The sequence below is a fragment of the Melanerpes formicivorus genome, unplaced genomic scaffold (genome assembly GCF_026170545.1).
Source record: "Melanerpes formicivorus ecotype bairdi unplaced genomic scaffold, bMelFor1.0.p_v2 SCAF_1, whole genome shotgun sequence".
Taxonomy (NCBI): domain Eukaryota; kingdom Metazoa; phylum Chordata; class Aves; order Piciformes; family Picidae; genus Melanerpes; species Melanerpes formicivorus.
Genome location: NW_027142353.1, coordinates 14,695,120 through 14,767,208, shown reverse-complemented (window position 1 = coordinate 14,767,208; position 72,089 = coordinate 14,695,120). Strand labels below are relative to the sequence as shown.

General features: G+C 41.4%; 1 protein-coding gene across 1 annotated transcript; it reads left to right on the top strand.

Moving 5' to 3' along the window:
• Positions 1–39,813: 39,813 nt before the first annotated feature.
• LOC137454659 (deoxyuridine 5'-triphosphate nucleotidohydrolase-like) lies at positions 39,814–40,164 on the top strand. The gene has a single exon (XM_068165218.1). The coding sequence runs from the start codon at positions 39,814–39,816 to the stop codon at positions 40,162–40,164; it is 351 nt and encodes a 116-aa protein (XP_068021319.1).
• The last annotated feature ends 31,925 nt before the right edge of the window (positions 40,165–72,089 follow it).

The following is a 72,089-nucleotide window of genomic DNA, read 5'->3' as shown; positions in this document are numbered from 1 at the left end:
TTTCCGAGGGAGGTGGGGGGTGGGGGTAGTGGAATGGGGACTTTCAGCAAGGGGCCAGCAAGCTATGAAGCCAACACAACTGTGTGACTGGGTTGCCTTTACTGCCCATCTGGAGGATGCTGAGAGCAGGGCAGCACCCAGCTCAGATAGCTTCTGCCCTCCTGCTGTGCTCTCAGACTTGTCTGCACTTCCTTTCCACATTCCACCTTCCTCCTCTATCCTCATTTAAGGAGTTTAAGGAAAACTATTTTAAGGGTCCTCACTATTAGCATTAACATCACTCCATAAAAACCCCCATATCAGATGTGTGCATGGTAAAATATAAATGTAAGATGAAAATTGTGCATTATGTGGTTTGTAGGAGCATTAATACTTAGTTGCCTAAAAGACCAATGGGGATCAATTTTAGAATTAATATCCTGTCATTTCTGAGTAGCCCTGTTGTGTAGCCTAAAACATTTTGTCTAGAGTGGATATATTAAGTGCAGTATTTATTTTGTGGTCTCGAGTACTGGGCTATGGGCCAGGATTCCCAAATTCTTTAGTCCTTTTCTAGGTTTTGACAAATACATTAGAGAATTTCATTTGTTCATTTGTAGAGAATTTCACTTGTTTATCTGTGAAACTGCTGTCATAGTATATGCCTAATAGTTTAGCAGTTAATCTTGAAATTACATGATTTCTTGTAATTCATTCTATTTGAAGGAATGGCATACGACAACGAACTAATAGATGAGAAAACATGCCATTTTTTTTTCATTCATAACTGTCAGCTAATCTACCCTCTGTTGGAGGGTAGAATTTTTCCCTGTAAAACCCTTACATTTAAAATCAAGATTCATATGGAATGATAAATATTTGCTAATACATAATATTTGTATTATGTCTAAGATCTAATATTAATAATTAATAAACCCAAAGTGCTTTATTAGTTGCATGGAACTAAACTAAATTATTTCAGAAGTCTAGTTTTTATGACAATGGAAACATCCACCAAAACCTTTTCTTAAAATAGCTACCAAATGAATCAAATGAACTTGTGAAAATAATCAAAATATTATTTTTTTCTTATTTTTAATGTCAAAAGGAGAGAAGAAATTAATGAAAGGTATAAAGAAGAGAAAACTTTGTGCAAAAGAAAAAAAAGTAAGGAAAAGTTTTAAATATCTCTTGAAAAAATATTGTGAATTTTATAGTTTTTACAAGTGCCTGGTTTTGAAGCCCTTTACTTGTTAAAAGATATTACATAGTGTCAGCAATTTTTCTATCATGAATAATTTTTCAGTTATCTAACCAGATCATCTCACTACATCCATTATGCTGTAATTCCTCTTGATGCATACTGAACATGATAAATATTGAAGTTCCAACTTTGACACTGTATCATGTTAAAATAGAAAAAAAACCAACACCCAAATATGAGAAAGACAACTTTTCAAAAACAAAATACTTGTGATTTTTTGGAAGATATATCACATTAGTGCCTAGGGTGACAACTCTTAATCCTTCCTACAGGGAAAATCTGTCACTGGAATTAAATAACAGGCTTTTATTGAATTAACAGAAAAACAGTAAGAATAATTTAATAATGGGAAATGCCTTGGGAAAATTTATCTGTGGACTTTAATACTTAATGAAAAAAATGTTTCCACAGATACTTAAAGTAGATTGCAAAATGATCTAATTTTAAATTTCCTCTGTTTCTAATGAGAGTTGTACATCCCCTTTTCATAATAAAGAAGCTCAAACACACACTTGTGCTATGACACAGTGCTAAGTCCCTGTCTAGAATAACAGAGGACGAATAACACTCATTGTGTTTTTCAACTCAATTTCAATGTCAAACTAGCAGGAACAACTTCTGAAAATCTCACTTTACTTTCCCAGACATTAACATATATTTAGAAATACAATACCTATTTGGTTGACAAACAGCAGGCTCAGGCCACATGTATTTGAGAAGGAACTAATTTAATAGTTAATTGTCTAAAAAAAAAAAAATCCTACCATTGGTTATCCAAATGAACAAGCTCAGATGACATCTGGACAATGCTTTGAAATTTAATCAGGAACATAACTTTTGTGTTTACTTTTAGGTAGTAGTTTTTTGTATATACATCACACTTATTAAAAAACAAACTAGGATTTATATTCAAGGATTTATGCACAATGACTACTGTTAGCCCTTTGAGATTTTCTAAGCAATACTAAATATCACGTGGAAGAACCATGACATAGGGATGTCACTTATTTGTTTGGGTTTTCAGAGAAAAACATATAAGATGACACCTACCAATTTGCAAGTTTATGCATGCTGAAAAATAAGGATTTCTCAGTACTCTTTATCTTTGCTTTTATCTTCCAGCTATGGCTCTAAAAAATAATGTTGAAAATAATTTTAGGGAAAAGAAAGAAAAGCTTAGGTTTTAAGTACATCTTGGGCTATTGTTACATTTCTTGATACCATCAATAGCAACAAAGGTAAGGGCACCAATTATATGTCAGCTATAGTATATCTTCCAAAAGAGCATTTTGCCATTCTGACACATTGGTTGAAAAAGTCTCATGAATACTTTTGTTTGAGATAAATGTTTGACATATGCTACTTGTTTTCTCTTAAATTTATTTTTTGAGACAAATCTATTAAAAAAAAACAAAAAACCAACAAACTAATCGTGTAAGACCACCATATGTGTAGTCACAGATGAAATATAGCTCACTTTCTTTCATCTCTTGGAGTAAAAGTTATATACCAATCTTTTCCTCTGTTTTGTGGTTTCCTGTAGTAATAAGGTTTATACACTAAGTCAACAGCTAAGAAAAAGTAAATTGACAAAATAACAGCAATCATAAAAAAGTCTAAGGTTTCAGACTGCATGTGGCTTGTTGGTTGTTGTTGGGGTTTTTTTGTGTGTGTGTGTTTGTGTTTTTAAATTTTCAACTTCCAAACTACAAATTTTTCTTGTTCACAAGGCTATAAAGGATTTTAGTAAAATGAAGAAGATTTCTCATGGAATCTGTATTTCACTGACTGTTCTTTCTTCTATGCTTTTAGGGGAAAAACAACAAACACCACAAAATCATGTTTATGTAATGCTATTGGCAGAAAGATCTATTGTACTTTCTGCAGATATGGAATTAGAGAGAAGGACATAAATGAAATTATTGTTGTAATAAAACTGTTCTAATATATTGTGAATATTGTGTCCAGCTCTGGGCCGCTCAATTCAAGAAGGACAGGAAACTGCTTAAAAGAGTCAAGCACAGAGCCACAAAAATGTTTAAGGGAGTGAAACCTCTTCCTTATGAGGAGAGACTAAGAGAGCTGGGGCTCTTCAGCTTGGAGAAGAGAAGACTAAGGGGTGACCTCATTAATGTTTATAAATATGTAAAGGCTGAATGCCAAGAGGAGTCCTCCTCTCTGGAAATATTCAAAACTTGCCTTGATGCCTTCCTGTGTCATCTGGTATAGGTGGTGATCCTGCTCTGGCAGGTAGGTTGGACTGGATGATCTTTTGAGGTCCCTTCCAGCCCCTAACATTCTGTGATTCTGTCATTCTCTGACTCTGTGATATTGAAGGAAGGAGAAAACTCTTTGAGGGAGCAGAAATGTTACAGATAAGAGAAACATGATTCAATTCCATTTTAGTTTTGCAAGTGAACAATTAAATGAAATGCAGTGTCTGTGACTCGTCCTGGATAGTCTCTCTATAGAAAAGATATTTAGAGTAGGGTGATACCCATAGAGGTATGTGATGAAGAGGTGATTAAGTTTATTCATATGAAATATTAATTTTTAAAATATTATTTTTATTAATTATAAACATATTAATAACCAATTAATCACTAACTTTTATACGTGTTCCAGTGCATGTTCATGAAATGCATTCCATAAGTGGATTAGTGTTAGAATTAGAACTCAATTGAACTGTCTACAGAATTATATTTTATGTATTCAAGGGTGCAGTTCCGCCGCTTGACCACTAGATGACGACTCTACGGAATGCGGGCAGCTTCTATCTATATACAGCACTATTACAATGTTTCTGTGCGTCAGAGATTATGCTGCTAGACGTGGATACTTTGAACTGAGTGCTAGTGGATGAAAAGCGTGTGAGAGATACTCCGTAGCTGTTGTTTGTAGCAAGGTGGAGGTCTGGCAGACTACTGTCGCTGGACTGGTTCCAAGTCGATTTGGATGGCGGTGTTGAGTAGCTGTCTCCTCTCTCCGCATCAGTGTAGAGGGAATAATAGAACCTAGGCTTAGCCAGTAAGCACGGTTCCCTTCAGGACTCGGCTGATTCCCTCCAGACAACAGGGATCAGTCCTGGCCGGGGTGGGCTCGTATGGCAGGGAGGGGCGACGGTTACCAATAGGCGGGCTCAGAGGTTTCCGATCGGACACGACAGCAGGCAGGGCTGCAGGCTGGGCCCGGCTACGATTCTCGTTCTGTTGAGCAAGTAGAGACAAAGTGAAAGAGGGGGCAGCTTGTTTACCAACTGGGGTGATACTTATAGTGTCCTCGAGGCTGGATTTGACCAATGGGCACCCTCGTAAATAACTGGCTTCAGCCTATAGAAAGCGTGAAGCTAAAATTATGCCCATACTTGGTATTTCCATGAGCGCTGCGTGCGCTGGGTGCGTGCTGGCCTGGCTAATGCCTTGGCTTTTGTCTTCCTCCTGAAGAGGGGGAACTTGTCCACATGCTGGGACAAGATTCGATATCTGGGCATAATGTGCCTTCACCACAAGGCAGTAATCCATTATTTATTTTTTATTTTAGGGGGAGGAGAAAATAAATATGAGAGTCAGAACTTCCAAGAAGTAAAGTTCTGAAAGATTGAAGTCCTGAAGAAACACTGTGTTAAAAATGGTGACAATTTTATTGGCCTAAAGAGAATTTTAAGTCTTCAGCTAGCACCATTGGACCAAATTAATCCGGTCATTCCAGACAGAAAAGACCCCTTACTTTGACATTGGTTTAAAACAAAGCAAGAAAAAGATTATACTTCTAGTGAAACTGGTGTATGAAATTTTAAGATTTTTAATGCAGTGTACAGCTCACTGATGTTCTATATTACCTTAGGGAAACAATTGCTCTTTCAAAAAGGATAAGTATGTATATGCAGAAAGGATTCATGATATGCATTTATACTTTGAACTAATTATTATTTAATGAGCATCTGACAAAAAGAAAAAAGAGGCAATTTCCTTTTGTTTTATTGCATGAATAAAAGTCATGTAAAGCCAGCTGTATAAATGTTTATTCTTCTTTCAGGCATGTTACTCTAGGCAGGACTAGTAGCATTCTATTTTTAGAGTTGCCTGATACTTCCTGCTGTGCAAAGCTATGTCTACTGTATCAGTTTTGCCAAAATTTCTTATTTGTCTTGAAAATTATTATGGTAAATATCTGTATTTCTTAAAATTTTCTGCCATAAAAGTACAGCTTTAACTATGAGGTCAGAGAAAAGAAGTAAATTTTGTTCCCTTAAATACTGCTTGAGACCCAGATAAATGTTTTAATAAATTGAAATGCCTCATGCGATGACATAACAACTTCACATTCTGCAAACATTATCTCTTGTGTCAAGAATTACTCTACTGGCACCTTTAAAACTTAACTTCATTATACCCTTTAAACAGTTTATATATACTCAAAAGAAACTTACTGCTGAAGAATGGCAGATATTTCTTCAAAGAATTCATCATCACTGTGTGTGCCGCATCTCTTTGGTATATTGGATAATCATAGAATCATAGAATTTTTAGGGTTGGAAGGGACCTCAAGGATCATCTAGTTCCAACCACCCCTGCCATGGACAGGGACACCTCACAATAGATCAAGTTGCTCAGAGCCACATCCAGCCTGGCCTTAAAAACCCCCAGGGATGAGGACTCTACCCTGGGCAACCTTCTCCAGTGTCTATCCACCCTCATGGTGAAGAATTTCTTCCTAACATCCAATCTGAATCTACCCATTTCTAGTTTTGTTCCATTCCCCCCAGTCCTATCATGACACCCTAAAAAGTCCCTCACCAGCTTTCTTGTAGGCCCTCTTAAGATACTGGAAGGCCACAAGAAGGTCTCCTTGGAGTCTTCTCTACTCCAGACTGAATAGTCCCAACTCTCTCAGACTGTCCTCATAGGAGAGGTGCTCCAGCCCTCTGATCATCCTCGTGGCCCTTCTCTAGACACATTCCAGTACCTCCAGATCCTTCCTGTAGTAGGGGCTCTAGAACTAGATACAGTACTCCAGATGAGGTCTCACCAGAGTAGAGTAGAGGGGGAGAACAACCTCCCTTGACCTGCTGGCTATACTTCTCTTGATGCAGCCCAGGATGTGATTTGCTTTCTGTGCACACTGGTGGCTCATGTTGAGCTTCTCATCCACCAGCACCACAAGTCTTTTTCTTCAGGGCTGCTCTCAGGCCAGTCACTGCCCATCCTATATCAGTGCCTGGGATTGCCCAGACCCAGATGCAGGACCTTGCACTTGGTCTTGTTGAACCTCATGAGGCTGTCATGGACCCACCTCTCCAGCCTGTCAAGGTCCCTCTGGATGGCATCACTTCCCTCCATTGTGTCTGCTGCACCACACAGCTTGGTGTCATCAGCAAACCTGCTGAGGATGCACTCAATGCCACTGTCCATGTCGCCAACAAAGATGTTAAACAAGACTGGTCCCAGTACTGATCCCTGAGAGACTCCGCTTGTCACTGGCTTCCATTTAGACATGGACCTATTGACATCCACCCTCTGGGTGTGGCCATCAAGTCAGTTCTTTATCCACTGAATGGTCCATCCATCAAACCCATACCACACCAGCTTGGAAACCAGGATGTTGTGTGGGATAGTGCCGAATGCTTTGCTCAGGTCCAGGCAAATGATGTCAGTTGCTTGGCCTTCATCTATTAATGTTGTGACCTTGTCATAGAAGGCCACCAGGTTTGTCAGGCAGGATTTGCCCTTGGTGAAGCCGTGTTGATTGTTCCCAGTCACCCCTATTATTCTTTTGCTGCAGCCATGCCTCCAGGAGGATCTGCTGCATGATCATACAGGACACAGAGGTGAGACTGCCTGGCCTATAGTTCCCTGGGTCATTCTTCCTTCCCTTTTTGAAAATGGGGGTTATGTTTTCACTTTTCCAGTCAGTGGGGACTTCTCTGGACTGCCATGACTTTTGGAATATAATAGAAAGCAGTTTAGCAGCCTCCTCCACCTGTTCCCTTAGCAGATGTGGGTGTATCCCATCATGTCCCACGGTCTTGAACACTTTGAGATTCTTCAGATGGTCACGAACCTGATCTTCACTCACAATGGGCAGTTCCCTCTTCCTGCCCCTGCTCTTATCTTCTGTTATTCTGGGAGTGCATCTGGAGCCCTTGCCAGTGCAGAGTGAGGTAAAGAAATCATTGAGAACTTCAGCCTTCTCCACATCACTTGTCACAAGTTCACCTGTTTCCTTTCTGAGGGGCCCATGCCTTCCTTAGTCTTTGGTGTTGGTTTTTTTTTTTTTTGTTTGGGTTTTTTGTTTGTTTGTTTTTACTATTAATATACTTACAGAAGTGCCAGTGTGTCCAGGAGCAACTTGCTCATCCGTTAGGTCTTCCAGCACTTTTCCGTGCTTTCCTCTACTTTCCTTGTGGGTATACTTTGCTCTTAGACACAGAATAGGTGATCCTTGAACACTGACCAACTGTCCTGGGCCCCTCTTCCCTCTAGGCCTTTGTCCTGCAATACTTTGGCCAGCAGATCCCTGAAATGATCAAAGTCCGCATGCCTAAAGTCCAGGGTTGTAAGCTTGGAGTGTGTCCTCCTAGTTTCCCTGATCTTGAAGTCTATTGCTTCATGGTCACTGCAGCAAAGGTTATCCCTGAGCTTCACTTTGGTCACCAGCCCTTCCTTATTTGTGAGAACAAGGTCCAGCATAGCACCTTTTCTCTTTGGTTCCTCTATCATTTGGAGGAAGATATTGTCATCTGTGCATTCCAGGAACATCCTGGAATGTTGGTACCTAGCTGTGTTGTTCCTCTGGCAGATGTCAGGGTGGTTGAAATTCCCCACGTGGACCAGGGCTTGTGAACATGAAGCCACTACTATTTGTCTGTGGAGGGTCTCATCTGCTAGGTTCTGCTGGTCAGGTGGCCTGTAATAGACCCCCTACAGTAACATCACATGACCCTGTCTTCCATTTAATCTTCACCCATATGCTCTCAACCAGCTCATCATCCTTGCCTAGGTGGAGCTCTACTTATTCCAGCTCATCACTGGTGTATCGAGCAACACCTCCTCCCCTCCTACTCTGCCTGTCCTTCCTAAGGAGCTTTATCCCTACATCCCAGTCATGGGAATCATCCCATCAAGTTTCAGTAATGTCGTGGTATTCAAGCAGCACAATGGCCTTTAATTCATTCTGTTTGTTGCCCAAGCTATGTGCATTTGCGTAGAGGCACTTCAGCTGTGCTGGCCATGTCACCCCCTCAGAATCAAGGGAATCCCCCTTGATATCCTTGGGGTGTCCCAGTGCTTCATCCTTTGCTTGCCTCAGGGCAACAAGTTGGGAGCTTGAGAGGCCTTGCTAGCAATCCATCCCTCTGCCTCTTGTGAGATGCCACAATGTTTGTCACAGGCAAACATGAGATTAACAACCCCTTCCCCCTTCAAATCCAGTTTAAAGCCCTGTCAATGAGCCCTGCCTACTCCTGCCCTAGAATCCTTTGACCACCCCAGGACAGGTGCATCCCATTGGTTGCTTGCTGCTCTGGTGCCCTGTAAACAGCTGTGATCATAAAATCCAAACAGTCAATGGGACCATTCCTGGAGCCACGACTTGACCTCTTGGCTCTTCCTAAATTTTCCCTTGTCAATTGCTGACATCAGAGGGATGGAGAACACAACTTGAGCTCCTGATCCCTTTATCAGTTGTTCCAAGTTCCTGAAGTGTCTTTTAATTGATTGTGAGCCTCTCACTGCTGCATCATCACTACCCACCTATAATACCAGAAGTGGCTAATAGTCTGAAGGACTTACAAGGGTGGGAAGTTTACCTATGACATCCTTTACCCGGGCACCAGGGAGACAGCAGACCTCTCTATGAAGTGGGTCCAGTCTGCATATCAGGCCCTCTGCTCCCCTCAGCAGGGAGTCACCTACAACAATGACATTTTTCTTTTCAGGGTCTGTCTTTATAGCTGTGTTCATTTGCAATGGAAGCAAACTGGGCGTTTTAGGCAAGATCTGTCCCAGTTATGGGGCATTTGAAGAGAAGAGTGTGACATTTGAAAGTCATACTGCAGAGTATTATAAAAATTTACCGTGTTTATTGTTTTTGACATTATTTGAGTTCTTTCTGACCCAGAGCAGTATGCTCATGTAATAACACATCTCAAGGCTTATTAGTGTTGCTGACAACAGTATGCTTAGGCAGAGTGTTCACATAATTATGGATTCTAATACTTGCAAAGAGGCTTCAGACACTGAAGCAACATGTATCCAATTACATATCCTCTCTCACTTTTTTTTTTTTAATAGAAATACTTTTCTACTGTCTAATTTGAAATTAAAAGAAAAAAAAAAAAAACAACCAACCAACCAAACAAACAAAACCAACCATGAATGGACAACTGTCTTTTCATGTCAATCATGTCCCTAAACCTCACTCAGTAACAAACTAAAAAATTTTCCTGTCCCTGCAGAGGTATGCTCTGGAACACTGTCATGAGGCTGCTCAAATACTGACAAGTAATGACATCAAAGAAAGAACAAAAACATACAAAAAAGGATGTGATCCACTATCCGTTTTTTTTAACTCCTAGTAGACTTTTGTACCAATGGTGTGATCCACAAGAAGGGCAGGAGACAATATTTGCCACCTGTTTTTTTTCTCTACTTATTACTACACTTTCCATCTGCTGACAATATCCTCAGTGTATGTCATGTTTACAATAAACTAATGACCTCCTCCAAAATATCCTTTTAGTTTGTTTTATCAAATAAATTGTTGCTGACTAAAAAATGTCAAACACTTATAGAGCAAAGAACATTTAATACAAATGATTTTTTAAATGCAATTCTATTGCATTACAAATAAAAATTAATATTATTAAAATAGATATTAACATAAAATTTGCAAGGCTTGTTTGCAATGTGCTTAGTTGTCAAACCCCACTTAGATGCTCAACTTTGTGCCGATACAATCAGAAGGTAAAATGTCAAAGTCAGTGCAAAAAGACTAGGAAGTTTAGAAGTATAAGCCAAGAGTAAACCAAGACATTTGGGAAAGATTAAAAGATTCTGAGATGAGTAATAAAATAGACCTATTTTGTTATGACTTTAAAGCTCCTAAAAGCAGTAGAGAATCTTGAAGTTGATCTCAAAGCACAACTCTATGAGATGTTATCTCAGAAACTCTTCTAAAAGTTTGCCCTTTATTCAATTGCAGGTCATAAGGAGCAGAGGTGTTAAAAGTGCTACTTTGATAGCAGAAAGAGTCCCTACATCAGGTTCATTCAGTATAAGGTCCTATTCTTTAAAAATAAGAGTAATTTATTGAGCAATGCAAAAAGAGCATGTGTCAAAGTGGCGGGATATATTCGCCCTCAGTGATTATTATCAGGAGCAAAAGACTAGTAAAAGTTATACTAAGCTGATTAATAGCTACTTTATGTAAGTTTCAATTACTAAAAATCTGAATATGACTGTTATCCTTAGATTTAAACAAAGGTCTAATTATGTTCACATATGAAATAGTAGAAAAAGATGTGTTTCTTAATTAACAATACTTAACAAAAACAAGAAATTAATATCCAGTATTTCTGAAATACATTTTGCTGTTTCTACCCTGCATGTCAGCTGTGTGTAACATCTGGTTGTAAAGAGACAGAAAGCTCATTTCAAACCTCTGGTTGATTAGGTTACCTTACCCAGATGATGTTAGTGAAGAAAACATGGCAACTGATGAAATGATCTTCCCTGTGATAAGAGATAATGAAAAGAATTTAGACACAATGAAACTGAGTTTTCAACTTGTTAAAGGTTTGGGAATTATAAAAGATAGATGTATCTCCTGATTTTGAAGTAAATGATAGAGCTAGGCCCCAAATGCATAAGTATGCTGTCATAATTTCTCCTAAAATTCGAATGAAACCTCCTGTGTTCTAGTTTGTACCCATCTCCCCTTGTCCTATCACTGGCCCAGCCTCATACTCTTGACCTCCAACCTTTACATGTTTATAAGCACTGCTAAGATCTTCTTTAAGTCTTATTTTCCAAGCTAAAGTGCCCCAGACCTCTTAGCCACTCATCATAAGAGAGATGTTCCAGTTCCCAAGTTATCTTAATGGCCCTATGCTAGACTACCCCCTGCAGTTCCCTGTCCCTCTTGAACTGGGGAGTTCAATACATTAGCTGCAGCCTCACCAGGGCAGAGTTGAGGGGGAGAAGAACCTCCCTCAACCTGCTTGCCACACTCTTCTTAATCTATCCTAGAAGATCATTTGCCTTCTTGGCCATAACTGCATATTGCTGGCTCATGGTGAACTTCTTGTTCGCCAGTAACCCCAAGTCCTTCTCCACACAGCTATTTTCCATCATGTCATGCCCTCACTTGTACTGGTGCATGGGATTATTCCTCCAGAGTCGCAGGATTCCTTTAATTTGCCCTTATGGAATTTCATGAGGTTTCTCCCTGCTCAAATCTTCAGTCTGTCCTGGTCACACTGAATGGCATCACAGTCTTCCTATATGTCAGCCACTCATTCCAGTTATGTACCATCAGCAAACTTTCTGAGACTACACTCTGTTCCTTCATCCAGGTTGTCAATGAGTATGTTGAACAAGACTGACCCCTGTAGAACACCTCCGGCCACAAGTCTCCAACTAGACTCTGCACTGCTGATCATAACCCTCGGTGTTCTGTAATTCAGCCAATTCTCAATCCACCATGGACAAAGACATGGTGGCTGAATGTAGAGAAAGATGTTACATGGTGCCATAAAACACCATAGGCATCTAGAACTGCAATGAGACCTGAGAGTTTTTAGGTCCTCTGTGGAGGGAACACCACACAGAACCTCCAAAGTATTGTGCGTCTTTTAATTGCTGCAGATATATTATCATTTAGTAGCAAATGCTCAGGTTTGTGATTATTGATGCAATGAGGCTCTGACACTTTAAAACAGGCGCACAGATACAAAATGTACTCCTCCTATGCTAAGCAGAACTCACAGCAGGTATGTGATAACATCCAGCCATAATTCTGAAATCAACACAAATTGACTGTTATATCTAGATATATATTTGGTAGATTTAGTATAGACTGCAGAGGAAGGTTATGTGTCTTCTGAGTGAAAGATACAAAAAATATGAGCTACATCAAAACCCTGGAACACAGATCTGCTTCAAGATGCCTGGATGTATTCTGGCTGCATATCAGGATGACATCTGAGAGAGCTTTACATCATAGATTATTCTCCTTCCTCCTATACTGCTTCCTCTTTAGCTTGAAAAAAGTGTGGGTTTGTGATGAGAAAAGGTTTTATTGAACACCCTGGCTGTTCATGAGAGCAGGTTTATAGGAGCATACCATCAAGCTTAAACAGCTGAGATAATTCCACTAGAGGGTTAACACTTCAGAGGCAGTCCCATTGAGAGATATACATAATAACATATTAGAGGAAAGGTAGCATTAGGAGGTCCAAAGCAGATTAGTGTTTCTACCTGATTAACATTAATTCCTATAGCCTAACTTGGATCAATGTATAACCTTTTCAAATTTTGTCTTGTATAGACGCATCTGTTGCACTTGACATTTTAAGAACATCTGTTTTCACTTATCTGATGTCCCTATTTCATTCTGGTAATGATGTGAATATGTTCTTGTGTGTACATGGAATTTTATCTTTCTGACTTCCCAAGTCAGTGTGGACATCTGGTGTATATGATTATTTACTCTGCCTACTGACTTTGAGAATGGAATGAGTTAGTGTTCAGAAAAGGAAATTAAGATATATTAATCTTTTAACCCTTTTTTTGGTGGGACACAGGTGGTCTTACAGAGTCATAATTTTATACTCACTTTTTGTGGAATCACACTTGAACCTTAATTCTGAGGAAGTAATTGTTTATCATGAGTGAAACAGGGCAGTAAGTATCCTTAGTTTTCCTGTTAGAAAAATAGGAGAGTGCTGAGAAAAACAGGATTTGGGGATAACATGTTTCAATACCTTCCTTCTATGAGGCTAAGCTTGTCTGACTCTGAGCTATGAACATTCAGTGAGACCACAGGGGTAGTTTCCCTGGCCTAGACGTAAAATAATTTAAAGCATTTATTTTAAGTTCTGATTTTGAGAGATTGTAATCTCTGATAATAAGAGGACAATTTTTATCAGTGTTGCTGATGTAAAGTCAGTATTGGCAGAACAGTGTTGGAAGGGAATTTTTTTATTTGCATTAGAAAACCAGGGAAGTCTTATTATATGAGTAGAAAGGGCTTGTGTTTCCCCTATATTTATTGCAAACAATTTTGCTACTATGAGTATCATTATTCAAAGGATTATAGAATAGAATAGAATAGAATAGAATAGAATAGAATAGAATAGAATAGAATAGAATAGAATAGAATAGAATAGAATAAACCAGGTTGGAAGAGACCTTCAAGATCATTGCGTCCAACCTATCATCTAACACCACCTAATCAACTAACCCATCTAACCAAGCACCCTATCAAGTCTCCTCCTGAACACCTCCAGTGACAGCGACTCCACCACCTCCCCGGGCAGTCCATTCCAATGGGCAATCACTCTCTCTGTGTAAAACTTCCTCCTGACCTCCAGCCTGAACTTCTCCTGGCGCAGCCTGAGACTGTGTCCTCTTGTTCTGGTGCTGGCTGCCTGGGAGAAGAGACCAACCTCTGCCTGTTTACAACCCCCCTTCAGGTAGTTGTAGAGAACAATAAGGTCACCCCTGCGTCTGGATAAAGCTGTCCTCATACAGAAGGAAACAAGGAATCTAGGCAGTATTGAGCTGTGACCATTTGAGGCTGTGCCTTCAAAAAAGGAACAGTGCTGGGACACTCTGGCCGAATGTTTTGGTGAAGACAATGAAAACATCGATGTTCTAAACGAATTTCATTGGTAGATGGTAGAATGCAGTTTTAAGTTTTAGTGCAGCTGGAGTTTTTTTCTCAGTTCGCTCCTTTCCTTCTCCCTTCCAGCTTGTCTGCTTCTGGATTCCTAGTCAGAATGTACTTGGACACCAGATAAGCACTAATCACTAATAATGCATGCGCTTTTAAGGCCTAACCAAATTTCATCCTTATTGATTACCTTTTCTCTCTCTCTAGCCCTTTCTGGGAAAAAAGGGAGGTAGGGGGAGAGAGTGGGGTACAGGAGGGGAACCCTCCTCTGTCAGGAGGAGGGAATTTTGTTCCTGTATTCTTGTTTTTTTTACTTTGCTGTATATTTCTGTATATATATTGTAAATACTGTATTTATTGTATATCTAACCTGCTTTTCCACATTGCTTGTAAAATATAGCATTTCCTTTGCTTCTCCAGCTGAGTTAGCTGTGTTTTTTTTCCTCTTTTGTGGCGGGGGGAGACAGCTAGGCCTTCTCTCTCAACCCACCACATGAGCATAAATTTATCCTCACCAAAACCCAGCATTAACTAGTACAACCAGTTTATCTTGTCAGAAATTATAATGAAGATGTACAACACACGCATAGATACATAAAAACCACTTGTGCAGTGGAAAATGATTCTAATCTTATTCAAACCGGATAGTAAATGCACCAAGAAAACAAGGATGCCATTAAGCAGACAACTTTAATGAAGCAGAAATATATCAGGTTTGGCAGTGGGAAAAACAAACACCCCTGTTACTCTACCAGGTGATTGATTCTATTCTGCTGAGGGGAAAAACCCAAAGGCTCATCTCAGGACAGTTGCACAATAAAATTTCAGTCTATACAGCTAAAATCTCTCCCTTCCAAAGAGGATTATCTAATTTTGACCTGGGAGCCCTGGTGGACAAGTTATCCATGGAACAACAATGTGCCCTTGGAGAGCAGCCAGGTAGAGAGAGACCTGGGGGTACTGGTCGATGGTAGGCTGAACATGAGCCTGCAGTGTGCCCAGGTGGCCAAGAGGGTCAACGGCATCCTGGCCTGTATGAGGAACAGTGTGGCCAGCAGAAGCAGGGAGGTCATTCTGCCCCTGTACACTGCACTGGTTAGGCCACACCTTGAGTACTGTGTTCAGTTCTGGGCCCCTCAGTTTAGGAAGGATGTTGACTTGCTGGAATGTGTCCAGAGAAGGGCAACAAAGTTGGTGAGGGATTTGGAGCACAAGCCCTATGAGGAGAGTTTGAGGGAGCTGGGGTTGCTTAGCCTGGAGAGGAGAAGGCTCAGGGGTGACCTTATTGCTCTCTACAACTACCTGAAGGGAGGTTGTAGACAGGCGGATGCTGGTCTCTTCTCTCAGGCAGCCAGCACCAGAACAAGAGGACACAGTCTCAATCTGCTCCAGGGGAGGTTCAGATTGGATGTTAGGAAGAAATTCTACACAGAGTGATTCCCCATTGGAATGGGCTGCCCAGGGAGGTGGTGGAGTCGCCATCATTGGAGGTGTTCAGGAGGAGACTTGATAGGGTGCTTGGTTGCATTATTTAGTTGATTAGATGGTGTTGGTTGGACACAATCTTGAAGGTCTCTTCCAACCTGGTCTGGTCTATTCCATTCTATTCTATTCTAATTCTATTCTAAAATTCTTGTGGCTCCTGGAGTGCATTAAGAGTGTGTCCAGCAGACTGAGGGAGGTTCTCCTCCCTGTCTAATCTGCCCTAGTGAGATCTCACCTGGAGTATTGCATCCAGTTTTGGGCTCCACAGATCAGGAGGGACAGGGATCTACTTGAGATAGTCCAATGGAGGGCTGTAAGGATGATCAAGGAACTGGAGAGGCAGAGAGACCTGAGTCTGTTTAGTCTGGCGAAGACTGAGAGACTATTTAATAAAAATTTATAAATATCTGAGGGCTGGGTGTCAAGAGGGAGGACACAGGCTCTTCTCAGCTGCACCCTGTGATAGGACAAGGGGCAATAGATATAAACCACAGCACGGGAAGACCCATCTCAAAATGAGGAGGAACTTCTTCACTGTAAGGTTTATGGAGCACTGGAAGAGGCTCCCCAGAGAGATTGTGGAGTCTCCTTCTCTGGAGAATTTCAAGACCTGTCTGGACGTGTTCCTGTGTGATCTGCACTAGATTATATGGTTATCTGGTCCTGCTCTGGCAGAAGAGTTGGACTCAATGATCTCCAGAGGTCCCTTCCAACCCCTAACATCCTGTCATCCTGTGATCTATGGTCTTTACTACCTATTGGCAACAGTCCCTGCCCTCTGTAGCCCTCTGGTAATAACTCAGTTGTAGTTCTTGTCTAGATGGATGTTTGCTAGTGTGGGCCAAAATTGTTAACCAATGTGCAATAACTATGAAGTTGTGTGACATTGTGGACCAGTGCTGCACGCTATATGTCCAGTGCTGTATGACCTATGTTCTGTTCATAATACTAATACAGATGTAGCCACAAAGAATATGAATCTGGTTTTGTATGTGCTTAGTAAACAAACAATGCTTAAACCATCTCACAGCCGTACTGTGATACATCCAATCAATGTTAAACCTGTGTCAACTATGCACATTGAACTAGCTGACCTCTAGAAATGCTTTCCAATGTATGATGTTCCATGATTCTTGTAAAAGTAGTACTCTTATCCCACTCTCACGGTTGACAGGTTATGTTATATTCACTTAGAAATATCACTATTAAAAAATGTGGAGCTTCATCAATTTAGAATATCATTCATTACATGAAACATGTCACGAAGTAGATAAAGTTTGATTACTTCCATACGTGTTAGTGAAGCGTCAAAACTAGAGAACTCAAACAAGTGTCATAGTGTTTTCTAGGACCATTCCCTTCCAAGAGTGAATTTTACCATAATTTGGAAAGAACACATTTTATACCATTGCACTTCAAAAATAATGACACTTCCTATCTTGATTCATTGTAAGTTGTGGTGTTTTCTTGTTTGTTCTGGTTTTGGTTTTGGTTTTGGTTTTGGTTTCAGCAGTCTTCCAGCAGTGCACCACTAAAAAAATCAGAAGCAACAATACAAATACTTTAGATGATTTGGTTTTGAATATTTTATTTATTTATTTATTTTCATTCAGGTGACCTGATTATTGCAACAGAACAATGAATCTTTTTGCTTCTTCGTTTCACACTGTATAGGTAGCAATCTTAAGCTATCAGGAAAGAAAATGATCCCCTACCTTTGGAGCAATCATAATTCAAGCACTGAACATTATTCAGTTTGGGTTTTCTTCCATTTTTCTGACTTATCACAAACTGAATAAATAAGTTGCTCATCTTTCTCTTACAACAGGCATGTCTGGACGTCGACTTTTAAGCTTGTCATATCCAGTGGTTTAAGGGGATAGAAAATAGCTCGTGTGTAGTTTCCAGCAGTTTGTTTTTGTTTTGTTCAGATAACTTAAACTCTGTCAAGTTCCTTTACTTAGAAATTACAATCTCTTCTTCCATTATCTTTCTTATGCCATTCTAATTTTCATCATTCATGACCTGATGAACAATATTCAAAGAGAAAAAGGCCATTCTCCAGGGTACTCTGTTTTTGTTGTCTAAAAAAGTGTCTTGACAGAGATATACGTAATGTGAGATAGAAAAACTAATGCTATAAATGATACATGACATTTGTTTGCTGTTTCCTGTATAAGGTTGCTGTTCTGTAAAGATCTGACTCCAAGAATGAAATGTTTTGGTCCTAGGAAAATTGATACATGGAGCTCTTAATGTCCATGTATTTCAGTATGCTCTTGGCATCAGGGTTATGTCCATCTTCTTTACCACATTTTCAAGTCACAAGTTCTCTGAATAGGTTTTCTATACAATAGAGACATTTAAAGTTAGCTATCTAAATAGGTGCTAATCGCCTTACATTCTGTTACTATGAACAATGACTATTTGTCATATTTGGAGGGGTATATTTAATCTTAAAATAGATGTATTTTTGACCATGTCATGAAAGGGAGAAATTGTGACAAAAGTCTGAATTACAAAATTATTTAATAACTTGAGGACTTAGGGTTTGCATGTGTACAACAGTTAAGAACGCATGTTCCAATCTTTTAAATTGCCTTGCTCCCTATGTTTAACCCCTTTCTTTTCAATCATGTCTTGTTTATTTCATATCAGACAAAGAATGCAGGGTTTTCTGTATAGAATTAAACCAAAGTCCATCATATCTTTAGCATCCTGTCATGAGTTGCAAACATCAGTTCTTAGGAAATGTAGCAAGTACAAGGCGATACTTCATGCAGTCAACTCTCTACTTATAGTAATGAATTATTCAAAGACTTCCTGTAAAAATTACACCTGAATTGTCTTATTTACTATCCACTACAGACCTAAATGTTAGAGTTTCTGAATATAATTTTGCCTTTGACCTCCAAAATTACTCCAGTAAAGAATTCAAGCCTGTAGTAATGTCTTGTGAGGAAAAATTGTTTACTGTATATCTGTTATGACATCTGTTAAGGCATTATTCTCTGTAACTTTTTTCTAATTGTGACACACTTTGGTTTTAAATAACAGACAATATTTTTAATGTAGCAGTCCAGACTGTAGTTATTTCCTGAGGAATTCTAGTATCTATATGTGAGGATATTCCCCAAGACCCTGTTTACTTTTTGATTATCCATGCATATGAAATATGTTTTCCCAGAGACTTACCCAGATTAGTTGAAGACTTCTTCCTACACACTAGATTTAAAGACTATGATTATATAACCAAGATTTGTGAGGGTCTCTTTATTTCCCTTCTGTGTTTATTATTTTATGCTTACTACATTTTTACACTTTGTATATAATTTTTCCTTTGAATCACGGACTATGGAGAAATCCTCTTCAGCTCTTTACAGAGAGCTTTGATTTTGACTATGTGGAGTAAATCTGACATATTTTAAAACACCACTGCCCCACTATTTATCATATTTCCAAATATTTATGTATATATTGAGCAGCCAAGGTGCAAACTCAAGAAATTTATGTGAGAGCTTGCTGAGAGCTTTTTGAAAATAGAAATATAATTAGAACATACTTATCTACCTCCTCAGTGATACTTTAAAAAAGCAGATAAATTTGTAAGGCATGATTTTGCATTACAAAATACTTGCTAAGTCATTATCAATATGCTGTATCTATCTGTTTTTTTATGTATTTATTTGCATAGGTTTTACCAGTCAGACTGGTACATGTCAGTCAAATCCTTAGTTCTCACCAATACCTATTTTAAATTCTTTGTCACATTTGACACCTTCCGTTCTTCCGTGTACATGAATTGATTTAAGAAGCAGGAGAAATAAGTTACAAAGGAGTAAAGACCCTCATAGTGTCATATCAGAGTTCTTTATCTGATGAAATCTATATAGTCCTATTGAATATACTTGCTTTTTTAGACTTCTTTTTTTTTTTATTCTTCTTTTTAAAAAAATCTCACTTTTGAAAGCTTCAGGCAGAAGCACTTCCTCAAATTTATGCTATAAAATGGAGAACCAATGCGAGAATCTTTGGAAGACCTTTGAATTTAGTACAATTCCATAAATTCTCTTTCCTGCAGTCTTCTCATGCTCTCTTCTTGTATGAGTGTTCCTCCTTCATTTCCACCATGTTGATTCCTTTCATTCTCTGAGAAGTCTTATGCTTTTGATTTATTTGGAAAACAAAAAATATTATAAGCCTTCATACTTTTACCATACAGATTATCAACATATTTTTTCCTGACGTATTATGGGTTTGTATTTGAACCACCAATTTCATGATCTTTCACATCATTCCTGTCCAGATGCATCTTCTGTTTTTACTTAGGTCTGTTTTCATAATAATTAATTTTCTCACACTTACACAGTTCCCCTTTTTGGTGGAGTTTGTTAATACCTTTCTTCCTACAAGATAGAGAATTTCATTATGTTTTAATCACTGTGTCTACACAGTAACAATATGAAGGTTGGTCTAAAAATGGTAAGTTCAATTCATTGTGCTCTCTGGAATCTCACGCCCTTGGCTGTCCGGTTGCATCTTTCAAAGTGTTTCACAGTTTCCTTCATATGCATGGTTTTCCTTCAGAAGAAATATTAACATATTGAGAAAATAGGTGAAAAGATGTGGAAACTTTTCTGAGATCTTATTGTACAGATGAAGACTGAAAGGTAAGTTTTGAACCAAAATTAGAGTGATACTCAGGATTAGATCAGGAGCTGTGGTTTTTTTCCGGTTGCATCTCTAAGCCTCGAAGAAAAGATAATTTACAATATCTAAAGATGTAATTCACATATCATAGCTTGCCTTGAATTTTACCTATCATCTATCAGAGTAATTGAAATCTCAAATTATATTTGTGTTCCCATCTTTGCAGATCCCTATTTTTTAATTTTTTTAAAATTTTATATTTGCTTTATGCCATTAATACTAAGTTTGATACTAGTCGCAAACCCCACGTATAGTTATTTAAATGTTGCTATTTGTTGCTATGGTTCAAATTTGGTTTAATTGTTTCTTTGTATGAGATGATTTCAGAAATACTAATAATCCAGAAACACCAACATTGCAGCAGAGTTCCTATCCATATCCCAGAACACATACCAAAGAAAGAATTCATGTGAAATCTGAACTAATCTGAACAACCAACCCAATACGGTCTCCCTCAAGTCATCACCAACATAAAAGACAGAGGACAGTACACGTAACAGTAGAACTGCTTAAGACACAAAATATATTTGCTGTTAATATTATTGTACACATTAGAACATTACCTGAATCAATCAAATGAGAACCTCTTTTTTTCTTTTTTTTTCTTTTTTTTTTTTTTTTTATTATTATTATTATGGATAGGAGGTCAATTTATCAGGATACTATAGAAGAAAAAAAAAAAAAAAAAAAAAAGTTTTTTCCATTAAAAGCCCATGGAATTTCAAACCACTTATAACAATTCACTACTTCTCTTTTATTATTCCCCTGACATCATGAAACTTTGACTTCAGTTTGATTTATTTTATAATATACAACAGAACATGAACTTTTATTATTATTATAAAAACTCAGCTGTCTAGAATGTACAGTGAAGATATATAGTAACTTCCTACTTTCATGAACTTCAATATTCCATCTATTTTTCAGGTAACTGTGGGTTTGGTTGGTTGTTTTTTTTTTTTTGTTTGTTTGTTTGGTTGTTGGTTTTTTTTCCCCCTTTCAATGTTAATTGTACATTTTCTGGTTTAGAGTTGTTTCTCTGTTTGTTTGCTTTCCTTGCTAAGTCTTTTCACTTTGAGTTTCACATGAAATAACATTCATTTACTTCTCCATCTGATCTGTCGTAGAACATGCAAGTCAAAGAGCAAGTCATGAACCAGAAGAAAGGCACATTTCATCATCATCATCATCATCGCCCCCAAAAATTATCTAAAATACAAGGATTTGGATTTATTTTCTGAAATAAAAGTTTAAAATAGGTCTTAGAAACAATTATTTTACTGAAAGTGTGTGACTAATGCCATTAGGATATTTAGGAAAATAGTCATTGCTAAGATCAGAAGCAGAATTTAAAAGTTTTATCTCACTGCACTCTCTTACTGTGTCAGGTACTAACATGTGAGCGAAGATACTCACAGAAGGTAAAAATTGTCAATTGTCTTTTGATGCTACCAGAGAAATGAGTACAGCATGAAAGTGAAATGCAGCATGAAAGCTGCATGATGGTAATGTGAATCTTTTTAAATGTAGCTAAGGATCACATCATACCTGGAAATGGAGCAGTCAATCATACTTTGTATTTGATTGTCCAAGATTTTAATGTTTCATATGAGAAAAGCAGGTTTGAATGTAGCCTCTATTTTGTGGGTGTTCTGTAAAACTCTGATTGTACAAGAAATACTTTATCACACTTTGAAGAAAGAGATAACATGTAAAAAATTCAAAATATAAAATGTCATTTGAAGATCTACTGCTGCAAGAAATTTAAATAAGAAATAAATTATTTTGCTTTTAATGTCAATATTACAAAGTAGTTAACGTTTGGTAAGGCAACCCCATAGCGTCTTTCAGAGAATAAACTGTTCTTAGATTTTTCAATTGACATTTTATTTGAAAATTATTTTGTGTTTAACTAAAATTTGTGGTCATTGCTTGATACTCTTTACGATGATGAACTTCATGATTGTCAGAGAACTGCTGCACAACTTGTTTTTCAGTGTAATTTTTCCAAGAAAAGAAGGTCAAGGCTACTCTTCTGCCAGTCAGTAGATTTGTGGCACTATGTTTGCATAATTTTTGTATGAGAGCTTGGACCTATTTCTTTGTAGTTAAAATCTAATATATAGTTATTATATCTTCAGTTGGGAAAGTTTGGGAAGTGAATTTTGGAAAATGTTTTTCATTGAGTATACCAACATGTCATTGCAGTGTAATCTGCCTCTTAAAATAATTTTTATGTCAACAGGTTGTGATTATTTTAATAAGTGATTGATGATAGCTTTTACACAGCTTTGAGATTAGTGAAGATGAAGGGCTAGCTGCGAAGTGGCCATGACATGAACTTGAGGAAGTACTATGCAAGATTAACAGATTTTAGCTAAATTAGTGACAGAAGGAATATAACAAAATATGAGCTTAATCTGTTGGGAAGAAAGATTTGAGCTTCAGATATGCAGACAATGTTGCAGCGGTGGAAGCACATAAAATATTTAAAAGGATAGATGTGTCATCTTGTAAAAAATAGGTCCCTTGAATCTTGATTACATCAAGTAACACAAAAATAAGTGCTTTCATATCCCAGATGTCTTTAGTTTAAGAATCCTTTTGCACGACAAAGAAACAAATACCACCACCCACAAACAATTTTAAATGTCTGTAATGCAGGGTTTGAACCATATATTTCCTATTTTTAAAAAGTCCTGCATTAGTATCACTTATTCATCTGATTTAAAAGCTTGACACTACTATTCACCACTGGTGGATACAGAGTAATCCAGCAGCTCTGTTATTTCCTGAAGCTTCTCCTGTATTTTCTTACGAATTTTTAGCTTGATAGTACTTTACTATGTTGAAATGAAATCTGTAACAAAAATATGACAAGAATTGAAAAAAGGTGTGAATATAAAAATATTGTCAAATATAAGTTTACTGAAAATAAAGGAAAGTCTGTACTCACTGTAGTTGTATAAGATTGACTTTTTCTGTTTTTCTTTTCAGAAACTGAGTGACAATTCCCCTGAGGAAAACAAGGTAGTTCAAAATAGCATTTAACAAGCAAGTAAATAAACAGAACTACTGCCTTGCTTCATGTGGAAATTAGTCTATTAGATATGCAGGCAACATGATTTCCATGGTTACAAATGACCTGCTAATCTCTTAAATTATCCAGCCATCACAAACAACAAGCCTACTAAATAATTATAGCAAAATGCTGAACTTGTGCCATTGGTATTTTCAAAGTGAAAAATCTCTCAAGCAGAGGAGTTTTTCACTTGATAAGAAGCTACCTGACTGCTTCAGTGTAGGTGTGCCACCGGCTTTCTCTGGAATAATTTACCCTGAATATTTTCAATGACCAACTGGGTAGATGAAGGGAGAGCAGTGGATGTTTTTTACCTCGACTTCAGCAGGGCTTTTGAAACTGTCTCACATAACAGCCTTATTGGTAAGCTTACGAAATGTGGGCTAGATGAGTGGACATAAAAATGGATTGAGAACTGGCTGAATTACAGAGCACAGAGTGCTCAGAGCTAAAGGACGAAGCAGAGCTAAAGGACGAAGTGGCCGAGCTGAAGGAGGAGGTATCTAGGCTAAGGACAATAAGGGAAAGTGAAAGGGAGTTAGATTTGTGGGAGAAGGCTCTGCAGATCTCCCCTGCTGAGGGAAGAGTCCCTGGAAATGAAGAGGGATGGATACAGGTCCCTGCCAGGGGTGGCAAGAGGAATCCACCCCGACCCTCTCCTCCTCCTCTGCTGCCCTTGCATAATAAGTATGAGGCCCTGCAGGCTGAGGGCAGTGGGGATGAGAGGGCTAAGGCTGAGAAGCAGGCATCCAGAGGGGAGCCTAAGGCCAAGCAGTTCCCACCAGCTATAATGACCAGCACCAGGAAGGAGCCTAAGGCCAAGCGGTCCCCACCAGCTATAATGACCAGCTCCACAAAGAAAAGGAGAAGGGTTATAGTTGTTGGGGACTCTCTCCTGGGGGGTACTGAAGGACCCATATGTCGTCCCGACCCATCCCACAGGGAGGTCTGCTCCCTACCCGGGGCGTGGGTTAGGGACATTGCAAGGAGACTCCCTAAATTAATCCGGCCCACTGACTATTACCCTCTGCTGGTAATACAGGCTGGGAGTGATGAGATTGACAAGAAGGGCACGAGGGCAATTAAGAAGGAATTCAGGGTCCTTGGACAACTGATTGATGGGGCAGGAGCTCAAGTGGTGTTCTGCTCAGTTCCCTCAGTGGCAGGGGTTTACACTGAGAGGAATGGGAGAACACACACCATCAACAATTGGCTCAGGGGATGGTGCCAGCGGCAGAACTTTGGGTTCTTTGATCATGGGACAACTTTCACTGCACCTGACCTGCTGGGTCCTGATGGGGTGCATTTATCTAGAAAGGGTAAGAGAGTCCTGGCACTGGAGTTGGCAGGGCTCATTAGAAGGGCTTTAAACTAGGTCTGAAGGGGGTGGGTGAGGCAATCAGTCCCTCTGCAGAGGAAAGAGTAGGGAACAAGGTAGGGCCAGTTGAGAAGTCAGGAACCCAGCTGCAATGCATGTACACCAATGCACGCAGCCTGAACAATAAGCAAGAGGAGTTGGAGGTCCTGATCCATCAGGGTGACTATGATATAGTCGCCATCTCAGAAACATGGTGGGACAACACCCATGATTGAAGTGCTACACTGGGGGGTTACAGGCTCTTTAGGAGAGACAGGCGAGGGAGAAGCGGCGGAGGGGTGGCTCTGTATATTAGGGAGTCACTCTCTGCCACACAACTTGAGGTGGAAGATGAGGGAGTTGAGAGCCTGTGGGTTAAAATCGGAGGGCAGCCTAACAAATCTGACATCCTGGTTGGAATCTGTTACAGACCACTCAACCAGAATGAGGAGGCTGATGAAGTGTTCTACAAGCAACTGGAGGCCGTCTCAAGATCATCAGATCTTGTCCTTGGTGGCGGCTTCAACATCCCAGGGAACTTAATTCAGCAGAGAGGAGGCAATCCAGAAGATTCCTGGAGCGAATGGAGGACTGCTGCCTGACACAGCTGTTAAGCCCTCCTCTAGACCAAATAGCTCAGACACATTGCATATCTCCAGGGATGGAGCCACAACCACCTCCCTGGGCAGCCTGTTACAGTGTTCCACCACCCTCATGATAAAGAACCTGTTTCTAACATCCAATCTAAATCTACTCTTCTCCAATTTTAAACCATTGCCCCTCATCCTATTACTATAGGCTTTTGTAAAGAGTCCATCTCCAGCATTCTTGTAGGCTCCTGTAAAGTACCAGAAGGCTGCTATTATAGAATACATAGAATAAACCAGGTTGGAAGAGACCTTCAAGATTATCGCATCCAACCCATCAACCAATCCAACCCACCTAATCAACTAAACCATGGCAATAAGCACCCCATCAAGTCTCCTCCTGAAAACCTCCAATGATGGTGATTCCACCACCTCCCCAGGCAGCCCATTCCAATGGGCAATAACTCTCTCTGTATAGAACTTCTTCCTAACACCCAAGCTAAGCCTCCCCTGGTGCAGCCTGAGACTGTGTCCTCTTGTTCTGGTACTGGCTGCCTGGGAGAAGAGACCAACATCCTCCGGTCTACAACCTCCCTTCAGGTAGTTGGAGAGAGAAATAAGGTCTCCCCTGAGTCTCCTCCAGGCTAAGCAACCCCAGCTCCCTCAGCCTCTCCTCATAGGGCTTGTGTTCCAAACCCCTCACCAACTTTGTTGCCCTTCTCTGGACTCATTCCAGCAAGTCCACATCCCTCCTAAATTGAGGGCCCAGAACTGGACTCGAGGTGCGGCCTAACCAGTGCAGTGTACAGGGGCAGAATGACCTCCCTGCTCCTGCTGGCCATACTGTTCTTGATGCAGGCCAGGATGCCATTGGCCCTCCTGGCTGCCTGGGCACACTGCAAGTTCATGTTCAGCCTACCACTGAACACTACCCCCAGGTCCCTCTCTACCTGGTTACTCTCCAGCCACTCTGACCCCAGCCTGTAGCACTGCATGGGGTTGTTGTGGCCATTGTGCAGAACCCGGCACTTGGATGTGTTAAATCTCATGCCGTTGGACTCTGCCCATCTGTCCAGCCTGTCGAGGTCTCTCTGCAGAGCCTCTCTACCCTCCAGCAGATCAACTCCTGCCCCCAGCTTGGTGTCGTCAGCAAATTTACTGATGATGGACTCAATCACCTCATCCAGATCATCAATAAAGATGTTAAAGAGCATGTGGCCCAGGACTGATCCTTGGGGCACACCACTAGTGACCCACCGCCATCTGGATGTAGCACCATTCACCACCACTCTCTGGGCTTGGGCCTCCAGCCAGTTCTTAACCCAATGCACTCTGCTCCCATCTAAGCCATGGGCTGACAGCTTGGCCAGGAGTTTGCTATGGGGAATGGAGTCAAAGGCCTTGCTGAGGTCCAGGTAGACTACATCCACAGGCCTCCCCACATCCACCAGGTGGCTCACCTGATCGTAGAAGGAGATCAGGTTGGTCAGGCAAGACTTGCCCTTCCTAAATCCATGCTGGCTGGGCCTGATCCCTTGGCCATCCTGTAAGTGCTGTGTGATTGCACTCAATATGACCTGTTCCATAATCTTGCCTGACACTGAGGTCAGGCTGACAGGCCTATATTTCCCTGGCTCATCCAACCGGCCCTTCTAGTGGATGGGCACCATGCTGGCCAGCTTCCAGTCTTGTGGGACGTCTCCAGTGAGCCAGGACTGCTGAAACATGATGGAGAGTGGCTTGGCCAGCTCATTTGCCAGCTCTCTCAGCACCCTAGGATGGATCCCATCTGGTCCTATGGACTTGTGGGGATCCAAGCGGCTGAGGAGAGCTCCAACCTCCTGCTCATGAAACATAGGGAAACTATGCTGCTCCCTAGCTCCTTCTGCCAGCTCTGCAGGACAGCTGTCTGGAAGAAGTTCTGTCCTGCTAGTAAAAATTGAGGCAAAGAAGGTGTTAAGTACCTCTGCCTTTTCCTCATCCTTTGATACGTTTCCCTGCATGTCCACCAAGGAGTGGAGGTTGTCCTTGCCCTTCCTCTTGCTATTAATGTATTTACAAAAGGACTTTTTGTTGTCCTTCACAGCAGAGGCCAGTTTGAGCTCCAAATGTGCTTTTGCCTCCCTAATTTTATCCCCTCGAGTAGCAACATCCTTAAACATTCTCTGGGTTGCCTCACCTTTCTTCCAAAGATGATACACCCTCTTTTTCTCCCTTAGTTCTATTAAAAGTTCATTAACCATCCAGGCTGGCCGTCTGCCCCGACGGCTCATCTTCTGGCACATTGGCACAGCCTGTTCCTGTGCCTTCAGCAGTTCTTCCTTGAAGCAGGTCCAGCCCTCCTGGCCCCCTTTATTTTTAAGGGCTTTATCCCAAGGAACCCTCTGAGTTAGTTCCTTGAGTAACCTGTTGTCCGCCCTCCGGAGGTCCAGAGTGGAGGTCTTCTTGCTACCCCTCTTAGCTTGACTGAGTACTGGAAATTCAATTATCTCATGGTCACTGGCCCCTAAACACCCTCCAACCACTACATCACCCACCAGCCCTTCCCTATTGGTGAAGAGGAGGTCAAGCATAGCCTTACCCCTGGTAGGCTCGCGCAGCACCTGGGATAAGAAGCTGTCCTCCATGCACTCTAACAACCTCTTAGACTGCCTCCTCTCTGCTGTGTTGAGATCTCAGCAGATGTCAGGCAGGTTGAAGTCGCCCACGAGAACAAGGTCAGGCGATCTTGAGACAGCCTTAAGCTGCCTATAGAATACTTCATCAGCATCTTCATCCTGGTTGGGTGGTCTATAACAGACTCCAACCAGGATGTCTGCCCTGACGGTCTTCCCTCTAATTCTTACCTGCAAGCAGCCTTATGTCTCCTTGGAGCCTTCTCATCTCCAGGTTGAACAACCCCAGCATCCTCAGCCTGTCCTAGTAGGAGAGGTGTTCCATCCCCAGCCATCTTTGCAGCCCTCCTCTGGACCTGCTGCACCAAGTCCATGTCCTTTCTCAGACTCCAGAGCTGGGTGCATCATTGCAGGTGAGATGTTAAAAGAGCAGAGTAAAGTGTCAGAATCACCTTTCTTGATCTTCTGGCCATGCTTCTTTTGATGCAGCTCAAGATGTGATTTGCCTTCTGAGCTGGAAGTGTACATTGTTGGCTCATGTCCAGCTTCTCACTCACTAGAACTCCCATGTCCTTTTGTACTGGGATGCTTTCTAGCACCTCATCCCTCAGCCTGTATTGATAATGAGAATTATTCCTACCCAGGTGCAGAACCCTGCAATTGGTTTCGTTGAACCTCATGAGGTTCACTTGGGCCCACCACTCCAGCTTGTCCAGGTCCTTCCAATAATGTCCTATCCCTCTAGCATTTTGACAGCACCACTCAGTTTGGTGTCATCTACTAACCTGCTGATGGTGCTGAGAATTCCACCCACCAAATACTCATTTAATCTTTGAATAATGCCCAAGTACTTAATGCAGTCCTTTCCACTTTCAGGCTGTCCATCTTCTCTCCTTCCACCTTTCTTATTCCCAGTCAGGAATATAACTATTAAAGTATATTATTACAAAATGTTAATCTTTTAAAGGTTGTTGAGCAATGAAGCTTCTAACTGATTTTTCAAGGAGGCTTTTACTTGCCATAAGGTCTATTTCTGAGAAAGCCTTTTTTTTTTTTTTTTTTTTTTTAACAGAGAAGCATATTTATATGTCTTTATATTTGTACACCAAAGATTGGTTAAGATGAGGGTTCTTACACTGAAAATTTTATTATAACATTTTTTTATACTGAACATCTATATTTTGTAGATCTAGTTGAACAAATTTTCCTCTAACTCAAAGTCAGAAATAACGACCTCAAGACTTCACGCTGTATCAAAACATAGGCTTACCAGTCTACAAGATGACTCTATAATATGTTTCATCTAATCAGTCATCCTTATTTTGATCAACAGTACGAATATGTTTCTGGTTATTCAGTCTTTGATTTATATTGAAGATATAAGCTAGTTTTACACCTTGCCTAAAAGGAACATGCTTGGGTTCCATAACTCCTGATAGAGTGTTTAGCCTAAGTATCACAGAATAATAGAATGGTTTGGTGTTAGAAGAGACTTTAAAGAGCATCTAGTTCAAACCCCGCTGTCATAGGAAGGGACATCTCCTATCATACAAAGTTACTCAAGGCCCCATCCAACCAGCCTCTGAATGATTCCAGGATTGGAGACTCCACAACTTCTCTGAGCAATCTGTTCCTGTGACTCATCACCCTCATGAAGAAGAATTTCTGTTTAATCACTAATCTAAAACTAGCTTCTTCCTCTGTGAAGCCATTAACAATGAGGCCAATTTGACTTCTGTTAGTCTGGTCTTGATCAAAATCCAATTACATACTGCATGAGTAAGTCTGAAGCTGTTTGTATTAGGTATGCTTTTAATGAAAAGGGAACATGTATAGAGTATGAGATTCAATGAATTTTTAATTCCCCACTGAAAAATGTCAAATAATGAGTGAAAGAAGAAGATAGAGGTCAAGGTTTTAACACTTCATTAAAGCAAAGAGTTGTTTATTCCTCCTTTATCTTCTAAATGATAACAAATATTACCAAAAAGAGAGATTATCTTATCTATGAAAAGGAAGGAACTTTTATTCTAATAAGAGGCTGGCTAGACAGTTTCCTGCTTAAGGAGAAAGTAAAATAAATCCAGGAGATGAAATGTTAAACTCATCCAGATCTGTTAAAAGATGTCAGATTGACTATTTAACCCAATAAAGTCCTGGAAAAGAATGAAAATATACAGTCTGATTTCTGTACAGTATTCTTGAGACACAGCAAGTCTGATGACTGATGAAAAGACATCTTCTGATGTAACTTTAGGAACATTTGAATGGATGTAAATTTTTTGTTCCCTCTTCTCTAAAGCTTAATTGATCTGAGTTGGTATTAAATGTTGATATTTTGTTGTTTGCTATAAATTGTTTTGAGGTAAGCATAATTTATAGACATGAGATAACAATTAAACATTCAATCAAGGGAGCAGTGAACCTATGTTCTAGAGTACAATATATATTAATAAGTCACTGAATGTTTTAATTGATTTCCTCTGTAGTAGCAGAGAGGGTCTGCATAGGCTGAAATTACAAGAGATGAAGCATGTAAATATTGTTTAGCCATGTTGGGACAAGATGAAAAGCATGAATGTCCAGGTGGCACTAAAACTAGTAGTAAGACACAAATGAGAACAAGAAAGGATTCTATAAGGATGCAGCTGCAATAGGAGACAGATTCCTGATGGATGATATACGAAACGGTAGATAGCATCATTTTAGCATCACGTTTCATAGGTGAAACCTGTTCCCTTGCCTTTGTCCATGCAGGCGTGGTTTCAGAAAAAGAAAGGCAGTGGGAAAGCATCAGTCTGGAGAGTGTTTAAGGGAGTTACAAGTATTTCTGAGACTATAGAATGATAGAATCAGTCAGGGTTGGAAGGGAACACAATCTAGTTCCAACCTCGCCGCCATGGGCAGGGACACCTCACAAGATGGAACTTGTCAAAAAGTACTGTAAGAATTAATTGATATTACTGGACGGAGATTTGCATGGCCACCCTCAGTGAAAAATTGTGGTGGTGGGAGGTCTTCAATTACTGGAAGAAGATTAGCATTAAATCTGTCATTAATGCAAGCAACGGGGATACCTTTCTAGTCAACCTCATTTTAGTGTCTGAAAACATAATGGAGAACATCCTGTTCTAATTATTTTTTTTAAAACTTAAGCACAAGATAGTGAACAGAGAGTCAGTCTAGGCAAACAATTCTTAACCAACTTTCTATGATGAAAAGCAGCTATATGGGTAAGGGAAAAGCACTTGCTCTAATATACTTTGACTTCAGTGAGGCTTTTGTCACCATCTCCCGCATAATTCTAATTTGAAAACTATGGTCTGGATGAAAAAATTGCTGAATGGGTTAAGTGTTGGCTGGACCAGAAGGCTAAAAGGGTAACAACTGGTGGCTTGATATTTGCTTGGCAGCTGGCTGCAAATAAATAGTCCAAGGGTCAGTGGTGGACTCATATTATTCAGTTCTCATCTGGGCTATGAAATGCAGACAGCATCCTCAGCACTTTTTGAGATACTACTAAACTAGGTGTGATTGCTGTGCCAGATGATAGAAATTGACTGCAGCAGAACCTTGCTATGAAAGTTAAGATGTAGTTGCCATCACAGAAACGTGGTGGGATGACTCACATGACTGGAGCGCTGTAATTGGTGGCTACAGGCTCTTCAGGAGAGACAGGCAAGGAAGAAGGGGTGGAGGGGTGGCCCTGTACATCAGGGAGGCACAAAGTGCCATGGAACTAGAGATCAAGGATGATCAGGTTGAGTGTCTGTGGGTGAGAATTAGAGGGAAGACCAACAAGGCAGACATCCTGGTTGGAGTCTGTTATAGACAAGCAGGATGAAGAAGTTGATGAATTATTCTATAGGCAGCTAGAAGCTGTCTCAAGATTGTCAGACCTTGTTCTTATGGGTGATGGCAACCTGCCTGATATCTGCTGGGAGCTTAACACAACAGAGAGGAGGCAGTCTAGAGTCTTAGAGTGTATGGAGGATAACTTCTTATCCCAGTTGCTGCATGATCCTACCAGGGCTAAGGCTTTGCTTGACCTCCTGTTTACAAACAGAGAAAGGCTGGTGGGAGATGTGGTGGTTGGAGGCTGTCTGGGGTCCAGTGACCATGAAATAATTGAGTTTTCAATAGCTTAGCAGTCAAGCTAAGAGGGGCAGCAACAAAACCTCCACTCTGGACTTCTGGAGGGTGGACAACAGGTTACTCAAGGAAGTAACTCAGAAGGTACCATGGGAAACAGCCCTTAAAAACAAAGGGGTCCAGGAGGGCTGGGCCTACTTCTCGAAGGCACAGGAACAGGCTGCAAATGTGCCGGAAGATGAGCCGCTGGGGTAGATGGCCAGCCTGGGTGGACAATGAACTTCTGGATGAATTAAGGGAAAAAAAGAGGGTGTATCATCTTTGGAAGGAAGGAGAGGTTACCAATGAAATGTTTAAGCATGCTACTAGGTCATGCAGGAAAAAAAATAGAGAGGCAAAAGCCCATTTAGAGCTTAGACTTGCCACTGCTGTGAAGGACAACAAAAAATCTTTCTATAAATATATTAATAGGAAGAGGAGGGGCAAGGACAACCTCCACTCCTTGTTGGACATGGAGGGGAACATAGCAACAAAAGATGAGGAAAAGGCAGAGGTACTTAACACCTGCTTTGCCTCAAATCTTAATAGCAAGATAGGTTGTCTTCCAGACAACTGGGCTCCTGAGCTGGCAGAGTCAGGGAGTAGTATAGTTCCCCTGTGATTCAGCAGTAAGTAGTTAGAGACCTCCTTAGCTGCTTGGATCCCCACAAGTACATGGGACTGGATAGTATTCATCCTAGGGTGCTGAGCGCCGGGTTCTATACATTGGCCACAACAACCCCATGCAGTGTTACAGGCTGGGTTGGAGTGGCTGGAGAGCAGCCAGGCAGAATGGGACCTGGGGACACTGGTTGATAGTAGGCTGAACATGAGCCAGCAGTGTGCCCAGGTGGCCAAGAAGGCCAATGGCATGCTGGCCTGTATCAGGAATAGTGTGGCCTGGAAAGTGTTTGCAGAACAAGCTTTTTCCTTTGATAGATTCTGTGATGTATCCAAGACATTGAAGCAACTTAAGATCTTTTTAACAAACTATGCAAAAAATGTCTTCCAATTGAAAAGTATATTTTTGAGCTCTGACATTGTTTGTATCTTTGATGGGAGAGGATGCCAGAACACGAGTAAAATCAGCTGTTACTACTGATGACAGCGTTTTCACTTTTGGTGCATAAATAGAGCATGTAAAAGCCACTGGACAGAAACATTATACACACTTTTTCATACTACAAGGTTGTTGCCAGAGATGGCCCCTCTCTGTCTCCCTGTCTTCAGACTCAGAAAACATTTTCAGCAAGTCATTCTCTCATTAGATTGTTTGAGATTGGCCTGTATAACTATGTCAAAAGACTTGTCAAGATGTGTGGTATCCGTGAAATTGAATCTAATTTGAATTGGATGAAGAGTTCTCATCTGTGTACATGTTTGGCAGGACAGAGCAAAACAATACAAAACAAAAACCTTTAAAATAACCCACAAAGGACTCAATTCCTTAACAAAGACAATTACTAAGTTTAGCATAACCACTGCTGACCATGGCAGTGGTTGAAGCCATTTTTATCCCTCTGACAAGCTGTATGTGCATGCACACAGCATGCTACTAGGCCAGTCTCCAATTTAATTAAATGTAAAAGTTTAAGTTGCCACTATTATTGCATGATATGGTATGATATGATATGAGAAATTATTTGCAAAATATTCCATTAAAGCTCAAGCTCTAATTTTATTATCTAGCTAGCTAGCTAGCTATCTCAGTATCCTTCCATATATCATGCTTCTCTATGGTCCAGAAGAGATTAGAAGACATCCTATGTGGTCTAGGTGTTCTGGCCTTGCTATGGTCAACAGTAGCAATAGTAATCTCAATCCTGTCCATGTAGAGAGATTTAACATGATATGCCAAGCTCATCCTACACCTATACTTCCTTTCCATGAAAGAAGCAGTGCAGAACACTTCAATCATTGATTTATTTCTGCCCTTCAGAACTGTGGGGGATGGACCTTGGTCAATAGCTACATTTCAAAAATTCATCTGCTGTTTTGACCTTTATTCTCTTTCACACTCTTTTCTCATAAAATATATAATCTTTAATGACTTTTAGGTATTCTTTTAAAGAACACACAAACGGTTTAAAATGTGAATTGTTATCAGATGAAGACTAAAGATTGGTGTGGCAGTCTTCCACTTACTAACAGAATAGATGGTTCCAAACATTCTATATACCTATCTCAGCATAAAAAACCCCAAAGAAGTGGTAACTAGCTTTTGTTGTAATTATGTTTGGCAAATAAGGTGAAAGCAAAGACTACAAAACTAGTGAATTACTCAGAGATTCAGGCAAAGTGTTAAGATTTGCTCTTTCCCTGGAGTTCAGAACCTTATCAGTGGTAATTTTGCCAGTACTGACTGATTGAAAATAGCTTTATTTGTTTTACTCCTCAGTAGATTTTTAACAGCAGTAAGTGCTGCAACTAATTCAAGCCTTCAAAGGGTAGTGGCATTCTCACACAGTGAAGACAAGGAATGTAATAATATCCAGATACCCTTTTCTTTAGAAATGGTTTGATATAATAGTTTTATACAATGACCCATTGTCAGATTAGATTTAAGCCCATGGCCATTTTCACCTTGCAGATGATGTGCAGCAATTTGTGTTTAATAAAAGGCTACAGTGATCAAGTCAGTAGGATAGCTGTTGGAACATGAAAACACTGTGCTATTGTAGATGCCATGGTGCGGCAGGTTTAGAGAAATGTTACCACTAAAAGGAGCAACCACTACACCTGCACTAAACTGTTTCAGATTCCTGAGTTTAATGCAATATTAAAATTACATTTTCAAGTACTGTTTTCATCTTGGCAGAAGTCCATTTCAGTTAAGGATTTACTGCTAATATTTGCTGAACTAGCAAGGACCAATATTTTTCATGCTGTTTCTGTTTCAATGTTCCCTTGCTGTCAGCACTATGGATTGTGCTGTTCTAAGGCAATTCTATATCAGTGTGGCTGAGGCAAACCACAGAGTGATTAGCTAAAACAGTGCCAGAGAGTTCTTAAAATTTGATCCACAGAATATAATAGCTTCTGTACCTGCCTTAAATTTTACTTGGATTTTTTTACTAAGAAAACCCTTACACTTAAGTGCTCCTTAGTATTGATTTCTTTTCTGTGTTTTTGCATAAGCAGTCTTGTATGATGTATTCACCGTTATAAGGTGATGAAAATATATGAAGAGATTTCTTGTATTCTTTTTCATAAAGTTGGGTGTGGTTGTTTTTTTCTGGTTGCTGTTGGTTTTTTGGTTCATGGTTGTTGTTTTTTTTAAGCTCAGATGTTGGCAGAGAAGAGAAATATGAAAATAAATTCAAAGAAAATTAGATACAAGTACTTATCTTGGCATATAAGCAACTAGTTATCTGTCAATTACCAGTCAGAATGGGTTTGCATTGTAAATATAAATTTTCTCCACACTATTTTTCAAATGCATAATGCGGGAAATAAGTTTCCATTATGTTTCTTGCAGAACTTCTTCCACTCTCTAAATTATTTTTTAAATAAACACATAAGTAAGTGCATGTACCACCCTTTACCCTAATCCCTCTTCATAGATATTTTTTGAGTTTTACCTCATTTTTTCTCTACATCAATCTTTGCAACACTGACTATGGCTTCTATTCAGCAATTTGCAGAATAGTTTGCAGGGTTCAAATTCTGGCATATATTTTTTGCAGCAGAGTTTAAAAAAGTGACTGTTGTGTCTCTGATTCAGGATGTTCTACCCATATGTTCAGTTCCATTATCAGTCCATGGCCTCTTGCAAATCTTGCAGCTTCTCAAAAATATGTCATGTTAAATGCCAGCATTTCAGGTTTGCTTTTCTCAGATGCATTAGCCTCACTTTTCAAAGTTAAACTTCCCATTGTTTTTCTCAGCTTGTTTTTATAATAGCTTTTGAAATATTATTTATTGGGTTTGCTAGGTGTTTCTTCTTCATTCTGCTTTAGCCTTATTTATGAATTTCATTAATGTGATTAACTCTGATTGATTGACAGTTAAATCTGTCTGCAGAAGGCAAAGTCAGAAATCTGTCCTAGTTTCATATATGATTACCATCTGAATATATGACAGCTAGTTGAATAGTGAGCTCCAAAAGACATCTGGAAGATTTGAAAACACCATTATCTCCACTTTATAGGATGGAAAAGAAGCCAATAGACTTAGAAAGATAAAGGGACTTTTACACTGTCATGATGTGGCACGTAACTTTAATGTGGCTAGTATTCAGTGTCATAACCAGAGCCACTGTGACTGTATCAATTATAAAAGACAAGGTTTTGGCAGCAAGGGGCTGCAGACGTGACGTGTATGGGGAGAAGGCCATGAAATGGTCTGTGCTAGTCCCACTTCAGTCTTACACTAATGACCATTACTTGTCAAAGCTGCAGCCTGATAGGGAAGCTTATGGCACCCACACTTACACATTTTTAAGGAAAAGCAGTAGACCTGAGTGGCTGGTGATGCCCTGAGTGCTGTTGGACGCATGCAGAATCCTGAGTGGTAACCTTCATAACTTATTATTCGGGCTGTGGCAGGGGAAAAATTCAATACATAATATGTTAATGGTAGCAAAAATTAAGGTATGCTGGTGATGGACCTCCCTTTAACAGTCAGGAACCTATGTATCAAGTAGCTTCTACAGTTCATATTGCAAGAGTGTTGAGCATTCTTTTTTTTTTCTTTTTTTTTTCCCTTTTTTTTTCCTTTTTTTTTTTTTGTCTTCATAAAGTGCATGACTCTAAGCTTCAGACTAGATTTATCTTCTCTTTGTGCAAATGATTTCTCATACCACCAAGATCTGTGGTTTCATTTGTGTATCACAGTATCACAGTATCACTAAGGTTGGAAGAGACCTCAAAGATCATCGAGCCCAACCTGACACCACAGACCCCATGACTAGACCATGGCACCAAGTGCCACGTCCAATCTCCCCTTGAACATCTCCAGGGACGGCAACTCCACCACCTCCCAGGGCAGCACATTCCAATGATGAATTACTCTCTCGGTGAAGAACTTTCTCCTCACCTTGAGTCTAGACTTCCCCTGGCACAGCTTGAGACTGTGTCCTCTTGTTCTGGTGCTGGTTGCCTGGGAGAAGAGACCAAGCTCCACCTGGCTACAATCATCTTTCAGGTAGTTGTAGAGGGCAATGAGGTCTCCCCTGAGCCTCCTCTTCTCCAGGCTAAACAATCCCAGCTCCCTCAGCCTCTCCTCATAGGGCTTGTGCTCAAGGACTCTCACCAGCCTTGCTGCCCTTCTCTGGGCATGCTCCAGCAACTCAACATCTTTCTTAAACTGAGGGGCCCAGAACTGGACACAGTACTCAAGGTGTGGCCTAACCAAAGCAGAGTACAGGGGCACAATGACTTCCCTGCTCCTGCTGGCCACACTATTCTTGATACAGGCCAGGATGCTGTTGGCCTTCTTGGCCACCTGGGCACACTGCTGGCTCATGTTTAGGTGGCTGTCAATCAGCACCCCCAGGTCCCTCTCTGTTTGGGAGCTCTCCAGCCACTCCAACCCCAGCCTGTAGCTTTGCATGGGGTTGCTGTGGCCAAAGTGCAGCACCTGGCACTTGGACTTGTTGAATGACATCCCGTTGGACTCCATCCATCTGTCCAACTGGTTGAGGTCCCTCTGCAGAGCCCTTCTACCCTCTAACTGACCCATGTCTGCTCCTAACTTGGTGTCATCTGCAAATTTGCTGATGACTGACTCAATCCCCTCATCCAGATCATCAATGAAGATATTAAAGAGGATGGGGCCCTGAAGGGTTAAATCTTGGAGAGCCAAGCTCCAAGCACTGCTGGACTGATAAGAGGAGACAGTATTGGCCTTGATGGCTTGTGAACTATGGGAACACGGTGCAGCAGTATAGTTGGAGGAGGGCAGATACCTGATTACAAATGATTATTATGACCTGAGAGAATGATGACCTAGCAGATTGATGTAACAGAGTCCCTGGTTCCAGTCGTAAACTGCTTCTGTGTTGTATTAGCTTTTATAAAGAAGGATTTTGCATAATAAAGTGCACACCTGGCCTGCATCAGGCTGAGTCCCATCTCTTAATCACAACAAATGGTGACCCCCGATGTGATAGGGGCGATGAAATGCTAAGCTGCATCCTGCCACGTATTCCCTCAGAACTTTGAATGAGCTGCTGAAAGGAAGCAGGAAAAGCTGACCGGCCAGAGCAATCCCTCCCACTGGACGAGAGGTGAGCCATGGTAAACTTGGGGAACCAGGAGAGCTCCTTAGAAAGAGATGCTTATGAATCAATGCAAGAACTCCTTATAAAGCATGGCAAAGTTATCTGTGGTCATGATCTTAAGGAGATGCTGAAGTGGGTGCAGGAGAACATTCCAGCAGTTACAATATCTAGCATGTTTACAAGTGAAATCTGGGATCAAGTGGGGCTGAAGTTATGGGATGCTGCTACTACAGGGAATGCTGAGGCGCAGCATATGCTGCCATGGTGGCGGATTATATTCAAGATGCTTAAAGCACAAGAAGGGAACTCGGAACAGAGTATTGAGGGAGTTCAGACTCCTCCTCCATTACCCTCTAAGCTGCCACCAAAGCCAAAGCTGTGGACTGAGATTTTGGGTAGAAACGCAGCAGAATACCCCCACCGAGGACGACCTCCTAGATCCAGGTCCTGTCAATCCTGAACGGCAACCAGACCTTTATCTCTGGGATCCTCATAATGTGTGGGCTTCTATTAAGTGCCAAGCTTTGCAGGATGGAGACATGGAGGTTGCCACAAGAATCATGGCTCTTGTACTGTACACGGGAAGAGGGGGTAACCTTCAATGGGAGGCTTTGTCCTTCCCAGTGACTAAAGAACTCCGTCATACTGCCGCTGAGCATGGGCTCTCTTCTCCTTATTTCACTAATCTTTCAACATCTATACTCGACAATCATGTAATGACACCATACGACTTAAAATCTCTAGCACAACTGTTGCTAACTCCGGCTTAGTATACTTTATGGGAGTTCCAGTGGAGAAAAGGGCTCCAAGCGCTCTTACTTACATATGCGGGACATGACAATCAGGCTTTAGCAGCACTCACATTGGATCACCTCATGGGCACAGGTCAACACACCGACCCGGCAGTGCAAGCCCACGACTGCCTGTGGGAAGCCCTGGAAGCATTGCGAGAGGAGGCACAAAAGGCTTTTCTGAAAGTCCCAGACTCTCAAAAGCCACCAAAAGTTTTTATGAATATCGTTCAGGAACCATGGGAACCTTATATGCAATTGATAGATAGGCTTAAACTGGCCTTAGAATGCCAAATCGATAATGGGGAGGCAAGGGAAATATTACTGTTGAAATTAGCTGTGGAAAATGCAAATGCAGATTGTAAGAAGCTGTTAAAATCTTTGCCTAATCAAAACCCCACTTTGTTAGAAATGATTGAAGCATGTAATAAGATAGGTACGATAGAACATAAGTATGAAGCTATTGCTGCAGCTTTTGCAGCTATGAATGGTCCAATGAATACAGGAGTTTGTTATGGCTGTGGGAAAGCAGGTCATCTCAGAAAGAATTGTTTGGTAGCTAATACTGGAGCCAAACCTAAGGCACCCGGGATTTGCCCAAAGTGCCAGAAGGGGAGGCATTATGCTAACCAATGTTGATCTAAGTATAATTCTCAAGGGCAGCCTGTGCAGGGAAACTGGATGCAGAGCGCGGGATGGTGCTGCGTGCAGACACAAATCATCCAGCCGTCACTGGCCAGCCAGATGCCGGCAGCACGCGTGTCTCTGACCTCCGCCCAGCAACAGCAGGCAGCGCAGGACTGGACCTGGCAACCTCCGACACAGTAACTTTACTTGATACCACGGTACATTTATTGCCAACAGGTGTATCAGGTCCTCTTCCAGTTAAAACTGGGGCATTAATATTAGGTAGATCATCAACAACGATATCAGGACCTTTTGTGCTTCCTGGGGTTGTTGATTCTGACAGCACAGATAAAATTCAGATCATGGCATGGACTCTGTTTCCTCCCTGCACAGTACCGAAGGGAAGTCGTATTGCATAGCTATTATTGCTTCCCTTGGGATCGGAACGTCCCCCTGCAAAGGGACCTTTAAGAAATAAAGGAGGATTCGGGCCTACTGGGGATCCACAGATCTGTGGGTACAGACTATTTCTCAAAAACGTCCTATCTGTCAATGTGTCCTGATGTATGGTCAGCAGAAAATAGTGCTTAGTGGTATTATTGATACTGGAGCAGACGTCACAGTGATTTCTAAAGCTAAATGACCCCACCGCTGGCCTGTAGCTAGTGCATCTCAGGTGCTGGCAGGCATAGGAGGAGCTGGAGAAAGTCATCAGAGACTGAATTTCATTCAGATTCAGGGACCAGAGGGACATATAGCTCCTGTGAAACCTCTTGTATTATCTGTGCCTATGGTGCTATGGGGTCGTGATGTGCTTTCACAATGGGGGATGACCATGAACACCTATTTTTAGAGGGGGCCGTTGCGGTGCGTGACATCCTTCAGTTAACATGGAAAACAAATTCCTCTGTCTGGGTGGATCAATGGCCCCTACCATTGGAAAAGCTTTGCATACTCCAAGAACTACTCACAGAGCAATTGGGGAAAGGGCATATTGTACCCTCCACAAGTCCATAGAACTCTCCTATTTTTGTCATCAAAAAACAAACAGGCAAGTGGTGCTTACTCCATGACCTCAGAAAGATTAATGGCATTAGGGAAGATACAGGGAGCCTTCAACCAAGGCTACCCTCACCCACAATGGTACCACGATATTGGCATTTAACTGTTATTGACCTAAAAGATTGCTTCTTTAGCATTCCTTTACATCCAAATGATGCTCTTAAATTTGCTTTTTCAGTTCCAGACATCAACATGCAACAATCTATGCAGAGATATCATTGGGTTGTGCTTCCACAAGGAGTAAAAAATAGTCCTACAATTTGTCAGTGGTATGTAGCAAAAATTCTTAGTCCTGTTTGAGAGGCATTTCTGGATGTTCTGATATGTCATTACATGGATGACACTCTAGTGGCAGCACAAAGCCCTGAGCTCATGGAGAAAGCCGTAGCCTGTACTGTATCCACTGTGACTCAAGTGGGTTTTTGTGTAGCATCTGAGAAAATTCACAATGTACCACCTTGGAAATATTTAGACTGCCTTTGGATAAGTGGCTAGTTCCTTCATCTTTTAAATTGCTTGGTAATTGGGGACTTTCTCTCTGGATTTGTAGTTTTCTTAGATCAATTATGTATGCTTTTACTGCTTTATTCTTTTTGCTACCCTTTTTACCTTGTTTATCTTAATGCTTATAAAGTTTGATTAATTGCTTTGTTAAGGGGATTCATGTTATATAACAGAGGGGGAAATGAAGGGTTAAATCTTGGAGAGCCGAGCTCCAAGCACTGCTGGACTGATAAGAGAGACAGTGTTGACCTTGATGGCTTGTGGACTATGGGAACACAGTGCAGCAGTATAGTTGGAAGAGGGCAGATACCTGATTACAAATGATTATTATGACCTGAGAGTGTAAGACTTCACACATATAGCAGATTGATGTAACAGAGTCCCTTGTTCCAGTCGTAAACTGCTTCTGCGTTGTATTAGCTTTTATAAAGAAGGATTTTGCATAATAAAGTGGACACCTGGCCTGCATCAGGCTGAGTCCCATCTCTTAATCGCGGCAGGGCCCAGTACTGATCCCTGGGGGATGCCACTGGTGATTGGCCGCTCTCTGGGCTCGGCCCTCCAGCCAGTTCCTAATCCAGCACAGAGTGTTGCGGTCCAAGCCACGAGCTGACAGCTTAGCCAGCAGTTTGCTGTGGAGGACAGTGTCAAAGGCCTTCCTGAAGTCCAGGTAGACCACATCCACAGGCCTCTCCACATCCACCAGACGGGTCACCTGATCATAGAAGGAGATCAGGTTGGAGAGGCAGGACCTGCCCTTCCTAAATCCATGTTGGCTGGACCTGAGCCCTTGGCCATCCTTCAGGTGCACAGTTATTGCCACCAGAATAATCTGCTCCATCACTTTCCCTGGCACTGAGGTCAGGCTGACTGGCTTGTAGTTCCCAGGTTCGTCCATCTGACCCTTCTTATGGATAGGGACAACATTGGCCAGTTTCCAGTCATCTGGGACCTCACCGGTGAGCCAGGACTGGAGGAAAATGATGGAGAGTGGCTTGGCCAGCTCATCTGCCAGCTCTCTCAGCACCCTAGGATGGATCCCATCTGGTCCCATGGACTTGTGAGTATCCAAGTGGCTCAGCAGGTCCCGGACTAATTCCTCATGGATTTCCAGGGCATTACACTGCTCCCTGACCCCATCACCCAGCTCAGGAGGCCACTAGTCCTGAACTCCTGCCTTGCTGTTAAAAATTGAGGCAAAGAAGGTGTTCAGGACCTCAGCCTTTTCCTCATCTTCAGTCACAGTGTTCCCCTCCAGGTCCAATAAGGAGTGCAGGTTCTTTTTGCCCTTCTTTTTAGTGTTGACGTATTTGTAAAAATGCTTTTTATTATCTTTCACAGAAGTGGCCAGCTTCAGTTCCAACTGGGCCTTTGCCTCTCTAATTTTCTTCCTACATAATCTAACATCTTCCTTGAACTTACCTTGAGAAGCCTTCCCCTCCTTCCAAAGGTGATACAGGCTCTTTTTTCCCCTTAAATCCTCCAGGAGCTGCTTGCTCATCCAGGCTGGTCGCCTTCCCCGCCGGCTCAACTTTCAGCACGTGGAAACTGCCAGTTCCTGTGCCTTCAAGAGCTCCTGTTTGAAGTAGGCCCAACCATCCTGGACCCCTCGGTTCATGAGGGTTGATACCCAGGGAACTTTGCAAATAAGTTTCTGAAACAGGCTGAAGTTCACCCTGCGGAAGTCTAAGGTGAAGGTTCTGTTGGTGGTCCTACCTATTTCCCTGCATATTGAAAACTTCACTATCTCGTGGTCACTGCACCCTAGGCAGCCTCCCACGCTCATGTCTCCCACCAGCCCTTCTCTATTGGAGAACAGCAGGTCAAGCAGAGCCTGTCCCCTGGTAGGCTCACTTAACAGCTGCATCAGGAAGCTGTCCTCCATGCGCTCCAGGAATCTTATGGACTGCCTCCTCTCTGCTGAATTAAGTTCCCAGCAGATAACTGGCAGGTTAAAGTCACCCACAAGGACAAGATCTGATGATCTTGAGACAGCCTCCAGTTGGTTATAGAATAATTCTTCAGCCTCCTCATATTGGTTGGGTGGTCTATAACAGACTCCAACCAGGATGTCAGATTTGTTAGGCCTTCTTCTGATTTTAACCCACAGGCTCTCAATCCCTTCATTTTCCACCTCAAGTTCTGTGGCAGAGAGTGACTCCCTAATATACAGAGTCACCCCTCCTCCTCTTGTCCCTCACCTGTCTCTCCTAAAGAGCCTGTAACCCCCCAGCGCAGCACTCTAATCATGCGTGTTATCCCACCATGTTTCTGAGATGGCGACTATATCATAGTCACCCTGGTGACCAGGACTTCCAGCCCCTCTTGCTTATTGTCCATGTTGTGTACATTGGTGTACATGCACTTCAGCTGGGCTCCCGACTTCTCAATTGACCCTAATTTGTGCCCTACTCTTTCCTCTGCAGGGGGACTGATTTCCTCACCCATCCCCTTCAGATCTAGTTTAAAGCCCTCCTAATGAGCCCTGCCAACTATAACCCTTCTCCTTTTCTTTGTGGAGCTGGTCGTTACAGCTGGTGGGGACCGCTTGGGCTTAGGCTCCTCTCTAGATGGCTGCTCCTCAGGCCTCTCATCCCCACTGCCTTCGGCCTGCAGGGTCTCATACTTATTATGCAAGGGCAGTGGAAGAGGAGGAGAGGGCCAGGATGGATTTCTCTTGCCACCCCTGGCAGGGACCTGTATCCATCCCTCCCCATTTCCGGGGACCTTTCCCTCAGCAGGGGAGATCTGCAGAGCCTTCTCCCACAAATTTAACTCCCTTTCACTTTCCCTTATTGACCTCAGCCTAGACACCTCCTCCTTCAGCTCAGCCACTTCATCCTTCAGCTCTGCCACCAGACTGAGGAGAAAGTTCACCTGGTCACACCTGACACAGGTGTTCTCTCCTTCCCCCTCTATTCCATGCTGATGAAGCAAATCTGGGTAGATGCAGTTTTTCTACCCTTCATCCAAGTAACAACCATGGTTCAATGTTTGGTTGAGAAAAAAAAAATAAAATTATTTTTTTTTAATGCAATCAGCCGAGAGGCTCTCGAACCAAAATGGCGCTGCACACACAGCCCGGGCAGGATTTAAACCTCCCGTGGCTGTGTCACGCTCCTGTTCCCATGCAGTCTTGTGAGAGCACAATCCTGCTGGACCCCCCTGCCAACCAGGAGTCTTCCCGACCCGCAAAACCCCAAAAGGAAAGCGAAAAGCTTTCCTAACAGGTTTAAAGTATAAACAATTCTACATTGAATCCTTGATTGACATGCATAAAAATTCTGAAGACTGCCTACGGGCTGATGCTTTGAAAATAATTGTGCGTGGTTTTTAAATGCCCCATTAGTTTTTTCTTGCAGGCAGTGTTATTTGTGGCCTCTGCAAGCTCACATAATAAAATTAGGACAAAAAATTATAAATTAAGCTGTTGGGTTCATTAAATTGCAAATGGAAAGACAATTGCCAGGTTGACATGTAAGTGAATTCCCGTGAATGTGCTGTGATTTGCAAGCAGATGCTGTTAGTGTATCAGCTTGTAAGTGTTTCAGTGTCATGTATCTAAATGCTTTAACGTAACAGGTAACAAAGCACTTTTTTGTGTGCGTGTGTGAAAAAAATAATATCAAAAGGAAAAGCAACTTAATCTTCCACTTCAGTAAGTATCACATTCGTGTTCTATGGAAATGCAGCATTAGCTTGATTAACCTCTCACAACTGTTTGTATGTCTGGAATTGTAATTTCTGGAATACCAAACTTTTGCTGTTTTAATGTACAAGATTTAGAAGGATTGGTTTTTTTGTTTTCAAAAAATGCACAACAACCTGAATTTATCATTGTTAACCAACATTGTATCATAGCATCATAGTATGGAATAGAATAAACCAGGTTGGAAGAGACCTTCAAGATCATCGCGTCCAACCCATCAACCAATCCAACCCACCTAAACAACTAAACCATGGCACCAAGCACCCCATCAAGTCTCCTCCTGAACACCTCCAATGATGGTGGCTCCACCACCTCCCCAGGCAGCCCATTCCAATGGGTAATCACTCTCTCTCTATAGAACTTCCTCCTAACCTTCAGCCTAAACCTTCCCTGGTGCAGCCTGAGACTGTGTCCTCTTGTTCTGGTACTGGCTGCCTGGGAGAAGAGACCAACATCTGCCTGTCTACAACCTCCCTTCAGGTAGTTACCCCTGAGTCTTCTCTTCTCCAGGCTAAGCAATCCCAGCTCCCTCAGCCTCTCCTCATAGGGCTTTTGTTCCAAACCCCTCACCAACTTCGTTGCCCTTCTCTGGACACGCTCCATCAAGTCAACATCCTTCCTAAATTGAGGGGCCCAGAGCTGGACACAGTACTCGAGGTGTGGCCTAACCAGTGTAGAGAGATTCCAAAACATACCCAAAAACGTCTCATCCCCACCTGGGGGTACACATAACCCAACCCCCCCCCCCCGCAGGGCTCTTTCCTCCCCCCCCCCCCAACCCAGCCTTGGGCCTGGGCAGGCCCAAGGGAGGCAGCTTACTCCATTTTACGTAGGCAGCAGTGGGGGGCGAAAGAGGAAGTGAAGACCCCGTGCTGATCTATTATAGGGGAGCAGGGCATTATGGGAAACGGAATACCTGGTTTCCTGTGACCACCCCCTGGGCTGGGCCTACCTCTTGGGACCTCCCATGTGTGGTCTGTGCAGTGGCATCTGGGCCAGCACCCAGCCTAAACCACCACACACAGCCACACTTGTTTTTGACAGAATTTATTTGGTGGATCATATAATGGCAACACAAAATAATTAAAATGAAACTGCATCTATTTATTCATGGAGCAGACCATCTTGAATGTCATTGAGCAGGATGTGCATGGCAACCAGGTCACCAGGCCCAGTCAGCAAGGCTTCATGAAGGGCAGGTCCTGATCTCCTTCTATGATAAAGTGACCTGTTTAGTGGATGAGGGAAATGATGTGGTGTTGTCTACTTTGACTTAGTAATCCATTTGGCACTGTCACACTCTCACAGTATCCTCGTGGAGAAACTGGCTACTTGTGGCTTGGATGGGTGGTTGTCACTGGGTAAAAAACTGGCTGGATAGTCAAGCTCAAAGAATGCTGGTGAATAGCGTTTAATTCAGTTTGTGTCTGGTCACAAGTGGTGTTCTGCAAAGCTCAATGTAGGGGCCAGGCTTGTTTAATAACTTCTCATGTTATATATGAGGGGATTGAGTGCACCCTGAGTAAATTTGCAGATGGCACCGAGTCGGGTGTGAGTGTTGATCTGCTTGAAGACAGGAAGGCTCTACAGGGGGCCCTGGATAGTCTGGATCAATGGGCTGAGGCCATTTGTATGAATTTTAACAAGGCCAAGTTCCAGGTCCTGCACTTGGGTCTCCACAGTCCCATGCAGTGCTACAGGCTTGTGGGAGCATGGTTGGAATGCTGTCTGGGAGAAAAACACCTGGGGGTGCTGGCTGACAGCCAGCTGAACATGAGCCAGCAGTGGTCTCAGGTGTCAAAGGTGGCCAATAGCCACCTGGCCTGTGTCAGGAATAGTGTGGCCAGCAGGAACAGGGATGTAATTTTGCCCCTGTATTTGGCACTGATGAGGCCACACCTTGAATGCTGTGCTCAGTTTTGTGCCCCTTACGACCAGAAGGAAATAAAGTTGATGGAGCATGTCCAGAAAAGGGCAACAAAGCTGAAGAAGGGTCTGGAGAACAGGTCTTATGAGGAGTGGCTGAACTAACTGTGATTGTTTAGTCTGGAGAGAGGAGGCTGAGGGGAGACCTTATTGTTCTCTACAACTATCTGAAAGGAGGTTGTAGTGTGGTGGGTGTTGGTCTGTTTTCCCTAGTTTCAAGTGATAAAATAAGTGGAAATGTCCTCAGATTGTGCCAGGGGAGGTTTACATTGGATATTAGGAAAAATTTCTTTAATGAAAAATTTCTTTACTGAAAGAATGGCCAGGCATTGAAATAGGCTGCCCGGGGAGGTGGTGGAGTCACACTCTGGAGGTGTTCAAAAAATATGTAAACACAGCACTTTAGGACATGTTTCACTTTAGGCACTTTAGTTTCATGTCCATGGTAGTGTTAGGTTTACAGTTGAACTTGAAGATCTTACAGGTCTTTTCTAACCTAAACAATTTAATGATTCTATAGACAGAAACTGTGAGCTGTGCTTTATGAATCTGGTAGAAAAACACAGTATGTGATTATTTTGTTGATTTGGAGGTATTTAAAATTTTAAAAAAAAGAAAATAGCATTGAATATATAATGATCATATGCACTACTGACTAGCATATTTTCTTACATGAGGATGAAAGCAGTGTCAGTCATTCATATAACTCTGTGGAATAATAGGTGATAATTAAGCCTGAAAGAGTTGTTTTAATCTAGTTTTGGTTCTAGTCTTGAAGCCATTAGAAGGAAATTACACAAAAAGTATTGTTTTCAGATCGAAAATTCAGTCATCCCTACATTTGTTCTCGACAATATAATGAAAGCATTTGGGTTTTGTAAAAATATATATATATGTATACATACTTTGGCATTTGTTTCACAAACTGCAAGGGCTATATTGAGAAAATTAGATGTAATATATCTTTTGTCTTTCACCAGATAGCTCAGATTACCAGTCCAGAATATGAATGGTCAAGATTCAAGTCCTTTTTCTCTCTCTTTTTTTTTTTTTTTTTTTTTTCTTTTGGTCACAGAAGAGAGTATGAGATCACTCAGATGCTATTTTCTAGGATTGTACTTTCTTATATTTTCCATTTGATTCTGTTTAATTCTTTGATTTTATGAAGAAGTAAGTGAATGTAGATACCCTGGTACTCTACTTAAAAGTTCCTTTACATTAATGTAATTCTCAACACTGTTGCAAACAAAAGCCCTCCTGTTCAGGCAATTTGATGACTTCCCTACCTTCTGCCTCCCTAGGAACATACACCTATGGAATCTACCTTTCATTTCCAAAGATGATGGAAGAAATATATTTGATAAATTCACTGTTTCTGACAATTTCTGGCCCAGCTCAGAGAATATGACTGTGAATAGTATGCTTGTAAACTCAGTAATACTGAGCACACAGAGATGAAGTCTAAGGGTTGTTCCATTTGATGCCCATCTACATTCCGTATCTGGATTTTTCTTTTTTTGTCCAAAGGGATGGTTGTAGTTCTGCATCTTGACCTCTACAGAATATGGAAAAACACTTCAGAGTATCAGTCACCCAAGGTAATATCAATAAAGAAAGGAAATATGCAGGCAGGAAAAACCATGGGAAAATAAAAGGAACCAGCTACTTGTGTCCTCTGGTTATAACATTTACCTAAAGGCTGCAACCTTGAGATTTTGGTGATGGTGGTTGACATGAAAAATTGGTTTGCATGGATACTTTGCTTCTTATTACACTGAGAATGTCTCCAAAGCTTTCCCCTTTTTAGCTAAAATACGCTGAAACTTATATGGTTTTGGTAGTTGGGAAAGGACAAGAGATGTATGAATTTGGTGCAAAATTTCCATCTGAAAATGGAAAGAAACACTGACCTTCTCTGACTTTTTTTGTCTATTTTATCAGTGTTATGGTGAGCTAGCATTTAGATACCCTTGTTCAGATCTTCAAGATCATTTGAATTCTACTTTACTAAAACTTTTCAGCTTCAAAATATAAATTGCTTTTAAAACAACTGCCAGTGAGCCTTTAAAAACACACATTTTCTCCCTACTGCCTTTGTTTTATAGTTCAAATTCAATACAGCATTTCTGTGGAAAACGTGACATCATTCTGCAGTATGTCACCAAAGAACAGGATGTTTTATGACTTGTTAACTTGACAGGCTAGGAGCTCAGTCCTGGTGGCTCTAAAAATTTTAATCAGATAAACTTATTTTAAAATAACTCTTAAATTCAAGCTGAAATTGTTAGGTCATACTATTAAAGGAATAACAGCAGACATAGTTCAATTGAATACAATTTAAGGGGGAAAAGAAGCTTTTTCATTTTGTTGGCAATGTCATTAGGATTGTTAGAGTCTAGGGTCATATAAACTAGCAGGGTCAGGGAAAAAAATGAGGTAAAAATGCATTCTGTTCCTTTAAATGATAGGAAAATTTGTGACTGAGTAGGATTTCTTAACATCTATGTGTCCAAATTTCTACTTGAAGGTAATGGAGTATAAAATAATCTCCCACTAAGGGCTGATCATGTGAAATGGCAACAGATGAAAGTTTTTAAAACCACTGAAGCACAGTGAGGACTGGCATCTATAAATAGCTCAAAGGAAAGAGCATTATTGTATAATGTAAGATGGGAAGAAAGGAGCTTGAGAATCTCCTTTAAATAATAAAAATGGGGCTATTTTAAAGGAACTTGTTCTGTGATATCTGCTGATATGTTTGAGTCATGGAGTAAATATGGATGTCAAGAGAAGTCAAATGACAGTCAATAGTGTACACTTCTGGAAATGGGATCTTACACTTTTTCTTTTCCATGTGCTATGGAATTACAGAGGTAAGATTCTGGTGTGCACTTTGATTTCACCCCAGTTATATTTGATTTGCTTTTGGGTTTTGGCACCTTGTGAAAAAATATAAGCCTTTTTAAGCTTGTCTTTCATCATGTAGTCCCAAGACTGATATAAAATTTATTTTAAAGCTGTAAAGTTTTTACATATATTTCTGTCAAAAAGATGCTTATTTTAGGTAAGAGGGGAAAAAAAATCTTACTCCTTAATCCCTGGTAAAGGAAGCTCCTTTCTCTTCCATTCTGTTTAATTTAAAGTACTACCACCATTATATGGAAATGTTATAAACTGTAGTCTTGCCTGAGCTTTTTTTCCACCTGGAATCAAGGATATGAACTCCTTGTAGGGTAACTATATTAAGACAATTTCTTGGGTAAGTTCTAACTTTTATCAGTCTGTAGTACAGACTAGAAATTGTGTCATTTTGTTTAATAGCTTTTGATACACTTTTTACTTGCAAACTTGTTGAATCACTTTTTAAACCTGTCAGCTGTTAACATGCACAATATTCCGAGCAGAAACTGCTACAATTTAATTACATGTTACATTAAAATATTTCTTCTTTTTCCTTTCAAATAATACCTGATTATTTCATTTGATGATCTTTAATGAGTCCATTGTGACAAACATTCAGTTCTAGAACACAGTGAAGTGTTCTGGTTTCTTTTCTATTCCTCATTCATTATGATACAAAGCTATGTTGTATCTTCCACAAAAATTTTCAAATTCTCAAGCTTCCAGCTGATTGGCTTTGTCCTTGTACAGAAGTTTCAAAACTTTCCTTTCTTAGTTTTCTTAATTTTTCACCCCCATTATACTACACCAATTGTCATTATCAGAAGGTCAGAAATACTAAAAAGAAAAAATCTGCGCAGTAGCCAAGTGATGTTTTATGATTCTTTTCTTCAGGTCCTCTCATAATTCTGTATGCTGAACACTGACATTGTAAAGTTCCTATTCACCATAACTGTCTTGAGTGATATTTAATTCACTTCACTTTTGTCTGTATAAATTTGTTTGTTGTATTCTGTGTATTATTCTACTTTGAATTTAATGCAATCAGCTAGTCTGAGTTTTGTGAAATTCTCATGCAGATTTTTTGAGTTAAATTTAACTTTTCTATAACACCAACAAATCCTGTTGCTTCACTTCTACCTGCTCATTGTAGCAGGTGCTAATGCATTGAGAAGCACAAGTCTCCAAACAGACCTCTCAACATTGCCTTCCTCTGTCCATCAGGTGAACTTTAGCAGTACTTAAGAAGCTAATTACATAGAACTTAAATATTATTTAAATACATAATTTAAACTTCTATTGTTTTATAAAAGTTATGTAAAAGCCTTGAATAGCAAATGCTATTGCCTATTTATCACTACTCGTTCTTTCAGTTTGTTGTAATCCCTGTTCTATGCTTGGAAACAATTTCTCACTCTGTTGTTTTTTGTTTGTTTGTTTGTTTGTTTTAATGTTTCTTTGGTTTTGTTCTGATTTTTATTGATGTTGTTTTGTTTTGTTTTATTTGGTTTGGTTGGGTGGTGGTGGCTGGGGTTTTGTTTGTGATTTTTTTCCCCACAAAGATTTAACATAAGAACTTCCCAAGTATCTCTGTCTAATGAACACAAAAATGCTTAACATAATGAACTGATACTGGAGATTCAGAATAACCACTTGCAGAATCAAAGAATCATTTTGGCTGGAAAAGACCTTTAAAATTATTGATTCTTGTGCTGAACCATGTCCCTTAGCATCATATCTATGTTGTTTTTTTAACACCTTCAGGATGGAGCATCAACCACCTCTCTGAGAAGCCTATTTCAGTGTTTCAGTGAAGAAGTTTCTTCTAATATCCAATCTAACTCTCCCCTCATGCAGCTTGAGGCCATGTCCTCTCATCCTATCCCTTGTTACTAGGGAGAGTAGATTGTTAGATACTGCAAAAAGAATTTTTTTTCCCCTCTCCTGTTCTGATTGTGGCAAGCTTATTACTGGATTAAATAACAGCACTGTAGCTACATTCTTTGCCTATAGTAGTAAATTCTGTTCTTTTTAGAAACAAATTATATATAGACAAATATGTAGTATTTTCACTTTACTTCCCCCTGACTTTTAATAGCAGATTTCTCAGTATGTTTTGTCTTTAACTTCCAAGACTTTAACTTTAATTAGAACACTCTAATTCAGAACTTAATTTATGTTGGTTTGGAACAGGAATCTTTTGCGCTAAAGATCAGAGTACTGAGGCCCTTTCCAAAGAGTAAGTACTGTCTAATGTGATTGCAATGTTAAATATACAGCTCTCTCTTCTTTATAAGCTAAGAACACTAACGTATTTTTGTAAGGGCAAGTAAATAACTTTCATCTGGTAATGATTTTCAGCCATTAATGATCTGAACAGAATTTGAACTTTTGACCTATATGTATGCTCTGGTTTCTTAATTACAACTTTATAAAGCCCAAGTCCTTCCTCGCATTTTCCTGTCCTTTTTTGACAAAGGAGTTCAGTCTGATATTTTGCTCCCCTCTATTATGTTTTCAATGTAGGAGACCTAATCCATAGTTCTATATGAGAAATAAATTTGAAGTATTTTCTTCTTGTATGAGAATAGACTACATACACTACCAGTAGACTTACAGAGTCTATCAGGAGTTATAGGTGATTAATGGCTGAGGTTTGGGCTGAATAATGCTGAGCACTATATAGCACTTCACATGTCCAAAGGACTACATATACTTTGAATGAAGCAAATGTGGTTCATTAGGGAATCTGTTCATGTGCATTCTGATGAGACAAACAAGCACACAAGAATGCATAACAAGAAGGCACATGTGGTGGTTTGGCCCTGGCTGAAGGCCAAATGCCCACCTAAACCAATCTATCATTTCCCTTCTTAGATGGATAGGGTAGATGGTAAAATATAACAAAAGCCAGTAGTAAGACAGAACAAATTTAATAATCAGCACAAGCAAAAGGCCGCATGTGGAAAGCAAAAGCAAAGGGACATGTTATTCTCTGCTTCCCATCATCAAATGGTGGTCAGTCTCAGGAAGCAAGGCTCTATGTGTAACAGTTGTTCTGAATGACAGATGCAATTGATAAGTATCCTCCACGCTGCCTTCTTTCACTTAGTTCTTACAGAGCTGACGTCATATGGTATGGAATATCCCTTTGACCAATTTGGGTCATCTGGCTCAGCTGTGCCCCTCCCAAGATGTTGCTGACCCCTCAGCATACTCTCGGGGCAGGGAAATGTTGGAAAAGCACAGCCTGTATGCTTGTTCAGCTGTAGCCAAAACACTGGTATTCTACCAACACCCAGCTACACCACTGCAAAACACAGAACTAGAAAGATGCTTTGAGAAGAATTAACTCCAGCTGAGCCAAACCCAATACAAAAATTTACTTAAATGTTTCTCTTTTTGCTGAATTGTTTTAAATGTGTTTCATCCTTTCCCAATATTTTGTACTAGAATATTTGTTTCTTTTTCATTAGTAAAGTAAAAAGGTAAATTTAAGGTGTCTTGTCAGTGTGAGTGAAAGTGTTTTGCAGAAAACTAACTTTGGAGTTCATTATAAATATTCTGCATGGCATTATTATTATGTGGATTAACTCAGGAAACTTCAACTTTAGCATTTAGAAGCATGCAGTAAAGTATATTAATTTCCTTGTTTTAAAGGTTAAGTGTTCCTTCAAGCCCACTTGTTACGATTCACAAACAGAATAAATAGGGAACGTCCTCTAAGAAAGCTACTACTTCATTTAGAAAATTTATTCACAAACCTATCCCTATGTGAGAGTCAAGAATGGTTTTAAACATTTATTTTGTAATAACACAAAGAATTTTTTATTTTTTTTTCATTTGGAAGATTCATTTGAGCAAGCCTTGGGCAAATAGCATAAATCATTGGTCAAGGTGTGCATGAGGATTGATGAGGCATGTTTTACACTTGAAGTATTATTAAGCTCCACAGTCACCAGCTCGCTGAGGCTTGCATAACCTTATTACTCATATATAATTTGAAGCAAGGGGTAGTATTTATGTCCATATGATATTTAAATAATCTTGAGAAGTCAGTACACTTTTCATGGAGTGGTACTTTCCTTGTGGGTAGGATCACTCAGCCTCCTGAGAAATAAACTTTAATTGTGTTAGAGACAATGTATGCTGAGTAGCAGATTGCAATAAAAATTAGTGATACTGAAAAGACTTCTTTACTAATCTTCTTTGGATAATTTTCATCTCTCAAAAAAAAGAGGATAAGTTGGGCAGAGGGACCAATGGAGCTCTTTACCCAGCTGTCATTAACCTTGCTGAACTCCCAAGCCTTTTCATCAGTCCAGTCCTGATACTCGGAAGTCCCTTTTTCTGCACTTCATCCAGGTCCTGTTAATTTCCCTACTGGCAAGATACTGAAGTCTCTTTTCCTTCCTGCTTCCATACTTCTTCTTCCTAGAAGGCAACAACTGCCTGCATAAACACTTTGGAGCACAGCTCGGTATTGATGCCACTCACTCCACCAATTATCCTATACTGTAAGTTACAAAACATCTCAGGTACTTCTGCCTGCGTGTTAGGCAACTGGTTTTGCACAGCAATGTTGTCTTAGGAGCAGGAAGACACCCAGAGAGCTGTCTTCTTTGATCATACAGGTGTATATTACTTAGGACTTAGCTAAACATTGAGGACATTAAAACACTCAGGAATGATTGTTCTTATTTTCCTCCTAGAGAACACACAAACACAGCAAAATCAAAATGGCTTCTTAAAAATAAGGGCTTAGTCCAGTGAATGCTTCGGGGGTTTTTTTGTTTGGTATTTTTTTTGTTTTGTTTTGTTCTTTTTAGCCATCCTTGTTCTTTCACTAATTTGGAAATATCTTTGAGAATTATTTGCCTGCTTAAAATTTTAAAATTGAACTGATCTCACAAAATGATACAGAGTACAGCTTCTATAGATCTAAGCCAAAGCTAGAGGTGGCATAAGAAAAGTAATAGACCTTTATTTCATAGTTTCATAGTTTCATTCAGGGTTGGAAGGGACCACAAGGATCATCTAGTTCCAACCCCCCTGCCATGGGCAGGGACACCCCACACTAGATCAGGCTGGACAGAGCCTCATCCAGCCTGCTCATTATATCGTTCAATACATTCTCTTATTTATTCACCTTTTTTTTTCAGTCAAAGGTTCTGAGTTTTAAGGTTCTACTAATTTATTTTCCTTTATTTATCCCCTATAAGCATATGTGATTCCAGCAACTGTGTGTGACAACCCAGAACTAGCAATTTTCTATCAGAAATATAAACTAGCTCATCTTTTCAGCTTTTATACTATGCAGTCTTGAAAATCAGGTGCAAGATCTCAAATGACAGATGAAGGGAACACTTATGGGAAATGATTGCACATAAAAGTGAAAACAGTCTTCCCTTTCAACACAATGCTACACTTAGCAAGTAGCAGAGCCTTTATAAACATTCCCTTTTATTTTGAAGTTCTAAGCTAAGAACAGAAGAACAATTAACTCCAGGGGAAGTTAAAAATTCACTTAAACTAGTCACAGACTCCTGAAATAAAACAAATCTTAGCAGACAAGAAATCAATTAACTCACTGCAAAATAATAAGTCTAAAAAAGTAGGTGGCACTGAGGAGATCAAGAAAAATATACAAGTGAAATGTTTCTGCAATAGAACAGGTAACAGGTGGACAAATATAGCATCAGGAAACCTGCCAAGCATTGAAAAGTGTAATAAAAGTAGACATCATGTTAAGTAATCACAAAATTCAATTTTGGGATGAAAATTAATGTTAAAACTGCTGGAGAGAGTTTAAATACAGGGAATAGGACTGTAAGCCAAGACTTGTAGAGCACTTTATCCAACAGTAAATTAAATCCATCCTTTAATTTCAAAAACTTAACACCAAATGTAACTTTTGTTACCACTGACTTTGTTGATCAGCACCTGTGTGAAATGAAAGGCAAAATTGTTCCAGTCCACCTTTTTTTCCCCAGATTTTAACTTTATATGCTTCGTATTGTACCCAGCCTTACTGACTTTTTCAGTTCCTGACATTTTTTTCTAACAATATATTTATGTTTTGATGCTTATTCTCTTACAAACATATTCCTCTGTATTTTGGATCTTTTTCTTGTGACCTTTTAACTTGATTTGTTATTTCATAGTAATTTCTCTGGTTACTTGTCTGATAAGAATATTATTCTTTGTTTTCTGAGCTGCATATTCACAGCTTTCTCCTTTCTTTTAGAATCATAGAATTGTTAGGTTTGGAAGGGACCTCAAGGATCATCTAGTTCCAGCCCCCACCGGAAATGGGCAGGGACACCTCACACTAGATCAGGCTGCTCAGAGCCACATCCAGACTGGATTTTTCTGGAGAAAGAACTGTACTGCTAAAAAACATGAGGATTAAGGATGTTTATGACCAATCATTCATTGACTCAAGGATCAATCATTCATTAGCACATTTCATCTATTGAAGCAAGAATTTTGTTTGCATATATAAGACAAGAGACACAGTAAATGCTGCAGGAATCATGACACCAAATCACATAAGGTTTCATTAATTGCTCTGTCCAGGACTTGTGCAAGATCTTAGGAATTTGCATTCTTCAGGTAGAGTGATGTATATTTATACATAGACCAAAGATTGTTGTTCAACATTTTTTTACAGACATTAGGACAACTAAGGGCTGATAAAAAGCTTGTAAATGCACTTTCAGAATCTCCTAATAGCAAGGCACTAAAAGCAATAGTGAAAAATGTTGCTTAAAAATGTTCTTTTATATTCTCCTAACTTCTCATGGTCTCAAGCATTACTGTAGATGACAACATCTTTAGAAATACACACAAATTTTAATCTGTGTACTGGAAAGGAAAAGTGGAGAGAGTTATGTCCTTTAGAAAAAAAGCAGATACTTTTCTTGTCCAGTTAGATATGAACCCTAAAACCAAACCAAATCATAAAACCCCAGAGAGAAAAAGAAAACAAATCACCAAACCCCAATACTACTTATAACACCTAACATGTGTATATTCCTACCCTGTGATTCTCCCAACCTTTAAATTGTGCTGTCATTTTAAAATTTTTCTAGTACCACATCTTCAATAGACTGAGATCCTGATTTCATGAACTAGATTAAAATACAAATTTTTTTCCTTGATTCTTGAATTATAGGACCATAAGACTTTGATAAATGCAATCCTCAACAAGCATTATTATGAACTCCAGGTCACTTTGTCACTTCAGAATTTCAGAATACGTGAGGCATTTTGATTTCATTTTACACATATCTTCTTGGACTATATACTCATTTAATCTTTTTCTACTATTCTCTCACAAAAAGTTGATATATGCTTACAAAATGCTGCTTTGCCCCAAAACCAGTGTTCTTCATACAAATATTTTTTTACAAGCACTCATTAAGTCCCTATACCATGATGATGTTATAATCATTTTACCAAGAAAGGAGGTCAAAGACCGATTCTTCTACTTCCAACATTTTTTTATTTTTTTCCCTCAATTTCAGAGTTAGCATTGTCAATGAATTTCCTTTGGTTTATACTAATTCTCCTGTCATTTTTCTCTGGATTTACTTATCTCTACAGTCTCAGAACTGTAAAGTACATCAGGATCATTATACATCCAGCTGTTCCCTGATGCTACTGAAAGAATCTATTTGCAGTCACATTTTTAGGAAGAAAGGCCTTCTAGTTCTTCATTCTGTTCCATATGCCTTACACAAACCCCAAGATAAACTAAACTACTATATAGAAGTTGGGATACACTCATAATTGAAAATATGTATTGACACAGCTACAAAAACAGATTAAAGTTTGTATCAGTCAGATAGAGCTACTTAAAACTGTAGATTATTTAATACATAAGAGATGCAAACTGTGTTATTCAGCATTAACGCTTCATACAGGTTTTAGCTTTCTAGTAATATGAATCTTATAGTGAGATCTAAATCAACAAGTTACCTTGAAGAAATAATATTAACAAATAATCTAAATTCCAAATACTCTTTAAATTCTAGACCACATTGAAAAGCAGAATGATTCAGAGCCCATGGTCCAGTCATTAAGTACCAGGTCATTCCAACTGTGTGAAAGATTTGATGTTCTCCTCAATTTAGAGAAAAGTTTGGGTTCTTATGAAGTAAAAGACCTTCAGTGTCTTGGATAGGAAGTTAAAGAAACAGGGAAAGAATGGTATATGATATGCATAAGAGAAGGGATGCTACCCACATAGACAAGTTGGAGAAGTAGGAACAATATGAACCTCATGAAGTATTATCATAGAATGTGCTGAGTTAGAGGAGAATTTTAAAGGTCATTAGTCCATAATCCCTGCAGTAAGCAGGACATCCCTAATTAGACCAGGGTGCTCAGATTCCCATCAAGCGTGATTTTGAATACCTCCAGGAGCAGGACCTCTACCACCTCCTTAGGTAACTGTTAAGGCCCATGAGTCCCCTTACAAACCCTGATTAGCAGAGAGTCCCGGGGTAGCCAAGCTAAGGTAAATAAACCAAAGAGTTGATGAACTGGGTTTATTAAATTGAACAGGAACAGAGGGAAAATAGGAGGGAAAAGCAGTGGGGAGAAAATGTATCAAGGAGAAAGGATGTCACCAGTCCCCTTGGTTGAAAATGCTGGCATCGTCACAGGAGCAGTTGCAAGTTTCTTGGTGGTGGCGGGGAGCCATATGGTCCTCTCCAGGCTGCAGGCAGGGCGATACAGGGCCGTGATATGTGGCTTGTCTCCGGGATGCAGGCAGTGAGTGGGACCTGGCAGAGCAGCATGACAGAGGAGCAGAAGCAGCCACGCAGCTGTTCTCTGGCACACAGGAAACCAGGTGGGGTGGAGCCAAGCAGAGAGGCACGGCAGGACAGCAGAGAAGGACTGGTGGGAGCAGCACGGCTTCCTCCAACCCTCAGATCCCTCTGGCTTCCCCCTGGAAGTACCTCTGCCCCCCCCCTTACCCTCATTTTGCCCCTCACCCATGGTAGGCATGGAGCTCAGCACCCCAGCCCTGAGATCTAGGCATCCTTGTGCACCTCTGCCCCTTGGTAGTGCTGTTTGAGCCAACAAAAACACCTGGGGTCTCACAGCAACCTGTTCCAGTGTTCACCACCCTCACAGTAAAGAATTTCTTATCATATGTGTGTAGCAGTTTGGGCTGGGTGCCCTCTGCTATGTTCATACGAGGTGTAGAATAAACCTTTATTTAGAATAAACCAAACCAGGTTGGACGAGACCTTCAAGATCATTGCGTCCAACCCATCAGCCAATCCAACCCACCCAAACAGCTAACCCATGGCACCAAGTACCCCATCAAGTCTCCTTCTGAACATCTCCAATGACGGCGACTCCACCACCTCCCTGGGCAGCCCATTCCAATGGGCAATCACTCTTTCCGTATAGAACTTCTTCCTAATATCCAACCCGAACCTCCCCTGGCGCAGCCTAAGAATGTGTCCTCTTGTTCTGTTACTGGGTGCCTGGGAGAAGAGACCATCATCCTCCTGTCTACAACCTCCCTTCAGGTAGTTGTAGAGAGTGATAAGGTCACCCCTGAGTCTCCTCTTCTCCAGGCTGAGCAACCCCAGCTCCCTCAGTCTTTCCTCATAGGGCTTGTGTTCCAAACCCCTCACCAACTTTGTTGCCCTTCTCTGGAATCGTTCCAGCAAGTCAACATCCTTCCTAACCAGGGTGTCTGCCCTGCTGGTCTTCCCTCTAATTCTTATCCACAAGCATTCAACCCGATCGTCCCTAATTTCCATCTCAGTGGCGTCTAGTGCCTTCCTGATGTACAGGGCCACCCCTCCACCCCTTCTTCCTTGCCTGTCTCTCCTGAAGAGCTTGTAGCTGTCAATTGCAGCGCTCCAGTGATGTGAGTCGTCCCACCACGTCTCTGTGATGGCAACTACATCATAACTTTCCTGCTGCATCAAGGCTTCCAGCTCCTCCTGTTTGTTACCCATGCTTCGTGCATTAGTGTACATGCACTTCAGCTGGGCTGCTGGTTTCAATTCCGACTTTAGCTTGTCGCCCCCAGACTCTTGTCTGAGGGGACTAGTTTCAGCCCCTTCCCCCTTCGAAACTAGTTTAAAGCCCTGTCGATGAGACCTGCCAATTCCCTTCCCAGGATCTTTTTACCTTTGGGGATCAGGCCGTTCTCATATACAGTGACCTTTCCCCTTCTCTGGGACAGATGTACTCTATCTGTTGCCAGCTGACCTGGTACAGTAGAAAGTTTCCCAATATCAAAAAAATCAAAATTCTTTTGACTGCACCAGCCTCTATGCCACTTGTTGACTATAGCTGCTGACCTGTCCCTTACGGTATTCCCTCCTGCAACTAAGGGTATTGATGAAAAAATTATTTGTGCCCCTGACCCCTCAACCAGGTGTCCCAGGGCCCTGAAGTCATCTTTGATAGCCCTGGCAGTTCTGGTTGCAACATCATCATTCCCTAACTGCATAAGTAGTAAAGGGTAGTAGTCAGAGGGCTGCACCAGTCTAGGCAGCCTTCTGGTAACATCATTAACTTGGGCTCCTGGCAGACTTCCTGTACTTCCTGTACTTCCTGTGTCCAAAAGTCCAGCCCAGTGGGTGGACACAGGAAACTAGGTATTTCATACCATAATCCCTGTGCCACTATAAAATTTCAGTGGGGGTACTGGCACTTCCTCTTTCTTCCCTCGCCACCACCTGGTAACCTGGCTAGGCCCAATGCCGGGGGAATGGGCAGTCTCAGATCTGGCCCGCTGAGACTAGCCTAGCAGTGGAGTGGGGGGGGTGGGAGAAGAAGGTGTCCTGGAGGTCTTGGGTGTACCCTCAGGTGGGGATGGGATATTTCTGGTTGTGCTTCTGGGATCTCTTTTGTCACTGTGCTTCTGGGTCTCTGTAAACATTCACTGCTTTCCATTTAAACTTTCCACCACTTTTGCAATCCGTTTGTCTGAGTCATTATTTTTGCCTGTGGTGGGGAGGGGGTGTGCCTCAACCCGTCACAATGTGATAAAGAATAGAATAGAATAGAATAGAATAGAATAGAATAGAATAGAATAGAATAGAATAGAATAGAATAGAATAGACCAGCTTGGAAGAAACCTTCAAGATCATCGTGTCCAACCCATCAACCAATCCAACCCACCTAAACAACTAAACCATGGCACCAAGCACCCCATCATGTCTCCTGAAAACCTCCAATGATGGTGACTCCGCCACCTCCCCGGGCAGCCCATTCCAATGGGCAATCACTCTCTCTCTATAGAACTTCTTTCTAACATCCAACCTAAACCTCCCTTGGTGCAGCTTGAGACTGTGTCCTCTTGTTCTGGTACTGGCTGCCTGGGAGAAGAGACCAACATCCGCCTGTCTACAACCTCCCTTCAGGTAGTTGTAGAGAGCAATAAGGTCACCCCTGAGTCTCCTCTTCTCCAGGCTAAGCAACCCCAGCTCCCTCAGCCTCTCCTCCATAGAGCTTGTGTTCCAAGCCACTCACCAACTTTGTTGCTCCAGCAAGTCAACATCCTTCCTAAACTGAGGGGCCCAGACCTGGACACAGTACTCGAGATGTGGCCTAACCAGTGCAGTGTACAGGGGCAGAATGACCTCTCTGCTACTGCTGGCCACACTGTTCCTGATGCCCTGAAGACTGCAGCCAGCAACAGGCAGGACTAGGAATGGGGGTGTGTGGGGGGGTGGGCAGGGAGCGTGCTTGGGAATTGTAAAGGGATTTGTGGAGATATTTATGAATATGTGTAAGTTTGACATCTATATAAGCTCAATTCATGGTGTTATGGCACGCCTCTAGCTAGTCTGCTATGCACCCAGTGCTGTTTGCCCTTATTTTATAATAAACTGTTTGTATTTGAAATTTATCAGTGAGCGTGTTTCTCACACATAGAATCATAGAATAGTTTGGGCTGGAAGGGACCTAAAAGATCATTGAGTTCCAACCCGCTGCCATGGACAGGGACACGTCCCACTAGACCACATTGCTCAAGGCCCTATCCAACCTCGCTTTGAATTCTTCCAGGGACGGGGCATTCACAACTTTCCTGAGCAACCTGTTCCAGTATCTCACCACCCCTTCCAGCTTAAATCTTTTCCCCCTCATCACTACAAGGCATTGTAAAAAGTCCCTTCCCAGCTTTCCTGTGGTCCCTTTTTGGGTACTGTGTGTTTTTAATTTGGATATATTGTCAAAGCCTAGCTCAGGAGATTTGTAAGTGTTCACATGCTCACTCTTTTCAGTTTAAATGCTCAACATAGAACAATAACATAGTAATAAAAAGTTTTTAAAGTAACATTTTCTTTGTTAGTTTCAAATTCTTATTTCAGCATGGGAGAGCTAGCCCAGTATGCCTTGAAGAGCCTTTAAATCAACAGCTTGCATAATATTACTTGCATTAACAGGGGCTGCTTTCTTCATATTGACTAAGAAAGAGATATGATATACATTCAACATTATGAAAACTACTTTTAAATTACATTTGTTCGGTGACAAAACTTTTGAAGTGCAATGCAATTTAAAAATATCTCCTTACACTTCTACCTTTCTGTATCTCTATTAACTGCTAATTCTAGCATTCATTTAACTAGAACTTGTACTTTAAAAAGTCCTTTTCATAAACACACCATTAAAATCAGCTTTTGAGGCTTAACAGTATTTCATTGAGATAGAGAGTATTCAGTTTCCACAATCATAGTGGGTTTTTTCCAGTGTCACTAGCCATCTAAATGACCACATCAATTTACAGTATGAAGTCTTAGGGAGTAACCTCAGGAGATGGACCAGTGAAAGAACAAGTCAAGAGAACACTTTTTATTTGAATACTTTGAACAATTATTCTGTGAAACATAACACTTCTCAGTGAATGTGAGCTGTCTCATCTCACTTTCCTGATTAGTAGTCCAGTGTGTTGAATCAGTATGGCAGCCTGCTATTCCTGTGTCTTAAGTACAGCTCCAAACACACAGAATGGCAAATCTTTACTTTTCCAGTGGCAGATCTGGAAACCAGAATCCTTTGGGATTTAGAGAATAAATTCTGAAAGCAAATTGAAATTATAATGCTTGATATATTTACATGTTTACAATTCATAGGCATCTTATATAGTATTTGTAATATGTCTGTTACAGGACTGATTTATATGCAAAGTGACAATATGTAACAGTTAAAATATCTCTGTGAGATGAAATGATGTCAATTTAAATTTTATATTTCTGCATTTTATCAGTCAGAAAGTTGATAAAGTTTTTCCTATGGCTTGGGCACTTGACTAGATTTAGATTTACCAGAGGATACAGAGCAAATGTAAAACAAACATTGCAGCTTTTATAGAGTAATGGAAATAGTCTATCTTTGAGTGATACTGGATTTTTCTAAAGAGGTGTACTGGAAGAAAATTGACTTTGTAGTGTAAAAACAAATAACTGTAGAAAGTTGATTTTATCCTAGTAACCTCTAAGCTTGGTATAATTATCCTGTTTTAAGAAAATGCAACAGAAAACATTGATTACTGACTCACATAAAATATACCTTGTCCTGAAACTGTCATCATATATCTGGACTGCTCTTTCCTATAGAAATTGATCAACTTGGTCTAGGATTTCTGGATCACAGAAATGTATGGGACTGACCATTATGAACCTAGATGGTTGTACAAATGTTACAACTAACTGTTAATACACACATCACACCACTCCCCTAAACAACATACAAACATGCTTATAAATCAAGGTATATGAAGTATTGATAGATGCAAAATATGGATAAAGTAAACTCTATGTAAGATCTTTAATAGCAAAAGAGAACAGTGCCAAACTTAATATGTTTTTAGCAAAACTAACATGAGCAGGCAAAAGATTTGGGTTCTGATCCTGAAATTTTATCAGGCCAATAGACTCTTTTGTTTATGTGACCATCATTAAAGAATCACTGAAGTTTACCAGGATCTAGCCACACACAGCTACTATGTATCTAACAAAAGCATGTGAATTACTGTCATGGAAATGAAGCATTTCAGTTTAAAATATGTCTCTACCTCATTCCAGCTGTTGAACTTTGCAATTTTATGATGTGAACAAAATGCAATCTGTAAGACAGAAGCAGTTTTTTGCTTCATTAGTTGTGGTCAGTGAATGAATCTTTATGACAGTAAGAGCCATGGAAACATTGCAGGGGGTGAACTGGCCACTGGATGGAAGACATTTATGTGACTAGTTTAAGTAATTTGATTTTCCCAGTGATTGATGACAACTGTGTTTCTATTTTTATTTAATACATATGGCATTTTGGTAATAAGATCCACCTCTTCTCTATGTTCCATAATGTTAGCTTCAAAGTGTCTTCTTATTAATTGTAAAACTACCTGGCCATGAATTTTAACAACTCCTTTTCAGGGAGTATGATTTGACATTTACAAATGCAGAGCTTCTTTTTAGTGGTGATAATGTTGGTTGTTTCTAACTACTTAGTGGTTTACAGCAAGGGCTAACCTGCCTGCTCCTCCAACACAAAAGTGAGGGGAAGAATGACATGCACAACTCAGGGTTGAGATAAAGAGATAAGAGTTTAATGTAACATGAGATATCATGAGCACCACACATAACTACCTTAGCCAAGAATCTAATAATCTGTATACAATTCATGTCTAAAAATCTAACAATACAATACATGATTGCCTTATCTTAACCTATTTGCAGAAGAAGCAAAGTGAAATACACTAGGGGAAACCCAGCATAAAACCAAAACCCAAACCCAGCAGCTAGATGACTCCCACTTGCTCTGCCGCCATGCCTGCAGAAAAGAGACCACACCCAAGAAGCTGGAACCCAGAAGCAGCAACTGGAACAGGAAGCCTCTCATGTTGCAATATGAACTTCAAGCCCCATAATACTTTGCTCCAGTTAGCACTTGCACTTTTTGAAGCTGTCATGACTGCAGCCTGGTATGAATAACGCCAGCAGCTTCAGTTCAATCCATGACACTTACATATTAAAGTGATGCAATTTTTTTTCCAGTAGAGGTGCTTAAAAGTACTTGTGGCTTTGTTTCTGCAAATAATGAGTAAGGATATTGTTTACTCTTCATGACATTGTTTTATGTGCTTATTAGAAGAAACTTTTGCTCCCATGTAATTGGGAATTCTAGAGAATGTCCAATCTTTTCAAGCCTTGCCAGGAAAGACAAAAAGTGAGACTTACCAAAAGGAGAGAAAAAAAAAAAAAAAAAAAAGGACACAAAAATGTCATTAAAAAATGCACTCACTTATGTTTTCCTATCTCTTATCTGTAATAGTCAGTTGTTAAATAGATCAAAAGGAGAACAAGCAAGCATTTTGAAATAGGATATTTAGAAGCAAAAATATAGATGAGCAATAGAATGAAAACAGTATATTTTAATATAATTTCCTTTTTTTTTTCAATAGTCACAGTTGTGGTTTAACCTGTCAGGAAGCTAAACACCACTTAACTCATTCTCCCTTAATTGGATGGAGGAGAGAATTGTTAAAAAAGATAAAGCTTGTGAGTTAAGACAGTTTAGTAGGACAGAATATGAAGATAATAATAAAAGAATGTATAAACCAATGTGATTGCTTATTTGTCTGCTGACTGATGCCCAGACGGGCCACAAGGAGCAGGCCGCCACCACCAGGGCAACTCTCCCAGCTTTATTGTTCAAAATGATGTCATAATGGTATGGAATTTGTCTTTGGCTCATTTCAGTCTGCTCTCTCATCTATGTGCTCTCCCAGCTTCGCATGCATCTCCAGCCTCCTTGCTGGCAAGGCAGCAGGAGAAGTTGAAAAACCCTTGATTGAGAATTATCATTGCTGAGCAACAACTCAAACATCAGTGCATTATCAACATTATTCTCATCCTAAATCCAAAGCACAACCGTACCAACTACTAGGAGTAAAATTAACAACTCCATTGGCCATCTAGCAAGAGAGCTGCTCGGGACCAGCATCAGGACCAGTGTGTTCAAGCTGAGAGGCAACAACCATTTGGCAAGAGAGCTAGTCTTCTCACTCTATTGCAGCTAGCATCACGTGCTGTGTCAGCCAACAGACTACAGAACAATCTGTGGTAACTTGGACAAAATATAGTAGTAAGGTATCCCCCATCACCCTAGAGCAAGCTTTCCTCTCCTGAGAGGCCAGCCTGGCGTGGGTGGAGACTTGATGCAGCAGTGGGTGTTTTCACCAGAGGGAGGGGAGGTGCTGAGTCATGTGGGCTCACTCTGAATTGTTGAGAAGAGAAGAGAAGAGAAGAGAAGAGGAAGAGAGAAGAGAAGAGAAGAGAAAGAGAAGAGAAAGAGAAGAGAAGAGAAGAGAAGAGAAGAGAAGAGAAGAGAAGAGAAGAGAAGAGAAGAGAAGAGAAGAGAAGAGAAGAGAAGAGAAGAGAAGAGAAGAGAAGAGAAGAGAAGAGAAGAGAAGAGAAGAGAAGAGAAGAGAAGAGAAGAGAAGAGAAGAGAAGAGAAGAGAGAAGAGAAGAGAAGAGAAGAGAAGAGAAGAGAAGAGAAGAGAAGAGAAGAGAAGAGAAGAGAAGAGAAGAGAAGAGAAGAGAAGAGAAGAGAAGAGAAGAGAAGAGAAGAGAAGAATAAACCAGGTTGGAAGAGACCTTCAAGATCATTGTGTACAACCTATCATCCAAAACCATGTAATCAACTAAATCATGAAACCAAGCACCCCATCAAGTCTCCTCCTGAACACCTCCAATGATGCTGACTCTACCACCACCTCGGGTAGCCCAATCCAATGGGCAATCACTCTCTCTGTGTAGAACTTCCTCCTAACCTCCAGCCTAAACCTCCCCTGGTGCAGCCTGAGACTGTGTCCTCTTGTTCTGGTACTGGCTGCCTGGGAGAAGAGACCAACATCCGCCTGTCTACAACCTCCCTTCAGGTAGTTGTAGAGAGCAATAAGGTCACCCCTGAGTCTCCTCTTCTCCAGTCTAAGCAACCCCAGCTCCCTCACCCTCTCCTCATAGGGCTTGTGTTCCAAGCCCCTCACCAACTTTGTTGCCCTTCTCTGAACATGCTCCAGCAAGTCAACATCCTTCCTAAACTGAGGGGCCCAGAACTGGACACAGGACTCGAGGTGTGGCCTAACCAGTGCAGTATACAGGGGCAGAATGACCTCTCTGCTCCTGCTGGCCATACTGTTCCTGATGCAGGCCAGGATGCCATTGGCCCTCCTGGCTGCCTGGGCACACTGCAGGCTCATGTTCAGCCTGCCATCAACCAGCACCCCAAGGTTCCTCTCTGCCTGGCCACTCTCCAGCCACTCTGACCCCAGCCTGTATCTCTGCATGGGGTTGTTGTGGCCAATGTGCAGAACCCGGCACTTGGATGTGTTAAGTCTCATGCTGTTGGATTCTGCCCATCTGTCCAGCCTGTCAAGATCTCTCTGCAGAGCTCTCCTACCCTCTAACAGATCAACACCTGCCCCCAGCTTGGTGGCATCCACAAATTTACTCATGATGGACTCAATTCCCTCATCCAGATGATCAATAAAGATGTTAAAGAGCATGGGGCCTAGCACTGATCCCTGGGGCACACCACTTGTGACTGGCCGCCAGCTGGATGTGGCACCATTCATTACCACTCTCTGGGCTCAGCCCTCCAGCCAGTACCTAACCCAACACAGTGTGCTCCCATCTAGGCCATGGGCTGACAGCTTGGCCAGGAGTTTGCTATGGGGGACGGTGTCAAAGGCCTTGCTGAAGTCCAGGTAGACTACATCCACAGGCCTCCCCACATCCACCAGACAGGTCACCTGATCATAGAAGGAGATCAGGTTGGTCAGGCAGGACCTGCCCTTCTTAAATCCATGCTGGCTGGGCCTGATCCCTTGGCCATTCTGTAAGTGCTGTGTGATTGCACTCAAGATGACCTGTTCCATAATCTTACCTGGCACTGAGGTCAGGGTGACAGGTCTATAATTCCCTGGCTCATCCAACCGACCCTTCTAGTGGATAGGCACCACATTGGCCAGCTTCCAGTCTTGTGGGACGTCTCCAGTGAGCCAGGACTGCTGAAAAATGATGGAGAGTGGCTTGGCCAGCTCATCTGCCAGCTCTCTCAGCACCCTAGGATGGATCCCATCTGGTCCCATGGACTTGTGGAGATACAAGAGGCTGAGGAGATATCTAACTATTCAGTCCTGGAACAGAAAAAAAACTATGCTGGTCCCTAGCTCTGCAGGCCAGCTGTCTGGAAGACATTCTGTCCTGCTGGTAAAAATTGAGGCAAAGAAGGTGTTAAGTACTTCTGCCTTTTCTTCATCCTTTGTTACAATGTTCCCCTCCATGTCCACCATGGAGTGGAGGTTGTCCTTGCCCTTCCTCTTGCTATTAATGTATTTACAAAAGGACATTCTGTTGTCCTTCACAGCAGAGGCCAGACTAAGCTCCAAATGCGCTTTTGCCTCGCTAATTTTCTTCCTGCAAGACCTAGCAACATCCTTAAACATTCTCTGGGTTGCCTCACCTTTCTTCCAAAGATGATACACCCTCTTTTTCTCCCTTAGTTCTATTAAAAGTTCATTAACCATCCAGGCTGGCCGTCTGCCCTGGCGGCTCATCTTCCGGCACATTGGCACAGCCTGTTCCTGAGCATTCAAGAGTCCTTCTTTGAAGTAGGTCCAGCTTTCCTGGCCCCCTTTATTTTTTAAGGGCTGTTTTCCAAGGTATCTTCTGAGTTAGTTCCTGGAGTAACCTGTTGTCCGCCCTCCGGAGGTCCAGAGTGGAGGTCTTCTTGCTACCCCTCTTAGCTTGACTGAGTACTGGAAATTCAATTATCTCATGGTCACTGGCCCCTAAACACCCTCCAACCACTACATCACCCACCAGCCCTTCCCTATTGGTGAAGAGGAGGTCAAGCATAGCCTTACCCCTGGTAGGCTCGCGCAGCACCTGGGATAAGAAGCTGTCCTCCATGCACTCTAACAACCTCCTAGACTATCTCTTCTCTGCTGTGTTGAGATCCCAGCAGATGTCAGACAGGTTGAAGTCGCCCACGAGAACAAGGTCAGGAGATCTTGAGACAGCTTTAAGCTGCCTATAGAATGACTCATCAACACCTTCATCCTGGTTGGGTGGAGTCTACAACAGACTCCAACCAGGATGTCTGCCCTGCTGGTCTTCCCTCTAATTCTCACCCACAAGCACTCAACCCAATCATCCCTAATTTCCAGCTCAATGGCATCTAGAGCCTCCCTGATGTACAGGCCACCCCTGCACCCCTTCTTCCTTGCCTGTCTCTCCTGAAGCGCCTGTAGCTGTCAATTGCAGTGCTCCAGTGATGTGAGTCGTTCCACCATGTCTCTGTGATGGCAACTACATCATAACTTTCCTGCTGCAACAAGGCTTCCAGCTCCTCTTGTTTGTTGCCCATACTGTGTGCATTAGTGTACATGCACTTCAGCTGGGCTGCTGGTTTCACCCATGACTCCATCTTACCACTCTCAGACTCCTGCCTGGGGTGACTGGTTCCAGCTCCTTCCCCCTTTGAATCTACTTTAAAGCCCTATCAATGAGACCTGCCAATTCCCTTCCTAGAATCTTTTTCCCTTTGAAGGATAGGCCATTCTTGTACACTCTGATCTTTCCCCTCCTCTTGTACAGATGTACTCCATCTGTTGCCAGCTGACCTAGTGCAGTAGAAAGTTCTTCAAGATCAAAAAATCCAAAATTCTTTTGACTGCACCAGCCTCTATGCCACTTGTTGACTATAGCTGCTGACTTGTTCCTTATGGTATTCCTTCCTGCAACTAAGGGTATAGACAAAAAAATTACTTGTGCACCTGACCCCTCAACCAGATCTCCCAGGGCCCTGAAGTCATCTTTGATAGCCCTGGGAGTTCTGGTTGCAACATCATCATTCCCTAAATGCGTAACTATTAAGGGATAGTAGTCAGAGGGCTGCACCAGACTAGGCAGCCTTCTGGTAACATCTTTAACTTGAGCTCCTGGGAGGCAACAAACTTCCCTGTGAGAAGGGTCTGGCCGACATATGGTGCCTTCCCTCAGGAGGGAATCACCAATAACAGTTACCCCCCTCTTTGTTTTAAGGGAGCAAGTCCTGATGCTGGAGGTAGGCTGTTTAACCTTAGGTTGTTTAACCTTAGGCTGTTTAACCTTAGGCTGTTTTAACCTTAGGCTGTTTTGCCTTAGGTAGGCTGTTTTGCTTCAGGGAAAACCCCAGATGGTGTGTCCTCCAGCATCAGAATCACCTCACCCCCGACCTCCAGTGCCCCATACTTGTTTTCCAAGGGCAGTGGGGAAGGTGATGGGAGGCAAGGAGGTTTAACCTTGTGTCTTTTGAGAGGAACTGCGTCCATTCCCCTCGACTTTTTGGATAACCAGCCTCTGCTGCAGAGTCTGGTTATTCAAGTTCGTCTCCCTTCTACAATGTCTTACATCTATAAGTCTAGCAACCTCGTCCTTCAGTCTGGCCACCAGGTTAAGCAGATAGTCGATCTGCTCACACCTAATGCAGGAGTTGTCCCCACTGTTCTCCAGTTAGGTCATGTGAACAGAGAAAGGGATGGTGGTAACTCGCTGCAAAGCTGTTTTCAAAAGATCTGTGTCAACACAGACTGATGTCTAACTTAAGCAGGCAGGCATCCAGGCAACTGGCTGCAGAGAGTGCAGGAGCCTGGCATCTGAAATGGAGGGCAGTGGAGATAACATTTGCATCAGGTGTGAGCAGCTCATTTATCTGCTTAATTTAGTGGCTGAACTGAAGGAGGAAGTTGCTAGACTTAGGACTGTAAGGGAATGTGAAAGGGAGTTGGATTTGAGGAACCAGGCTCTGCAAGCTGTCCCAGCAGAGGGAGGTGACAATACAGGTCCCTGATAAGAGATGCAAAGCAAAACCCTCACAGATCCCCTCACCTTCCCAGCCACCCTTGCAAAACAAATATGAGGCACTGGAAGTTGAAGGTGAAGTGAATGAGAAGACAGAAGAGACACCACCTGGGGTGCTGCCTACAGCAAAACAGCCTGCCCCCCACATCAGGACTTGTTCCCTTAAAAAAAAGAGGAGGGTAATTGTTATCAGTGATTCCCTCCTGAGGGAAACAGGGGGCCCCATATGTTGGCTGCATCCTTCCCACAGGGAAGTCTGCTGCCTCCCTGGGCATGGGTCAAAGATGTTACCAGAAGGCTGCCTAGTCTGGTACAGTCCTCTGATTACTATCCCTTGATAGTTATGCAGGTGGGGAGCGATGATGTTGAAACCAGAGATCCAAAGGCAATCAAAAAGGACTTCAAGGCTCTGGTAAAACTGGTTGAGGGGTCAGGGGCACAGGTAATTTTTTCATCAATACTCTTAGTTGCAGGAAGGAATACTGAAAGGAACAGGAAAGCAGGTGTAATTATCAAGTGGCTTAGAGGCTGGTGTCACCAAAAGAATTTTGGGGTTTTTGATCTTGGGGAACTTTCTATGGCACCAGGTCCACTAGCAATAGATGGAGTACATCTGTACCAGAGGGAGAGAAAAATCCAAGCACATGAGAACAGCCTATCCCCAAGAGGGAAAAGGGTTCTAGGAAGGGAGTTGGCAGGTCTTATTGACAGGGCTTTAAACTAGATTTGAAGGGGGAAGAGGCTGAAACCAGTCCCCCCAGACAGGAGACTGAGGGTGGTAAGCTGGATTCAGGAGCAAAACCAGCAGCCCAGCTGAAGTACATGTACACAATGCACGCAGTGTGGGTAACAAAGAAGAGGAGCTGGAAGCCTTGCTGCAGCAGGAAAGTTATGATGTAGTTGCCATCACAGAGATGTGGTGCGATGACTCACATGACTGGAGCACTGTAATTGGTGGCTTCAGGAGAGAGGCCAGGGAGAAGGGGTGGAGGGGTGGCCCTGTACATCAGGGAGGCTCTGGACACCATGGAACTAGAAATTAAGGATGATCAGGTTGAGTGCCTGTGGGTGAGAATTAGAGGGAAGACCGACAAGGCAGACATCCTGTTATAGACCACCCAAACAGGACAAAGAGGTTCATGAATTATTTGATAGGCAGCTAGAGGCTGTCTCAAGATTGCCAGACCTTGTTCTTATGTGTGATTTTAACCTGCCTGATATCTGCTGGGAACTCAACAGAGCAGGGAGGAGGTTCTTAGAGTGTATGGCAGACAGCTTCTTATCCCAGCTGCTGGGTGAGCCTACCGGAGTAAGGCTTTGCTTGACCTCCTGTTTACAAACAGAAAGG

Coding starts and splice junctions, on each gene's coding strand:
- LOC137454659 (XM_068165218.1), top strand. CDS start 39,814: ATGGTGCTGCGTGCAGACACAAATCATCCAGCCGTCACTGGCCAGCCA.